Raw genomic sequence first — 72,089 nt, forward strand, 5'->3', positions numbered from 1 at the left:
TGCTTTTCCTTCCAAAATACTTCCACTTGTTCTTATCCCTGACACTTCCTTCCTCACATTGTTTTACACCATGAATACCATGGAAAAAAGGAATATAAGCAGGAAAATTTGCTGTGGACTTTCAATTAACCACAAATCTCTGCATCCTGACCCCCTACATTTTTTAAGGTCAGTCTTCCTCTTTTCAACATATATAATAGAAAATGTTAAAATGCACATTTCCAAAGAACAGTATACATATTTATCTGTTTTCCAAAATAAAATTTTAATTCAGCTTCTCATACACAACAACGTCAATCAGAATTCCATTCTTGCTCTTCTTGTTGAGGTTGAGGGGTTTTCTTGATTATTTTCTTTGCTGATGCTTCTTTGATAAAAACACCTTTCTATTTTATTTTTTGCTTTACTGCTTTTAAAATTATTATCTTCAATTGGTGCATAGTAATTTTATGTATTTATAGGACACAGTATGATATTTCAATACAATATATAATGTATACAGTGTGTAATAATCAAATCAGAGTAATTAGCATATCCATCACCTCAAACGTATTGTTTCTTTGTGCGGGGAACATTGAAAATCCTGTCTTCTAGCAATAAGGAAACATATAAAGTAAACGATTGTTAACTATAGCCACCCTACAGTGCTATAGAACACTAGAACTTATTCCTCTTATCTAGTTATAATTTCATATCTGTTAAACAGCTTTTCTCTATCTTCCCCAAACTCTACCCTTCTCAGCCTCTCGTAACCACTATTCTACTTACTACTTCTAAGAAATCACTATTTTAGCTTTCCTATATGAATGAGAACATATATTTATCTTTCTGAGCCTGGTTATTTTACTTAATGTCCTGCAGTTCCATCCATGTTGCTACTGATGACAAGATTTCATCCTTTTGTGGCTGAATAGTATTCCAATGTGTCTATAGCACATTTTCTTTATCCAAGCATCCTCTGATGGACACAGGTTTATAACATGTCTTGGCTACTATGAATAGTGCTGCAGTAAGCACAGAAATGCAGATATCTGTTCAACATATGCATATGTATGTCCTTTCCTTTGGATATGTAGTAGTTCTATTTTTAGGTTTCTGAAGAACATCCACACTGTTTTTTATAATGGCTTACTAATTTATACTTCCACCAACAGTGTATAAAAGTGTCCCTTTCTCTGCATGCTTGGCAGCAATTGTATAATAAATTATGTCTTTTTGATAATTGCCATACTAAATGGGATGAGAAGATATCTCAGTTGGTTTTGGTTTGCATTTCCAATGACATTCTTTACAGAAATCTTAAAAACAATTCTAAAATTTGTATAGAACCACACACACATAAAAAAAACATAGAGCCAAAAAACAATCCTGGGGAAAAAGAGGAAAGCTGGAGGCATCACACTATCAACTTCAAAATACACTACAAACCTATAGCAACCAAGATAGCATGGTACTGGCATAAAAACAGACACATACACCAATGGAACAGGATACAGAACCCAGAAAGAAATCCATGTATTTACAGCCAATTGATTGTCAACAAAATCTCCAGGAACATACATTGGAGAAAGGGCACCCTCTTCAATAAATGCTGCGGGGAAAACTGGATATCCACGTGCAGACGAATGAACCTAGACCCCTATCTCTCACCATATACAAAAAAAAAAAAAACTAAAAATAGATTAAAGACATAAATGTAAAATCAGAAAGTATGAAACTATTAGAAGAAAACAGGGGAAAGATTTCAGACGTTGTTTTGCAGGAGGATTTTATGATGAAGACCTCGAAAGTACAAGCAACACAAGCAAAAACAGAAAAATGGGATTATTTAAACCTAAAAATCTTCTATATAGAGAAAAAAATCAACAGAGTGAAGAGACAACCTGAAGAATTAAATAAAATATTTGCAAATTATTTATTCAACAAGATATTAATATCTAGAATATACAGGGAACTCGACTCGACGGCCAAAAAATAATCTGATTTAAAAATGGGTAAAGGATCAAAATAGCCATTTCTCAAAAGAAGTCATACAAATTGTCAAGTATATGAAAAAAATGGTTAACATCACTCTTAATTTCTGACAAACATAAAGTAAATGCCAAATTTCTTATCTTAGGATTGTTGTTAGTATAAAATGTGATAATGTAAATATCAGACGTGGACTCTATTTCTAAATCACTAGATTTTTGGAACAAACTCTTCACCATTAAACTGATTATGAGGAGTCATAACATATAGTAGGTAAGAGCATTTTTTATAAGGTTAAGTAGGCTTAATTTCTGCCTCTGATCCTTTAAATGATGTGTTAACTTAGATAAGTCACTTAACCTGTCTATATCTGTTTCTTTAGATGAAAAATAAACAAATAATATATAAAAAGAAATATTTTGATAACTAAACGAGTAAATAAGTGAAAAAATTGTAACTGCATTAGCTCATGTTCACTATTTAATAAAATTTAGTGTGCATGAGTGTTTGTACATGCATATGTAAGTTCAATAGCATATTATAAACATTTAATTGAGCCAGAAAATATCAGCGTATGCTATAGGATATTTATATTTGTATCGTATTTGTTGTATAAAGATTTCATTTCAGATTTCATATATATAAATATAAATCCAACATTTTGGCCCCAAACTGACTCAATACATATTTTCCATTTAAATTATTCCAATTACAAATTCAGTACAGCTAAATCAATACTCAGCTCTCAGGAATTTGTAGGCCACACATTCAAATAGAAAGAAGACATTGTACCTTATGTTTATTTCAGAAAAACAAACAGCTCTAGTTACTTCAAGAGAAATTAAGTTATTATAGTTGGGACTTAACATTAAGTTGGGACTTAAATAAAGTCCCATAGTTGGGACTTAACTCCAAAAGCAGACTGGAGAAGGAGTGGTTGAAGAACTATCTATTGGCTTTCAGGAAAGCTGGAAAAAAACTGCTCTAATAACCCTTGACTACCAGCTACGTGCAGGCAAACTGGATGATTCTCAGGAGAATACGCAGAAGCTTCTGGAAAATGCCCATGACTCTCTGCTGATGCTTGCTCGGCATTTGGGCAAGTCAACTTTATACCCAGAGCTCATGCGCTTCAGAACCAGTGTCTCTAAATTTTTTATCACTAAATATTAAGGGACCTGGACAAGATTTTTTTTTAAACCTACCCTATAACCCTAAGATTTTATAACTTTGTAAAATTTTGTACTTTATTGCCATTAAAGATCAAAATGTATGGAAATAGCATGAGTTACAAAGATGCCTCAGCATGCCTGTTACATTGCTGCAGTGTCATTTTCCAAAAATATTCCATTTAAACTCAAGAAAATCGCCACTGTTTCTTTCTAACACCTGTCAGCAACTGCTCATAGCTCACTGATGTAACTGTTTTTGCATTCTGACACCGTGAGGTCTACTCACATTTTGTAAGACATGTCACTGTCAGAAGATAAAAATAAAAAGGCAAATGTGACAGCCCTGGTGTCACCATGCCTAAGAGCCACAAGTAATTGTGATCAAGAGGGGTATTTTTAAATGTTGCAAAAATATCAAACTTCTACTGCTTCCTTTTAATTTTTTTGTGATTTTTATTGAATTTCATCTTTTACTATTAGCCAAAAATTGTTCTATTATTGTAACCAGTGAAAACTACACAAGATTATTTTTCTCAAGAAAAAAGACTGATATAGTTTTGAAATCTTTTGTTGAGAAAGCTACACTAAATTGAAATCACTTGGCTTAGCTACTTCTGAGGAAAGGCCAGACAGCAACTGTAATAGAGGCTATAAAAATGCATAGGAAGCCAGGTAATTCACAAGTGATTAATGATAATGGTAATATAGAAAAGACCTTTGGTAATAAATACGCAACTGAGTTTAGAAAATACAACAAAGAGTAATTAGACTAAACTGAGTTGTAAACAATGAGCATGTAAAAAAGATACCAAAAATAACAGATTTTGATATTATGCTTGTGCTCATTTTACTGAAAGCATAAATTGTTGCATAAATGGAAGGACTGGTATGATTTAAGTACTTTTGAAGCAGAAAACTCATTTAGTTATTTTATGAGATAAAGACACTCATTGTAAATCATTCCTACATTTGTATGAGGGCAAAATAAATTGCCTTGATAAAATCAAACTGATTTAAAGTACAATTCTTTAATAGCACTGGATGAATTTAAAGTGTCTTATATCTTCGATCAAGGCTAAACCAAATTTCTCTCACACACGGAAGTGCACACTGACACTCTCACACACACACACACACATAGACACACACTCTGATACAAGTATACTCATAAACGTAAACCGGATGATCTCTCCTCAAAGACAAATTCACACCCTACTTTCATAAATAATTATTTTGCTTTAGGCAGTTATAACTTGAATCCAATTTTTATTTTCACATTAATGCGAAATGTCTTATAATAACAACCAGAAAAAATAGGTCTGTTAGAATTGTAATAAAGATCTAAAAGAAGTCTAAATTTTACACCTATAATTTGCTGAGAATTAAAATAATAAAAAATATGTTTCATATGGAAAGAGATATTATAGTTTCTAAAGTGAATTCCAGCTCATTTTTGAACTCTCAATACTTTTGTGAGATATACAGTGCAGTAACTGTTATTGTAGGGAAAATAAAGCTCAGAGGTGTAATTGATTTGCTAAAAGTCACAAAACTAGCAAATGACAAAAACTAGCCACTAAATCTGCTCTGAAGGCTCTAGTCGAGGACAAATAGTCTTTCCCCTACTTCAGGATCCTTCTTGAAAAATTCAAGCTAAAATGGAATTAAAGAAAATAAATTAATATACTGTATTATATAGAAAGAAGGATAATTGATATTTTATAATTTTTAACATAGCCCATTTTGTCCTATTAACCACATACTGCAACACGTATGTAGTAGCTAAAGAGTTGAAGCCATTTCACGTTGTTATAATGTGCATTTATTTTGTCATTCTTTTGCAGTCCTACTCATGGATCAAGGTTAAGACTTTGAGTTGCTGGTCAAATTTTCAAATATTTTTATTTTTTATGATATCTAGTAATGCACATGGAATGTTTCTCAGAATTCATCTTAGTAGATTTATCTGTAATTTCATTTAACATGGAAGTCTGTTTGCCTCCTTATTTATTCCTTGCCCTTCCTCATCTCTGCTAGGTGTCTCAGGGGCCTGAACGCTAGAGGTTTTCTGTATTGGTCTCCCATGTCACCTTACTTTTCTCTGGGTGATGCCTATGGCAAGCACTGGCTAGGGATTGGCAAACAGGTGATTCCAAGAAGTACGGTTACTTCTTCCCCTCCTGTTCTGTCCTAGGAGGCATATCTGGCAGACAGACAGAGTCTCTGACTCCAGCCTCTACCTGGTGATCCTGGGCTCCAGGCCCTAGTATGTCCTTGCAGTTTGTGGAAGTGGAGACTTCCAGCAGTTGCTAATTCCTGGGTTGCGTTACCTTCCTTTATTTGTCAGCTCAGCCATCTTTATAGTTTAACTAATACCTTGCTTTACATATCCTTCATGTTACAATCTTTATAGTTTAACCTTGCTTTACATATCCTTCATATTAGACACAGACATTCTGTTTGTGACTAATACTACCCAAAATAACATATTTGTCATTTATTAAATGAATATTAAATGAGCCAATTTTGGTCATCAAACATAGTGGAGACCTGGTTTGTATATATTGCATTAATCAAAATGATGTAAAAATAAGGATCATAATATTATGATACAATAAAATAATAGCATATATAGATATCTTTAACTGATACCACTCTGCAGCTGTTTTTCAATTGATGTAATTTCTACTGTAGACATAAAGGATAAGTTAAATTTTAAAATAGCATGATTTACAGAAATTTCTTTTTTGAAAAATGCACATTGTACTATGGTTTTCAAAATGCACCTTTTAATAATTTTTTTGTTGCAGTTACCTAAAGAAAATAAATTTCATTATATAAATTATTAGAAATCAAACAGCCTCCCATATTCAATAGTATTTCTATGTGATATTGAAATTAATAAAACTGCTCAACTTTTAAGTTGTTTAATATTGCTATACTCTGGAAGAGTCTTGTGAGCTAAAAAATGCACACATTTGTGTAGCATAGAAAAAAATTTAAGTGTGCTCTCAGGCTGAATATATATTACAGAACTTAGTTCACCAGGGATACATTGCATTGTGGTTCTGCTATATTTGGATGGATGCATCTCTTCATTTACAGCCAATAGGGAAATAAAAGCTCACTGCTGCTACACAATGAGGTAATAAACAGCATAAATAGTTCATATAACTTCTAGTTATGCATCATCTACCCAATAACAATCCACATAATACATGAAAAAGTAATATTACTCTTTTTGAAATAAATGTTTATACAGACAATTATTTTTTTCCTTTCATGTATTGTGTGAGGTTTTAATGTCTTTATATCTCAAATTTACTTGTTTTAATATTCAATAATAATACCCTACCTTGATTTCAGCTTACACAGATATTCTTTCTGAATCTCTATTACTCTTCTTTGTCAATCCCATGCCTTTGTTTAGTTGCTGTTTATTTTACTCTTTTGTTCTCTTCATGTTTAGACTAATTATATCATTTTAAGCCTTATTATTTTTGACATTCATTTTCTAACATTGGAAACTGTGCTCATCATGTTATGCCTTAAATAAGCTTGTGTTTGGATTTCTTCTTTGTAGGAAATTACACATTAATCCTACCAAAATACTGGTAAAATTTTTACATTTTTTTCCTTGATTCCTTCCACTTTTCTCCCAAAAGGGGGCAGTTAAAAAGTATTCTTCGCCATAAAGACTCCTACACCCATCTTTTCTTCCCCCGTCCCCTTTTTTAAAGTAAATATGAGGTGTCACTATGTTGTTCAGGCTGGTCTAGAACTCTTGAGTCTAAATGATCCTCCCATCTTGGCCTCCCGAAGTTGCTGGGATTACAGGCTTGAGCCATCGCATCTCCTTTTGCTTTGCCACCATCTGGGTCCCTTAAGTTCTCATTTTTCTTCTAGTGTAAAGTTGTAACTCGACACTGTACTGGTATCATGTGATTGTATTTTTTAAATAAAAATAATAAGAAAGTAATGCCATGGTTATCTCTTAATCATTTACACTGGTTTCCATCTGTCATCCTTTCTTTCGAAGTAATCTTTTTGAAATAACTTATGATTCCATTCCAACTTCCCTCCAACATTCACCCTCAGATACTTTCAATGATTTCTTGTTTCTTACAAGATAAAATTTAGTCTCATCAATTTGGCCTTCAAAATGTTTTCATTAACTGGCCTTGGCTATGTATTTAAAATTTTTGTTACTACTCATTATAACTTTACTAAAATCATTCAATTTAGCTCAACCATTTCCATTCATGCTTCCTTGAATATGATTAGTTTTTCATTATAATTGCTTTTCTCACATGTTTTTCTCTGGAAGGAGAGGGGAGTGAAGAGGAGGTACAGGGAAACGGAAAGGAGAAGGGAGGAAGGGAGGAAAGAGAGAAAGGCTGTTAGCATATATGAGCACTTTCTATTTATCAGGCACTCGGAAGTGAGTTAAAGAATGAGCATTTGAGTAATTTTTTCCCTATAAAAAGCTGGACGTTTTTATAGGGAAAAAATTATAGTCTAGATGTTTCTAAGATATCAGTGGATGCTAACATATTTAAGAAACTAATTCAGTGGAGAAAACTGTTTTCTCAGAACCTTTTTCAAAAGGTGTACAATGCACAGATAGATAATTTTATGAGCACTTGATAAGTATGAAAGCTAAAGTATGTCATCAGTAACCTTGCTTTTCCTCTCCTACGCAGCCTTCACCCTACTCTCTAATTAACTATCAACCAAATTTTTAAAGAGCAACAATTCTCAGAGACACCAAAATATTAGATAGCAAAGCAGGTCAATGGATTTTAATTGTTCCCTTGTTATTATATTAAATGCTTTAAAATACATTATTTTACGTAATACTTATGAAACCCTTACAGTCAGTATTCCAATGTTGCATATGGGCATAGCTAAGCTGGACTATAATTAGTGATACTGTACTGTATACTTACAAGTTGTTAAAGTGGTAGATATTAAATGGTCTCACCACACACATCACACACACACACACACACACACACAAATGGTAACTCCATGAGGTGATGGAAATGTTAACTAGCTTGATCACTGTATTAGCCAGGGGTCTCTAGAGGGACAGGACTAATAGGATAGGTTTATATATGAAAGGGAGTTTATTAAAGAGTATTGACTCACAATCACAAGCTGAAGTCCCACAATAGGTCATCTGCAAGCTGAGGAGCAAGGAAGTCAGTCCGAGTCCCAGAACCTGAAAAGTAGGAAAACTGAAAGTGCAGCCTCCAGTCTATGGCTGAAAGACCCAGAGCTTCTGGCAAATCACTGGTGTAACTGCAGGAGGGCAAAGCCTAAAGAACTTGAAAGTCTGATGTTCGAGGGCAGGAACCATTTGGCAAGGGAGAAAGATGAAGGCTGGAAGACTCATCCAGTCTAGTCCTTCCATGTTGTTCTGCCTGCTTTAATCTAGCCACGGTGGCAGCTGATTAGATGGTACCCACCCACGTTAGGGGTGGGTCTGCCTCTCCCAGCCCACTGACTCAAATGTTAATCTCCTTTGGCAACACCCTCACAGACACACCCAGGAACAATAGTTTGCATCCTTCAATCCAACCAAGTTGACACTCAATATTAACCATCACAATCGTGGTATCATTTTATAATATGTATGAATATCAAAACACATTGTATACCTCAAATATATATATATATAGATACATATATATATAGATATATATATATACATATATATAGATATATATATACATATATAGATATATATAGATAGATACATATATATATAGAGAGAGAGAGAGAGAGTCAGTTATACCTCAAAAAAGCTGGAGAAATAGAATAAAAATGATTTAAGGCATGTTTTCAGGATCACTAAGTTCAGAGTTGCAAGACAACTTGTCCCTTCTTATACTTGATGCTTTTGAAGAATTATTCAAGACTTACTGACTCTTATTTGTGAACTTAGTGCAACCTGTACATGTAATATATTCTTGCTTATCTTGTTACAAGCCTTATTTTTTTTCAATAAAGCTATTATTTCTGGATTTAGTCAGGATTTCTCCTTCATGACTCATCTACCTTCTTTCCTTCTGGACAATTTCATATAATAAAAAATCAGATATTTTTCATTGTCTGTGCAATAAGGTACATTTTGCTTTATACATACATGGAATATTATGTTTACACCTCATTAAATGGTAGACCATTGTCGTATTTTAATAAATGGAGATTGGTAAGAAAATTATCTAGAACTACAAAATTATAAGAGTTTATGCACCTGAGAAAACTCAGGTAAATGTCTAAAGTTAGCTTCTATAAAACAGCATTGGAGTTGTTTTAAACTTAGTAAATATCATTCAGAATTCTGAAGTGAAAGAAATAATTGGCAATTTCTGTCAAGTACACAAGTTTCTCCCTTGAACAAAATTATCTGTTTACAGAACCACTTCTAATCAGAGGCCATTCTGGGTTACAAGACAGACGCAGTAAAGAAATAAATGCCCCCTTGGTGAAATGAAGAAGTTATTGCATTTCTTCATTATTAGACCAGAACAACCAAGCCAAAGGCAGTAAGAGAATAAAATTGATTACAGACTGTATTCCCCATGTGGAATAAAGGATTGGATAGCTGTTTATTTTATTTTGCCACTATTACTGAAACTCTTCTAACTTATATTTTCACTTATATTTCAGTCCTAAGATTTTTTTTCCTTTCAATATTGTAGGCCTTTCTAGATACATCTGCAGAAAAAAAAATTTTTTTACCTTGAAACTAAATCATTGTCCTAGGATTTGGACATTGGTGGGAAAATGGTGGAGTCTTGGATGTGGAAGTGAAGGCTTCTGGGAATGTTATAAAGGTAGAGCTAGCGAAGTTTCTCTTAGTTCAATAATAATGCAGAAATCAAGAATCTGTGGATTTCTTCTAACACCTATTCTTTTTTTTTTTTTTTTTTTTTATACTGAGTCTCGCGCTGTCGCCCAGGGTGGAGTGCAGCGGCACAATCTCAGCTCACTGCAGCATCCACCTCCTGGGTTCAAGCGGTTCTCCTGCCTCAGTCTTCTGAGTAGCTGAGATTACAGGTGCACGCCACCACGCCCAGCTAATTTTTGTATTTTTAGTAGAGACGGGGTTCCACCATGTTGGCCAGGCTGGTCTTGAACTCCTGACCTAGTGATCCGCCCGCCTCGGCCTCCCAAAGTGCTAGGATTACAGGTGTAAGCCATGGCTCCCAGCCCTAATACCTATTCTTAAAGAGTTCTTTGAAGGAAACTGATTAAGAGCTTGCCAGTACAAGGTATCCCCTAGGGGTTGGTAGGGGACTTTGTATCACACAATGCGGAGAAAAGGTTTTGTCCTTTATGTCAACAGAGAATACAGCAAATATACTGGTACATTAGATTGCTAAAAACAACGCTGGGATATTTGCAGTCTCACTGCATCCTCATGGCTTCAGGGAACATCAGTGGGAGATGGGGCCAATGACTGTAGCCATGGACAGGACACTTGGAAACAGAGGAAAAACACAAGAATATGAGGATTCCAAAGAGATACTTAATGCCTTTCCCACTCAAGTTTTCCACAAATAACTTTGAGAATTCTGGCATAACCTCCTTTCATTAATAAAGATATAACTTTTAAAGGGATACTTGGAATAGATGGATTCAGAGCCCAATTTTATTATCTATATTGTTATTTCATATCTGTATCTATGGATCTCTATATATATATCTATACTCCAATGAGAAAATATGGAAATCATCTAAACTCATCTTTTCATTTAACACCATGACATTTTAAACACAACTTTAAATGCTGTGAAATAATCTCATTTATAAAATTAGAGAAAAAATTATAAATAAATTGACAAAAATAGGAATCAATAGTCTTTCAAAAGAGCAATACCTATCGAGACCATCCTGGCTAACACGGTGAAACCCTGTCTCTACCAAAAACACAAAAAATTAGCCAGGCGTGGTGGCGGGCGCCTGTAGTCCCAGTTACTCGGGAGGCTGAGGCAGGAGAATGGTGTGAGCCCAGGAGGTGGAGCTTGCAGTGAGCCGAGATCGTGCCGCTGCACTCCAGCCTGGGTGACAGAGCGAGACTCCATCTCAAAAAAAAAAAAAAAAAAAAAGAGAAATACCCAGAAATACTGGGATTGTTTATTCTAATAGTGCCAATATGGCTCAAAAGGAGAAAATAATATAATTGACAATATAATTCAATTACAGAAAAGTATTTAAAATATTGCCAATAGATAGCAAAGAAAGCTTATGTAATACAGCAGCCATTTCAAATAAAACATTAAATATCACAGAGATAAACAAAATCTACTTAAATATAATGAACATAATTTTCCAAAAGATGGAGCAAATATCTTAAATTGTAAAAAATATTTAAGCAATGAGAGATGGATAGTCAGCATTATTATGCAATATTGACATTTCTAATAAATAGAATAAGAAAAAATTGGAATAAGGGTATAGTTAGTATTGAAAGATAAAAAATAACTTTTGTTTCTAATAATACAATTATATATCTGGAAAATCTAAGAAACTGTAGAATTGTAGATGTATCAATAAGACATATGATAATAAAAACCAGTATAAAGCGACTTATTTATAATTATTATAACCACATTGTACAAAGATCTATAGCTTTACTATAACAATAAGATTTTTAAGTGATACAGCTAATCCCTTGACAATAAAAAGCAAAATCTGCAATTTGTAAGAATAAATGTTTACAAATCTACGATTTGTAAGAATAAATAAAATTCATATTTTTTTCAAGGAAGAGAACCATAAAATCTTATTTAAAGAACTAATAACTAAAGAAATAGACAGTCTTAACATGAAATTAAAATATTAACAGGGCTTTTTCTGGAAGTGAATAAAATTGATTTTAATGGTATTTTATAAAGCAATTACTGTATGCTGTTTAGTTTGGACTTGTGTGTCTCTGTCTATGAGTGAAGTCAGCCTGTACTTTTTCTTCCCTAAATCATCCTATAATGTCCTTTACAATTATGAATCAGTAAAAATTTAATTTTTTAGAGAAATAATCAATTTCATGGTTTTTACTCACATATATTTTAAACATTTACTTACTTTATAAATTATACTTTCTTCTAATTATGACCCTGTTTTTGTTTTGTTGTCTTTCAGGTATTTTTGTTGCTTTTATTTTGTTTCATTTGTTTTGTTTTTTGGAAGGAGGAAGGTAACAGGTAAACCAGTGTTTGACTTAGAACTTGTTTTAAATCTCCATTTTCTGTTTCAGTTATTTCTGGTCTTTGTTTTACTATTTGATTTTATCTATTTTTCTTCTGCTTATTTTGGTGTTCTAATTTTGAAGTTACGTTTAGTTTATTACTATTAGACTTCATTCAAATATTTATGAAAATGTCACATATGTTTTAAAATGTAGCATTACATATATTTACATTTAATTTATATTTAGCTCCTAGCACATATCCAGAAACATATTAGTAGTTAAATGGCTATCTGTGAATGTATGACCAAGACCTTGGGAATGTAATAAAAGTGGATTTAGGTTGTAAAAATTGTGTAGGTTTTATAGGTGAAACTGCAGGAATCCATTTCATGAATAAGGCAACTTTAGCATGCATTCTACTGCATTACTTTGAAACTGTTGACATTAAATCAATATTTAAAAGTTGGTAGTGTTTGACAGTTATTTAGAAAAAAAGTTTTAATTATTTTGCTATATAACCAAACATCCAGATGAAAATCCCAAAAAAGCTAAAAAAATTGCACAGTTGTCAAAAAGTAATCAAAACATATCAAATAAATTAATTCCTCAGTTTCAGAATGGAAATTAACATGAAAACTACCTTGTAAATGTGATAAAATCTGTTTTCTGACAACATATTCAAGCACATGTTCAATGTGTTACTTATTAGTCAGGGCTAAAAATAACAGAAGCTGGTGAAAATAGATCCAAAAACATGTCTATCAAATAGAAGCTTTCATATCAAGATTGGATCATCAGGAACTCATTTCTTTAAGAAGTTAGTTGCAATAACCCATTATTCAGACCTGAGTCATTTATTAAATAACTCTATAACTAAAACACCTTGGCATCCACAATTTATTATTTTACTATTTTAAACAATATTTTATTTTTTATAAACAATATATTTTGGTGTATACTTTTCTTAAATTAGATAGGTATTTATTTTTTCAATTCTATGCATGGTATCTGGAAAATTGTTAATTCTCATTTTTTAAATTTTTACATTTAACACCATTTACAAAGACTTCATGTAAGAAGATTTAACTTAAGCCATAGGGTTTTTGTTTTATTTTAAAATAATTGACCTTCATGTACACTACTGTTGATTATATTCTAGTTAATATCAGGAAACACTGACAAGTTAAAGATACCTACATGATGTTTACCTGATGCATGGTTTGAAATACAAAACAAAGTCCGGGCGCGGTGGCTCACGCCTGTAATCCCAGCACTTTGGGAGGCCGAGGCGGGTGGAGCACGAGGTCAGGAGATCGAGACCACGGTGAAACCCCGTCTCTACTAAAAATACAAAAAAAAAAATTAGCCGGGCGTAGTGGCGGGCGCCTGTAGTCCCAGCTACTTGGAGAGGCTGAGGCAGGAGAATGGCGTGAACCCAGGAGGCGGAGCTTGCAGTGAGCCAAGATTGCGCCATTGCACTCCAGCCTGGGCGACAGAGCGAGACTCCATCTCAAAAAATTAAATAAATTAAAAAAAAAAAAAAAAAAAGAAATACAAAACAAATGTTCCCTAGAATGCTGAAAAGGAGACTAGAATATTCTGCAGATTACGACTTTAAGAATTAACAGGCTGGGCGCAGTGGCTCACACCTGTAATCCCAGCACTTTGGGAGGCCGAGGCGGGCAGATAACGAGGTCAGGAGATCGAGACCATCCTGGCCAACACGGTGAAACTCCATCTCTACTAAAAATACAAAAAATTAGCCGGGCGTGGTGGCGGGCGCCTGCAGTCCCAGCTACTCGGGAGGCTGAGGCAGGAGAATGGCGTGAACCCGGGAGGCAGAGCGTGCAGTGAGCCGAGATAGCGCCACTGCAGTCCGGCCTGGACGAAAGAGCCAGACTTCCTATCAAAAAAAAAAAAAAAAAAAAAAAGAATTAATAATGAAAAATTGAAGATGGTAGAGCAACAGAGCTAGAGAGTTAAACGAGAAATGAATTTAAGCCAATTAGATGTTGTGATGCACACAATTGTTATAATGCCAGAAGAAATAGCCTCCAAAATAAGCTTTCAGAATTCCCAAAACACAAAACTCACAGACCCAGTCTGCCATGAAATCTTCTGCATCTGCCATGGCCAGGAAGCTGCAATCACAACTGTGGCCTCACAGACCACCTTAGTATTCACATCAGCAAAACAGATGGCAGAAACCCTAGCACTTAACACCTTTGAAGATAAAATCTAGCCTTGAAGGTAAAATTTAATGAGACCTAAGTTAAAGCTCACGCTGACAAACACAAATGTCACCAGCACCATTGATTTCAAGAGCAAAAGCAGAAGCAGCCTGCATCAACTATGCTCATTTTCCCCTTTCAATTCTAAGGCATAAATATATGCTTAGCAGAAGTTATGTCACAGGAAAGTTTTGAGAGACTGGAAAATATATTCAGCCTTCTAAATGAAATTGCATTAGAGCATACTGCAGGAGCTTTGGAGACACTGGGGTAACATAATCTTTATTCCCACAGTACTTGGCAACCATTGGCCAACTGGAGTCCCCCCTCCCCACACATACAATTTTTTTTCTAAACTTTCAACTATAAATAAACAGTAGCTGTATTCTCCAACCTAAGATAATATGACCATACTTAATATGGTAAGACTGCTTACCTCCTTCTCTAAATAAAGGAATCATTGAAACCAGTTTGACAAGTGTTTATTTCTCCTCTATCTCAGTCTAACTATCTTGTAATCAAAGAATGGAATATTAAGTTACATATTGTACTACCAACATGCTTCATATAAAATTGCAGAGGAAAAAATTTACACACACGCACACACACACACAGACAATGTATTATTAAAAGAGTATGTGTTAATTCTATAGCTTTCATTTATTGACCTTGTCATGAAACTAACTGTATTTGGTATTTGTAATTTTTTAATTGTTCATTTTATGTTTTCTTGTCCTTCATCAATCCCTTAGCTTGTCACGGTGCTTTACTGATGATGTAACCTGAAAAATTTTCAAAGAATTAGAATCCTTTCAGGTCCTCCCTGCATGAGGTTCATATAATCAGTTACTGTATTTTATCCCTGGACATACTTACACTGTACTAGGAAGCTCCTAATGAATTCCCTGTGTTTCAGATATATTTCTATACCAATGTTGTATAATACCAACTATATTTTTCATTGGAAATCAAGGGATCCTACAAATGTGTCTTTACCAGTAAATTGCCTTTGCCATTACCCAAAGATGGCTACAGGTCTTTAAAAACTATTGACTCATAACTGTAGCCATAGCAGCTGTGGAACAATCCATATCCATAAAATATATGCTTGATGTTATGCTTTTCAGTACCCACAAAACTTGGGACTAGACATTAAATCTCTTTCACAGCTGTCACAGGTAAATAAAACCACATAAAGAAGTAGTGGAAGTGGGGAAGGGAGAAAGAAGAGACTTTGGTCAAAGGATACCCAATTTCAGTTAGATGAAAGGATAGAAGTTCAAGAGTTCTCTTATACAACATAGTATGTGTAGTTAATAGCAAACACCATACTCTTACAAATTGCTAAGAAAATAGATTTTAAGTGCTCTCACCACAAAAAAATTAACAAGTATGTCAGGTTATGTATGTTACTTAGCTCAATTTAGCCATTTTGCAGTGTGTGTGTGTGTATATACATATATAAAACAACATGTTTTCAATTTATTTGTTGAACTTATAGAAAACAACAGCAGCCCAATGGAAGACCAGTCTGACTGTTAAAAGAAAAACAAACAAATAGAAAACAGCAACAAAAACAAAAAGAACCCCACAAAAACCCCATTCAGAGGTCAGCAACCTCAAAGAATGAAGGCAGATAAGCCCAAGAAGATGAGAAAGGATCAATGCAACAATGCAGAAAACTCATAAGGCAACGATGCAGAAAACTCAAAAAGCAACAATGCAGAAAACTCAAAGAGCTCCCCCAAATGACTGCAACACCTCTCCAGCAAGGGCATAAAACTGAGCTGAGGCTGAAATGGCTGAACTGACAAAAGTAGGCTTCATAATATGAGTAATAATGAACTTTGCTGAGCTAAAGGAACATGTTGTAACCCATTGCAAAGAAGCTAAAAATCATGATAAACAATAGGGGAACTGATAGCCAAAATATCCAGTTTAGAGAGAAACCCAGTTGAGCTGATAGAGCGGAAAAAACACAACACAAGAACTTCACAATGCAATCACAAGTATCAATAGCAGAATAAACCAAGTGGAAAAAAGAAACTGAGTTTGAAGACTTTCTGAAATAAGACTGGCAGACAGAAATAGAGAAAAAAGAATGAAAAGGAATGAACAAAACTTCCAAGAAATATGGGACTATGTAAAGAGACCAAACCTATGACTGATTGGGGTACCTGAAAGAGATGGGGAGAATGGAACCAATTGGAAAATATACTTCAGGATAATCCATCCAGGAGAACTTCCCCAACCTAGCAAGACTGGCCAACATTCAAATTCAGAAGCTACAGAGAACCCCCAGTAAGATACTCCACAAAAACATCAACCCCAAGACAAATAATTATTAGATTCTCCAAAGTCAAACTGACAGAAAAAAAAAACAAACGTTAAGGGCAGCCAGAGAATGACCAGGTTACCTACAAAGGGAAGCCCATCAGACTAACAGCAGACCTCTCAGCACAAGCCCTGCAAGCCAGAAAAGATTGGGGGCCAATACTCAACATTCTTAAAGAAAAGAATTTCCAATCCAGAATTTCATATCCAGCCAAACTGAGCTTCATAAGCAAAGGAGAAATAATATCCTTTTCAGACAAGCAAATCCTGAGGGAATTCATCACCACAGGGCCTGCCTTGCAAGAGCTCTGAAGGAAGGACTAAATACGGAAAGGATAAATCATTACCAGCTACTAAAAAAGCACACTGAAGTACACAGAGCAGTGAAAATATGAAGCATCCATATAACCAGCTAGCATTATGATGACAGGATCAAATCACACAAATCAACACTACCCTTAAATGTAAGTGGATAAATGCCCCAATTAAAAGACACAAATGGCAAGCTGGATAAAGAGTCAAGATCCATCGGTATGCTGTCTTTAAGAGACCCATCTCACATGCAAAGACACACATAGGCTCAAAATGGAGGGATAGTGAAAATTTACCAAGCAAATAGAAAACAGAAAAAAAGCAGGGTTTGCAATCGTAGTTTCTGACAATCAGACTTTAAAGACAAAACCCATATGATTGTCTCAATAGATGCAGAAAAAGCCTTTGAGAAAATTCAACATCCCTGCATGTTAAAAACTCTCAATAAACTAGGTATTAAAGAAACATAACTTAAAATAATAAGAGCCATATATGACAAACCCACAGGCAATATCATACTGAATGGGCAAAAGCTGGAAGCATTTCTCTTGAAAAGTAGCACAAGACAAGGATGACTTCTCCCACCACTCTTATTCAACATAGAATTGGAAATTCTGGGTGGGGTAATCAGGCAAAAGAAAGAAATAAAGCATATTCAGATAGAGAGGAAGTCAAATTACCTTTGTTTGCAGACAACATGATCCTATATCTAGAAAATTTCATAGTCTCAGCCCAAAAGCTTCTTAAACTGATAAGCAGCTTTAGCAAAGTCTCAGGATACAAAATCAATGTGCAAAAACCAAATCATGAATGAATTCCCATTCACAATTGTTACAAAAAGAATAAATACCTACAAATACAGCTAACAACAAAAGTGAAGGACCTCTTCAAGGAGAACTACAAACCACTGCTTAAAGAAATCAGAGAGAATAGAAACAAATGAGAAACATTACATGCTCATGGATAGGAAGAATAAATATTGTGAAAATGGCCATACCATCCAAAGCAATTTATAGATAGAATGCTATTCCCATTAAATTGCCATTGACATTCTTCACAGAACTAGAAAAAATATTTTAAAATGCATGTGGAATCCAAAAAGAGCCCACATAGCAAAGAAAATCCTAAGCAAAAATAACAAAGCTAGAGGCATCATGCTGCCCAACTTCAAACAGTACTACAAGGCTGCAGTAACCAAAACAGCATGATACTGGTACAAAAACAGACATATAGACCAAGGGAACACCATAGAGAATTCAGAAATAAGGTTGCACACCTACAACCATCTGATCTTTGACAGACCTGGCCAAAACAGACTACAGGGAATGGATTCCCTATTTAATAAATGGTGTTGGGAGAACTGGTTAGTCATATGCAGAAAATTGAAATTGGACCCTTTCATAGCATAGACAAAAATTAACTCAAGATGGATTAAAGACTTAAATGTAATACCTGAAACTGTGAAAACCCTAGAAGAAAATCTAGGCAATACCATTCAGGAAGTAGGCATGGGCAAAAATTTCATTATGAAAACGTAAAAGCAATTGCAGCAAAAGCAAAAATAGATAAATGAGATCTAATGAAACTAAAGAACTTCTGCACAGCATAAGAAACTATCATCAGAGTGAATGACATCCTGCAGAGTGGGAGAAAATTTTTTGCAATCTATCCATCTGACAAAGATCTAATATCCAGAGTCTACAAGGAACTTAAGCAAATTTAAAGAAAAAAAGCTCATTAAAAAGTGGGCAAAGGACATGAACAGACACTTCTCAAAAGAAGACATACATGTGGCTAATGAACATATATAAAAAGCTTAACATCACTGATCATTAGAGAAATGCAAATCAAAACCACAGTGAGGTACCATCTCACACCAGTCCGAATGGTGAGTATTAAAAAGTCAAGAAACAACAGATGCAGGTGAGGCTGTGGAGAAATAGGAACACTTTTACACTGTTGGTGGGAACATAAATTAGTGCAACCATTGTTAGACAGTGTGGCAATTCCTCCTAGACCTAGAACAGAAATATCATTTGATGCAATAATGCCATAACTGGGTGTATACCCAAAGGAACATAAATTGTTATATTATATTTATATTATAAAGATGCATGCACATGTATACTTATTGCAGCACTATTCACAATACAAAAGATACAGAATCAACATAAATGCCCAAAGTGTGGTATAAATACACCATGGATAATAATGCAGCCATTAAAAGGAATAAGATCATGTCCTTTGCAGGAACATGGATGGAGTTGTAGGCCATTATCTTCAGCAAACTAATGCAGGAACAGAAAACCAAACACCGCATGTTCTCACTTACAAATGGGAGCTGAATGATGAGAATGCTTGGACACAGAGAGGGGAACAACACACAGTGGGTCTTGTTGAAGGGGAGGCATGGAGGAAGGAAGAGCATCAGGGAGAATAGCTAATGGACTCTGGGCTTAATACCTAGGCGATGGGATGATTTGTGCAGCAAACCAACATGGCACACATTTACCTATATAACAAACCCACACATCCTGCACATGTACCCCTGAACTTAAAAGTTGAAGAAAAAAGAGAAGCAGTGGAAGTAGAAGAATCATAGTCTCCAACTAAGCTTGTTTAGTTAATGTCACTTTTCAAGCCCCATGCATATATGAATGTATGGTATAATATTAAAGAAACCAAGCAGTAATGAAGACTAAGAAATGTCATTCCTAGCACTTCCTCCAGAAAATATGGAGTAGACACACCACAGAGGGTTGGAAAAAAGTTAAACAAGGAATGAGAATTAGGAGGACAAACAAAATCTTCTATGGTGAATGAGTAAAGAAAACAAAATTTCAAAAGTCATTCAAATCGTAAAGTTCTAGGAAGAAAAGATGAAAACATGAGTGTAACAGAGACTGCTAGTTTTAGCCCAATATCCATTCATTTTTACAAGTGAAACTCTGTGAATTTTAGATGGACTTGTGACCACCTTTTGGGATGCTGTAATTTTTGAATTGCCTGAAAGGACAGTGTGACCATGTGACTGTATTTTGGTCAACAGTAGAGGGATAGAATATGTTACTGCAAGGAGGCTTTTCTTCACCTTCTCACAGGCTGGAACATGAACACAGAGAGGTGATCCAGATTTGATCACCTGAATGAAGACAACAGCAAGGAAATGGTAGGATAATAAATAAGGAGAAATCTAGCTTTATGGACAACTTCATAAAGCTGACCCTGGAACGTTGACTACCTCTGAACTTACATGAGGGAGAGAAATGTTTATCTTTTATAAACCTATTTTTTTTATTTCTACATTAAAGAAACTTAGTCTATCCTAAATAAAGCAAGAAATATTCTGTAAATCACTTTGGAGAAGAATTTCCAGAAGGAAAGGTAATCTACAATGTCAAATTCTACAAAATGTATATTAAGATAACAATCACAATACATCCATTGCACATGGCAATCAACAAATAATAACTAATAATGTTATAAAATGAAGCCAAAATTGAGTAATGTAGGAAAAATTCACATGGGCAGCGATGGACGAGTGCACAGGAAGTGTGAATTCCAGATTCTCTGGGCTGATCTGTCCATTCTTGCAGGTCATTTCTAGGCATAGGAGAACTGGGTTGTGACAGGAGTCTGTTTTTTAAAAAATGGCTCAAATTACTTTTAGTTATAATTTTATTGTCTGTTATATTAATAGCAAGATATATACTATACATATGCAACCTGTTTCTTTATTTACATAAGCTTCTTTTTAAAAATAGAAGAATAAGAGGTTATCTTCACTTCCATCACCTTGACTAGAACCATCCAAGCAAGTAATCATACTTTCATATAAAACAGTTTTGGACTGTGCACAGTGGCTCACATTTGTAATCTCAGCACTGTGTGGGGCTGAGAGGCAGGTGGATCACTTGAGCCCAAGAGTTTTAAACCAGCCTGGGCAACATAGTCTCTACAAACATACAAAAATTAGCTGGGTGTAGTGGCCCATGCCTATAGTCCCAGCTACTTGGAAGTCCAAAGTAGGAGGATGCTTGAGCCCAGGAGCTCAAGGCTGCTGTGAGCTGTGACCACACCACTGCACTCCAGCCTGGGTGACAGAGGGAGACCCTGTCTAAAAAATAATGATAATAATAATAACAACTTTGAACTCTAATAACAGCTTTGAACTCCAATAGATGTGGCATTTAATCCTCTGTCACTTAATAGTGCTATGAAACTGGTGAAAATACTTCTGTGTCTACATGTTTAAAGTGCCAATAGCAATAGTGAAATCATATCATTGTAATAAATTCAATAATTAATAATAAATTATTAAGTTATTCACATATGAATAATAATACATATAACTGGCAATATGTAAGCAATTAGCAAAGTACTTGGTCTTTCATAAGTTTTTAAGTTTTATGTTTATAATTACAATCATGGTTACAAACAACACAATCATCATGAGAATGACTGATATGCATGTTTCAAAATGTTCTAAATAAGAATTTTAGGTGAGACTACGAATATGTTATTAAGCTGCTGTTTACTCAGTATTTTACCTTTTGTGCAATAAGAGATCCTAGAAATTAGAGGATCAATCTTATATTTCAATACTATTGAAGATTTCTCCCATTAATATTCAAAATTAGATAACATTATGTAGGACAGATGTAAACATATTCATGATGGAGTTTTGTCTAAATCTATTTTTATAGTTTATTCAACATCAAAATAGTTTTAGGAGCTATTTCACTGCACCAAAGTGATTTTATTGTTCTATAATCAAAGCAATAATTGTAGACTCACAGAATTCTAAATGGTTCACAATGTATTTCACATGAATGAATCATGAAGGTCTGTTTCTCAAGGCATGGGGACGTGATTTTGGGGACTGTGTTTGTTTACTGTAGTGGCCATGTGTTAACTGTCATTTGGCAGGCACAGACCTAAGCTCCATTTATTATTTTATTTTATTTTCATGACAAACCTATGAAAACACTTTTTTTTACATTAGAAAACTTAGCATGTTGAGGTTGTTCTAAGATTTCAATGAGTTCAGTGTTGGCATCTAGGGCATGTACTCTCGCCACTTATGTTTTATTACCTCTCTGAATACTTGTGCCTTAATCTTTTTAAATTAAAAATGAAAGAAATGAAAAAGTCATGCACTCTGTTACCATTTACATTAATCCCATGACTCAGTGGTGAGCAGAATGAGAAAAGACTAGAAAAATCAACTCATCATTCCTTTTAAGAAATTTGTTAACCGTTTTACTTATTTTTGTTAAGCCCCTGTGGTTGGACAATACAACTAGTTACTTAATATTTTATTTCCTCCTCTACAAAATTAATCTTTTTAATAACTACCCTCTTTTGACTAGTTATTTCTATTCCCAAAACAAAATGTATTAACTAAGTTCCTATGTTCTTGTCAAAATGTTAGACGTTTCTGAAGAAGTGATTGGGGAATGAGGGCGGGAGGAAAAACGTATTCCTGGCAGTATAAGAAATATGTTTGCATTCCAGTAAATTATTTTTAGCTATATTTTGATATCACTTTGTTCTGTAATCTACTTTTATCTTTTTCTAGCCAAGAACATACTGATGCCAAAATATTATTATCAGTTGAACCACATTCTAATTTAACTTTTTTGAAAAAAAAAATGATAATATATGCAAAAATGAGACTTAGAGACATCTTAACATCACTGATTTTTGGAATTCTAATAGTCATGAATAAGAGACATTCATGTCATTTGATAAAATAATTAAAGTATAAATTTAAGGTATAAAAATTAAAGTATGAATTTAAGCCAGTATCATATTCCATAATCCTGAAAATATATTGGTTACCTCATAATGGCATAGTTTATTTCCAGTAGTGGCTAGCAAAAGGCTATTAATTGACCAAAACTAAATGCTTAAACAGAAAACATACATTTGCTAAAGACTTTTTAGTACTAATTGTTGTAATAAGTCGCATTATATACTTCCTCCTAATATGTTAACCATTATTCATAGAAGGAATTTATAATAATGAATAATAGTTAAAGGGGCAAATAAATGGCACTGTTTTATAGAAGAAACATATACATTTAAATCCACATATTTATACTGTATAGTGTAAATTTTCCCAGTGAAAATTATGTATCTATGGGTGTTTGTTATGTATGTTTTCTTCAATGTAACATTAAAATTATTGCCCCCCAAAATCCTTCAAACTGGTTAGAGTTTCAATGGTATGGGAAAAGTAATGAAAACATTATTTTCATTATTGTTACATTACTGTCATTGTTACTACTGAAAACAGCATCTATAAAATAAAAATATCTGGTGTTCCTGTAAGCTTGCCATGTTCCAAGCTTTCTCGCTTTTTCTGTACTCAGATAGGGCCCCAAATTCTCTGGAGCCATATTATACATTACTGTTTTGCAGAGGTTTGCAATTTCTTAGGAGCTTCAGAGAAAGCCATTTGGGGAAAAAGAGGCATTTCAAATAAGTGGGGCTCCAGCTTTCCTGTTCTTATAGTTATGTACTGAACCGGACTGGAATTGAAGTCTGCTCCAAATGCTTATTAAAGGGATCTTACTGCCAAAGAAAAAGTAGTTCAGAAAGCTAAGAAAGCTAAAGTTCAGGTTTTAACATCATAAAAATTAAATGGTATATGTTACTAAGTGGTACGGCTGTATTTCTAAACTCATTGTCTAATTATTTTGTATCTAAGGATGCCAGATGATAAATATATCTATAGTATTCTATTTTATGAATATAAAATGATTTTATAAAATTAGAAAAATCCAAAATTTGACCTGAGAGTTAAATTGTTTCTTAACTATAATGTATAACTTTCAATACAAATAATTTTTAATTGAAAACTTCCTACTTATTTTCAGTAGAAATGAGCAAAATACCAGAGCCATGTGTGGCTAAATAACTTTCTTTTTATTCTTTTGGTAGTTTCTTTTTTCTGTGTATCCTAATGTCAGTAGATTTTTAGGTTAGATAGTACTATGTGTCAAACACATTTCTTCTTTATTTTCAACATGTATTTACACTATATTTTCTAGCCTTCTGTGCAGTTAAATGTGGCTGACTTTATGTTTGAGTGCTAGTTCAGCGAATAAAGAGAATACTTTCCCTAGGCCTGTATCTTTGAAATATTTCTCATTTGATTGCTTATATCTTTTTTATTTTACCATGTTAATGCATTAACAAACAATGAATTTGAAAGATGAATGGTAAAGATGAAGACCCAAAATGGCCCTAAATCATCACTTGCAGAAGACTTGTATAAATCAGCATAAAACCACTGAGTGGCAGCTAATGTATGTTAATCCTTAACTAAGTTAGAAATATGTTCCTTGAAGTAAAACCCTGCCATTAAAAGTGTGCAGGTGCATACCTAAATGATAAGAACATAAATAACCCATCCAACTACTGAATGAGTGCAAACTGATATTAGATGCTAAAAATGTGAAAAACCGGCTGGGCGTGGTGGCTCGCACCTGTAATCCCAGCACTTTGGAAGGCCAAGGCGGGTGGATCACAAGGTCAAGAGATCGAGACCATCCTGGCCAACATGGTGAAACCCCCGTCTGTACTAAAAATACAAAAATTAGCTGGGTGTGGTGGCACGTGCCTGTAATCTCAGCTACTCAGGAGGCTGAGGCAGGAGAATCTCTTGAACCTGGGAGGCAGAGGTTGCAGTGAGCTGGGATTCCAGCCTGGCAACAGACTGAGACTCCGTCTCAAAAAAAAAAAAAAAAAGGGGGGGGGAACCTTATTACACAGCAGCAAAATGCCACATAACTAATGAGCCTGTAGCTCTGGGGCAAGTGGATGAAAGGGGTTGATGTGCAATGTGTGTGTTGGTGTTTTTTTTTTTTTTTATTAGAAAGCTATAACAAGAAAAAGAGAATACCAGATCTACGGAGATTTACCTGATCCTCTGGCTTCAGAAAAACACAGAAAATCTTCTCTTCAGAAAAAGGGATGTGGGAAAACAAAAGTAATAAAATGGAGGAGGATTTCCATTTTCACCAATGGCAAAATGCAGATTCACTCATTTTATTATTTCTGGAATTAGAATGCACCTATTAATTTCTACTGGCCATATGGCAACAGTGAAATGGCTATTGCTACCCATTTATACACATATAAACTTGCAGATTCGGTTCTGTGGCCTGAATCTGCAGAAGACATGATTTGAACATTCTTGAAACATGCTATGTCACCAACACTTTTGATGACACAGATCCCAGTATTGCATGAAAGAACATGGAGATGAAAAACTCTGAGTTGAAATTCAGAAGAGTCAGTTTCTAATTTTGAATGAGTCTCAGGAATAATTTAACCAATTTACTTTACTCATATATTCTTTTTAATATGTGCAAGTATTATGTTTTATGTAAATTTGTATCTAGATAAGTCAAACATAATTCTTTCGAGAAACATATAAAATAAGTTATAAGAAAGAATAAGTCAGGCATTTTTTCCTTAGTAGTACATAAAATAATAGTGTCTTAAAGCAGATGATATTTTTTATTCTAAGGATGCAATAAATACTAGGAAGAACTTTAGGTATAGTTATCAGCACATTAAATGAAATAAAATAATACAGATCAGAAGAAGGGTAAATTTATAGGGAATAACATTCCCATCAAAACAATGTACCCGAGATAATAAACATTTCACTCTTTAAGGCTTAAAATATCTCTTTTTCCTTCTAAAGTTGCCACAAAAAATAAAAGAGGATGTGAATGTTATACTATCCAAATGGCGGGCATCTCTGCAACTCTAAACACATGTATAAATATGAAATTACTAGCCAAAGAGGAAACTGTCCAGGGGTGTCTGAAAACAAGGGACCATATAGTATTTCCCAGAGAGTAATAATAGGGTTAATTACAGGACTTTGTCCACTTGCAGGGCTGAGAAAACTTTCCATGTTGACTTGCCAGGATATTATGAGTTCTCCGAATCACTGATTACTATATGCCTTCTTCTCTTCCCATTCTTTGGGGATAGGTATCCTGTCCTCAAATTAGTTTTGTATATTTATTGAGAGAAGATAAAATTTGACAGACTTCGAAGGACAATGGGTCATGAATATTACATCTTAATGGAGAGAACTGAGGATTACCTAGGATAACAGGCTCCTCTTGATAAGATGTCAGGTCCTCTGTGTTAGTGATAATTGCTGAATGGCTCTATGTATGAGAAGAAGGTTGGCATAAATAATTGGAAAACAGGGAATGTGGCGGAGGTTTCTTTGAGTTCACAGAACATTTTTTTCTTGGACACAGATCTGGACTACATCTTTAAGTTCTTTTGTAGTTGGCAGTGTGACAGTTTTTGCCAGTGGGGTATGTGCAGAGGGTGTATGTCATCTTCAGGCCTAGACCATTACCATTTCTGTAAATTGTTCTCTATGTTTTCTCCTTTCTATACAATTAATGCAGGAAAACATGTCAAGTTTGGAGGGTATCTATAGAAATTTGCAAAATCCTAAGTTCAAAGGTGCATAGGTCCTTACATCGTAGCTTACAGGAAAGTTACACATCGAACAGAAACACTCATTTTAAATAAGAGAACAGATCCTACTATGTGAAGCCAATGAGATTGAATTTTTTTCTCTTATAACAATGTTTTATCTTAAGAAATTCAGTCTTCATTATAATAATCCAGAATATCTATTCCTTAAAGCAGACACAAAATCTCTGATGGCAAACAAACTTATGTCCCCTTTGTCTATTATCAGAAAATAATCCAATTAGAAATCAGACAAAGGATTTAAACAAACACTTCATCAAAGTGATAGTTCTATGATAGTTCTATCAAAGGGATAGTTCTATGATTCAAATAATGGTGTTCCCCCCAAAATTCCTGTTGAAGTTTTAACTCTGATATAACATTATGAAAAATGTGGCCTTTGGGAAGTGATTAAGGCATAAGGATTCTGCCCTCATGAATGAAATTAGTACCCATATAAAAGGTAGCAATTGTTGAGGATATGGAAAAACTGCATGCTTCATACATGGCTGGCCAGATTGTAAAATGGTTCAACCACTCTGGAAATTAATGTTAAACTTTCTTAAACTGTTACACTTACTCAGCAATTGAAACTGCCTTTGCAAATTCATTGCAGTACAAAATCTGACATAGTTGTGAACCCCGAACATCTGAGACAATTCTCAGTTAGTTTAGAAAGTTTATTTTGCCAAGGTTGAGGACGCACAACTGAGACACAGCCTCAGGAGCTCCTGACGACGTGTGACCAAGGTGGTCAGAGGATGGTTTGGTTTTACACATTTTAGGGAGACAGGAGACATCAATCAACATATGTTAGATGAACACTGGTTAGGTCCGGAAAGGTGAGACAACTTGAAGCAAAGGCGGGACAACTCAAATTAGGGAGGGGACTCCCAAGTCATTGGTATATAAGAGACAAATGATTGTGTTCTTTTGAGTTTTGGATTAGCCTCTCCCAAGAGACAATCAGATACGCATTCATCTCAGTGAGCAGAGGGGTGACTTTAAATAGAATGGGAGGCAAGTTTGCCTTAAACACTTCTCAGCTTGACTTTTCCCTTTAGCTTAGTGATTTTAGGGCCCCAAGATTTATTTTCCTTTCACATAGTTAACTCCATCTTGCTTCCAACCTCCAAGCTCTTTTTGGCCACTCTTGAGCATAGGCAAATTTATCTTTGAGAAGAATTTAGTTTATAGTTTAATTTGAAAGCAAGGATGATAATAATCCATCTCTATAGCTGATCCTCTCCTTGTCTTGGGACTGAAACTGCCTTTGTAAGATTAATGAAAGGCCACAAGAATAGGATTATGGGAGTGGTTTGAACTCTACCAAGACATAGTTTCTGCACACTTTTTCTGCTCAGGAGTTACGTGGCCAGAGGTCAATGATGGGCATAGATTTTGTAATTTCTTATTTTTCATGGGGTATGCGGCCAGAGGTCAAAGATGTGTGCCTTTCCCATTTGCTCCTATAGATAACATCACTATTGTGGAACCTAAGATGAGTTTATTTGAGATGATTTTCAGGCTAACCTTGGCATGACTTGTGACTCATGACTCAACTGATCCTGTGGTCCCACCCAGAAGTGGACCCAGGACACAAGGACCATTTTCCACACCCCTATGACTTCATCCCCGATCAATCAGCAGTACGCATTCCCTAGCCCCATGCCCACCAAACTGTCCATAAAACCCTAACTTCCAAGCAGTCTGAGAAAATAATTTGAGTGATAACTCTAGTTATTGGACATAGACCAGGACTTGAGTGAATTAAACTCTTTCTCTACTGCAATGCCATGGTGACGTAATATGGGTAAGAAAGAAAAAAAGTACAATCGTTATATCATCATACTCTTCCTTTGGCAGGAATTGCATAGTTACACCAGCATTCTTCTCTCCTCTTCCCTACTCCCTCTTCCCCTTATCAACTCATGTTGAGTCTGAACACGCATTTGTGAAGGTGTGTAAACTGGCCCTTTATGCTTTTACAGCCCCTTGTTTTAGAAAACCAATGTCCTAATTGCTCATTTTACTTCTCTAAGAAAAATATCACTTTGTCTATTACTGGACATTATTGGCTGAACTGTATGTTGCTTGGTCTGAAGAAATGATCATTGGCCTCTGGCTATCCAAATTCATGTAACATTTAGTGTTCTCTCTCTCTTTTTTTTAAATGGCACTCTGAGCATTTTCATCAACCAGTAGGTAAGCAAAGTCCAGTGCAGAATCAATGTCTATTCCTGTCAAGACCCATATGTAACCTCCCAGGGACACCAGCATTAGTCTTACTTGCCAGCTATGTTCAGGGCATCTCTGCTAGGAAATCTATTCCACAGTTATGTGCAGTCTCTGACTCTCTTGCTGATGAACAGAACAGTTCTTACTGGCATTTGGTGGCTTAGAGGGTACAAGAAGAACACATCTAGATTCAGCCCATCTCTGCATTGCTGCAGTACCACTATATGCACTTATTTCATGGATCTAGGTAGTCACCTCAAAGAAGCACATGAGGATATCTGCTTATCAACTTGAATTACCTTCCAAACCTGGAAGGAGGCTGCTCTGATGGCATGGAAATGTCCTACTCTAATCTGCCACTCCAAGCTCCATAAAGCCATGCCCCATAAGTTTAACAGGCCGGGTTTCCACTGTCCTCCTCTCTGACTGTATTGATAAGCCATTGACCATCACTCATGAGTCAGTAAAAACCCAAACACAGGGGCATTTGTCACTGTTCAATTCTTCAGCATGCTATTCAGCCCACCAAGCTGATTTGTTTTTACCTTTTTTTTTTTTCATCAATGTGTCATCCTTTGAAACAGAATGTTGTTTATTTACTTTGGAACTGTCTTGCACACACTAAGCAGTTCTTTGCCAGTCAGGTGAGAGGTGTTTATGGGACACTGCGCAAGTGATAATAGAATTCAGCAACTCCTCATGAAGCTCCAAAATGTGCTCTGGAAGAAAAAGAAGCTTTCTGTTACTTAACATCTCTCCTTTGCATTCCCCAGGTAGCAAGCTCCTGTGTGAATCATTTTTTATTTTACTGTAAAACTCCTTGGGCATTTCTATCCTCATTAGAGCATTTCTCTGACATTACCCAAGACATCATAAAAATTTCCAGTTTCATTATTTAATATGTTTCAGTCCTAGGGGTAGCTTCAGCAATGTTAAGAAAAGAGATCTGCAAGAAAAAGAGAGAGCTTTACTTGCTTTAAAAAATTATCTTTAGATTGGGGAAATGCAGCCTCTGGTATAAAAGAAAAATATGCTCCTAAGAACAAATAGAGAGTTTGGCTTAAAATGAAGAAGTTTCTGTTTAGGTTCTCAATCAGTTTTATTAATGGAAATGAAATATTCAACTTGGTCTGTTCTAAGTTGTTGAAATAGTCCAACTCTGACTGGGTGCTTTCCAAGTCCAAAACCAGAAGCCTTTGTCAGATGTTTTCTTTTAAATGGTTGTTGGGGAGCTTCGTAGCAATTTATTTTGGCTCTGGTTGCAGGAACTCTTTCCGCTCAGGGGTGTAAAACAGGATGTTTGTCTGAGAACCTACAGCGCCTAGCCACTCTTTCTGACTGTGCTATGGCATCTGGTTCTACTTCTAAATTTAGAGCATCTCTATCAGCCACAGGGAGTCCATCTCATCTGGAAGTTTGGGGTCTTAATCTAGAGTTTTGTTTTATAATAGCAAGGTAGTAAATTTCCCTCAAGTGGAAATTCTCTAGTTCAAAATCCCAGTGGTGATCACTAGGAGGAAGTCACAGGCTTTTGCCATGAGATGCAGTTTATATTTCACATAGGGCTATCAAACAGAAAATTTGTTTATACCAGCACTCCAGTTTCTATTTTACGCTCTCTGAACTTGCAATCTTACTGGTTCCCATTTAGCACATTCAATTAATATAGCTTGAAGGGTGGATTTACATGCCTTTTATTTTATAGTACTAGCTAGGTAGGGAAAATATTCCCCAGTCAGACATAATATTCATTCCCATAAAGCATTTAGGTAAATGAGATACAACTTCTCTACTTAAAGCCTGTTTAACATTCTAACTTTCATAATCCTATTGATAGGGACGGGGGCAGGGAAATTCTAGGCAAAAAACGGCAGGTACCCAGCAAAAACCCACCCTGAAGCCGACAAGTCTGAAACTGGCCCAAAGTGGGAATTTATATCCCTGTTCTCCTGCTGGAATGTTGCCTTTTCCCAAAACACCCATGGTCCCGCCCTACACCATCCTGTACCTATACAAACCCCAGACTCAGCCAGTAGACAGGACTGTGGTTGGACATTGGAGAGAAGCAGCTTGGTGGCTTAACACTGAAGAAGAATCCAGCCAGAGACAGCCAGACTTCCGGGGAGGATTACCTGCCGACCTGTCTCCTTCTCAGCTCCCCTTCCTGCCGAGAGCCACTTTCATTAACAATAAAATCCCCCACATCCACCATCCTTCAATTTATTCGTGCAACCTCATTTTTCCTAGATGCTGGACAAGAGCGCAGGAGCCACAAGTGGAGATACAAAAAGCTGTCATATTGGCCGTTTGCCCTTGCTGGCGGAGGGCAGCCGCCTCACACAAAGAGGCAGAGGGCCCACTGGGCTGTTAACACTTAAGCCATCTGCAGATGGCAGAGCTAAAACAGCACTGGAACACGCCCTCTGGGGCTTCTGGAGTTGCAGGCACCCACACCTGGATGCTACAGTGGAGCCTGCATGTCCTTTGCTCCTGCCAGTGCCCCAAAGCAACAGCTCCAATTCCTGCACCCACTCACCTGCGCTCTCCCTCAGTGGAGGGGTGGAATGCAGCAGGTCCAAGTGAATGGAGTTTGATGTCGCTGGTGCTGAGGCAGCTGGCTGCTTCCACTGCTGGTTGACTCCGGTTCCCGCACTTGTTTGCTAGCAAGCTTCCTCCGGGGAGCTGTTGAGGGCAGAGGGTTGAGTAGAGGAGGCACCCCCGTTGAGAATCCTGCCTAGGAGTCAGGGAAAGATCCTGCTTCACTATCAACCCTTACTTTTTTTATATTCTAGTCCCAGGAACTTCTTCATCCTCAGGCCATTTTACCCATTCTTGCGAAAAAGGCTTTGGTTGAGATAAAGGACACTGGCGTGTCTATCAATCTTTATCTTGATTAATTTCCCTGACTATTGCCCCAGGCAATTTCAGATCGAATTTCTCATCATAATCTCTGCCTTCTGACTCTTTAAATTTCTCCAAACTGGGGTAAACAGAGCAAAACTTTTTGGAACCCCTTAATGTTGGGGAACCAGCAGGGACTCCCTTTGGTCCACCAAACCTTTAATAGTATTGTGTTAAGACTTTTGTTTTAACACCATAAACACAATTTTATTTCACTTATCTCATTTTAAAATAAGAATCTAAAGATTTCCAGTCCCGTCCGGGCGCGGTGGCTCACGCCTGTAATCCTAGCACTTTGGGAGGCCGAGGCAGGCAGATCACGAGGTCAGGAGATTGAGACCATCCTGGCTAACAAGGTGAAACCTCGTCTTTATTTAAAAAATACAAAAAAGTTAGCCAGGCGTGGTGGTGGGTGCCTGTAGTCCCAGCTACTCTGAAGGCTGAGGCAGGAGAATGGCGTGAACCCGGGAGGCGCAGCTTGCAGTGAGCCGAGATCGCACCACTGAACTCCAGCCTGGGCGACAGAGCGAGACTCCGTCTCAAAAAAAAAAAAAAAGATTTCCAGTCCCATGACTTCCCCTTTTTTTTCAGTTAGTCTTTTTTGTTGTTGTTGTTGTTCAGATCTCCACCTTTATTCAGATTCGTATGTGGCATTTAAACGTGTTATGCATTTTTTGTATAAATGCATGCTAGCATCCATAGAACAAATTTCTTTTTTTTGATATCTGATCAACATTTTATTTATTTATTTTAATTATACTTTAAGATCTGGGATACATGTGCATAACGTGCAGGTTTATTACATAGGTATACACGTGCCCCGGTGGTTTGCTGCACCCATCAACCCATCATCTACATTAGGTATTTCTCCTAATGCTCTCCCTCCCATTGCCCCCCACACCCTGACAGGCCCCGGTGTGTGATGTTCCCCTCCCTGTGTCCATGCGTTCTCACTGTTCAACTCAAACTTGTGAGTGAGAACATGCAGTGTTTGGTTTTCTGTTCCTGTGATAGTTTGCTGAGAATGATGGTTTCCAGCTTCATCCATGTCCCTGCAAAGGACATGAACTCATGTTTTTTTTACTTTTATTAATTTCTTCTTTATACACCTTATGTCTTAATAATTGTTTAATAATTTCCACCTTCTAGAATAAATCCCTTGACTTTCCCTTTGGCATTTCTCCACTCTCTTGTTAATCACTCTAGTATTTGCAGCCGTATCTCTAAGATCCATGAGGGAAATCTGAAACAACAAATCTGCAAGGCTTCCTAAACAGTCCTTCTGTTTTGCAACAGCAAGATTATATGAGGCATCCATGTTAAAGGGGCACCCTTAATCACAGCATTTGCCATAAAAGGCATATTCAGCAGGTGAATATTTTGGTCACCATAAATTCAGTCCCACATGGCTTCCATATGAAACGTATCAGCTGCTTCATCTAAGGCATTCCACTTGGCATTTACAGAGGGAGTCAAAAAATCTCCCTTCTCCTGGTAAACAGATGTTCTAGTGGCTTTTGTTTTTCAGTCCACTAGGCTGGTAACTCCCTCAAGAATAACCTCTATGTGTCTGGATTGTGTGTAACTATATTTGATTGTTCCATGGTGAGCGGTGGGTCTTGCAACAACCCAAACATGCTCTTTCAACTCTGCAGCATGTAAAACCAAAAGCACTGCTCCTAAATTTGATTGTCTCACAATCCATTTTAGTAAATGTTCCTGAGGAAGCTGATGAAATATATCTACAAAATAAAACAACTTCTTCACACTATACCCTCTGGTTTCAATATATTACTCCCCTAAAAAAGCAAGTTTCCTTCATTTAGTGAGTAACAGATGACTCTCCATGAGAAGACAGGTTTTGATCAATAGGAATTTTATTACTTGGAACAGGTAAGGAGGACACTGAAAGTATTATTCAATTCAAAGCACTGTGTCTCTGAGAGAAAGTGACAGAAGGGTTTTATGGGGTGATGGAGAGGAGAGAGGGTGAATCATTGCATGTAGAGAAGAGGTCCCAGTGTCGAAGATGTGGTGAGTCGTTATGCCAGCACATAGGTCAGATGTTATAATAATGAAGCCACGGTCCCTCCCAGGGTGGAGATTTTAGCATGGTAATGAGGAAAGTTTATGTGGGTTAATCCATAAATTGCTGGAATCTGTCAGGAGCCGGTTTGAACCAAGCTAGGTGACCACATTCCACACAGAGTTTTGAAAAAACTAGACTGCAAAGCAGGAGGCTGTAGAACAGGCTGATTGCTCAAGGTGATTAAATTCCTATACCCTGGAGACCCGCCCTGTCTGCTTAAAAAAATGTTTCTTGGTTTTGTCCTTTCCTCAGATTGACTATTTTCTTGATAACCACAGGTTCTAGAAGTATTTGCTTTTGTCCCTGCATAAATTTGCCCTTGGGGAATTTTGCCAAAGTTCAGACTGGCTGAAATATGAGCTCGGTATAGTGTCAAGTTTTGACCCAGCACTCTCTTTTCACTTCATTTTAGCTATTGCAGAAAACAATAACCAAGAGGCTGAATATTTCACTGTTTTCTTATTAGTTTGCATTTCCCTGTGTGCCCAGTGAACCAGCTCTGTGGGAGTTTGATCCATCACTAAATTCCACTGGTAACATTTACCTTCAGTAACTTCTTGTAGCACAACTGTGGCTCCATACCATGGCTGGCCAGATAGTCCACGAAGTACCAAAGGTTTTCTCCTGCCCTACCCACTCATCCTTTCTCTTGCCGAGCCACAGTTTTCTGTGAGCCAGGGCCATTTTAACAACTTCTGATTCACTGATACCAATTTTGAATTTGTGAACACCCAAAGTGTTGTATCAATCTTAGAATTTGTTCAGTAACTAAATGAGAAAAAACAAATGTTTTGTTAAAATAAGGAGAGCATGATTAGCATAAAGTTTCATGTGTCTATCTAGGAGCAAACAACATAGAGTAGTAATGATCATAAAAGAATAAGGTGAATGAAAATCTGATTTTCTTTTCATTGGCAAATAAATAAATTTAGAAAGATACATGTGGAAGTCAGAAAAATGTTCATTAGTATTGACAAGAAGGGCAATTAATTTGAAAGAGGGAAATATAACTAGTTTATTTGTGTTTTTAAATCTGTTATGTCTTTAAAAATAAAAGACCATGCAAAAATAAAGCATTTGTTTTGGAAAGGCAGTCAATATAACAACAAAGATTAAATGGGGTTGTATAATAATCAACTGAATTAAAAAATTCTTGTGTCTACAATACCAAGCCTCGTCATAGAAAAATAATACATAACTACTCTGATTTCAAAAGAAAGTGATATGATGATGAGATGCATTTGTTAAGACCATTTGGATTGAAAATTCTTCTTCAAAGTGTCAAGTCAGTCACATTATCTATTTCCTAGAAGCCCATGTGGAAATCATAGAAAACAGACATTTGGATTTGGGATTCTACGTATCCCCCAGCTATTGACCTCCTGGTTCCAAGCTACTACTTTTATTATGGCACCCATATCGACTACAAAAGTGTACTAGACAGACAGGCTTTCTATATTTGGTTTTTACATTGTCTGGGTTCCATCTCTGTGAATCTCTGGTCTCGTTATACCTCATGGGCTTTTTTTCTTCTATTGACTAAAGATTTTTCTGTTGTTGTTTATTTTTCAGGGGTGCTATGTCCCTCCATCGCCTCTCAGCTATTACTACTTTTCTTTTAGGATCTTCCTTGGCCTACTTTTCTTTTAGGATCTAACCTATAGTTAGAGTTAGTCACACTGTAGAAAATTTTAAAAATGAAAAGAAAGAAATACAAAAATAAAAATAAAAATTTCTCCTACTTGGAAAATGTATCTTGAGCACATTTAAATTAAATTCAATTAGACTTTTAAATACAATTTTATTAAATTTAAATTAATTATATTAAATCAAATTAATAAAATGTGTTAAAATTACAAGTTTTAAAAATATTAATCTATATTTATTATATTTCATTTAAATATATTCTATTTATCTAAATAGATCCAACTGGGTCTACTCTATCTGTATGGGACTAGAATCCATCATCCTAACCGTTTTGCTATGGTTCCTCTCTAAACATGCTTATATAGGTTATCCTTTGTATATGCTCTGTATATTACATCATGCATGTATTCATTGTGCCCAAATATGGAAAAGAAATGGTTATACTGACAGAGACTAATTATTTTGAACTGCATCGATAAAAATATATTAACAAGAAGAAAAGCTGTAGATGAAAACAGAATACTGGTCAAATTCTTCCTGGTATCAAGTCTCAATCTTTGACCCTCACATAGTGAAAAGAAATCTATTGAAAGCTGGGTAATCAGGATTGAGAGGACTTTCTTTGTATTTACTAGTTTCTCTGCCTGGAATATTTTTCCACAGCTAACTCAAGGCCTGGCTCCCTCCATGCTTTTTTATTTTTTAATTATTTTTTATTATTTTATTTTATTTTGAGACTGAGTCTCACTCTTGTCTTCCAGGCTGGAGTACAATGGCATGATCTCTGCTCACTGCAACCTCCGCCTCCCAGGTTCAGGTGATTCCCCTGCCTCAGCCTCCCGAGTAGCTGGGATTACAGGGGCCACCACCACACCTGGCCAAATTTTTTTGTATTTTTAGTAGAGACAGGGTTTCACCATGTTGGCCAGGCTGGTCTTAAAGTCCTGACCTCAGATGATCTGCCCGCCTCGGCCTCCCAAAGCGCTGGGATTACAAGCGTGAGCCACCACCCCCAGCCATCTTTCACATTTTAGATATGCTCTCCTGATCTAAAGCACTTGTGATCCAAAGCATCCCGTGTCCTGCTCTGGCTTCATTGTTCTCTATTCAGAGTCTTGGTTATGTGCTTCAGACAACTTACTAGCATTTTCAGCAACAGTATTTGTTTCTTTGTGATCTATCACTATCAGAAGAATGTACATTCATTAGGTGAGGAATCACATCTATCTTCTTTACGGTTGTATCCCAGTACATAACATGAATTTTTTTTTTTTTAAAAAGCGTTATTAATTGTTTTTTTTGAATAAAGGCACAAGAAAGTCAAAGTTGAATAAAATATAGAAAAGAACCTCTAAATTTAAAATGTTTTATTTCGGGAAGCAAGAATTGCAATTCAGGCCATACATGTAGACCAGGTAGTTTTTTGTATGTCTGAAGAACAAAGAGAAAGTCAGAGGTTTTATATAAAAAGATAAATGTTATGTATTATTCTTCAAGAAAGTTCATTGGCACTAGTAAAGTTTTGGGGAGCTAGTAAGCTCTAACTGTTAAGTGACTGTGGTGGGCAAAACTATACGTGGAATTGCAGTAGGTTGTTTCAGTAGCTGTTAGATAATGAAGATTTAATAAAAATGAAATAAATATCAATGCCTTAGTAATATTAATACAGAGCTAATTTGCAATTATTAATTAATATTATATTATTAATATAGTATTTTGATGTCGAATTAATTATGATGAGTAACTACAAGGAGAAATTTTGACCTTCACTGGACAATAATTGTGTATTGAAGTACCTTGAAAGGCAACTTCCTTAACTGAAGAGAAAAATGCCTTTAACCACAGAGGCTCTGAGGCTGAGGAGATACAAAAACATAGGCAAGGTAGTACTTAATTTCTGAACCCCAAAATAGCACTACAATTGGCAGGGTGTGGAACCTTGGACAAGTTATTTAACCTTGGAATTTCAATTTTATGTCTGTAAAATGGTAATAAAACCATTCACATCTCACAAGTTGATGAGTGCTGTAGGCATATCATTTTGAAATGCATTAAGATATCAATGTTATAATATTATAATCACAACATTTAAATGGTTTTCAATCATTTAAAAGGGTGTTTATATGAAAGCTACACAATTATAATATTATAATCACAACATTTAAATGGTTTCCAATCATTTAAAAAGGTGTTTATACCAAAGCTACACAATCAACTAGTGGGATAATAAAAAAATAATTGGGCCAGGCATGATGGCTGTAATCCCAGCATTTTGGGAGGTCAAGTTGGGAAGATTACTTGAGACCAGGAGTTTGAGACCAGCCTGGGCAACATAGGGAGATTTCCTGTCCACAAAAAATAAAAATAAAAACTTGCCAGATATGGTGGTGTGCACCTGTGATCCTAGCTAATTGGGATGCAGAAGTGGGAGGATTGCTTAAGTCTGGGAAGTCCAGGCTGTAGTGACCCGTGATCACACCCCTGAACTCCAGCCTGAGTGACAGAGCAAGACCCTGTGAAAGAGAAGAAGAAAGAATGAAAGAAAGAACAAAAGAAAGGAAGAAAGGAAGGAAGGAAAGAAGGAAGAAAGGAATGAAGGAAGGAGAAAAAGGGGAAGAGGGAGGAAGAGGGAGGAGAAAGAATCGCACAGCTGGTCAAGATTTTGTTCAGCTCTGGAATTATTTTGTTTTGTTTCGTTTTGATTTTGTTTTTGTTTTGAGATAGAATTTCGCTCTTGTTGCCCAGGCTGGAGTGCAGAGGCATGATCTCAGCTCCTTGCAACCTACGCCTCCCAGGATCAAGCGATTCTCCTGCCTCGGCCTCCCTGGTATCTGGGATTACTGTGTCCGCCACCATGCCTGGTTAATTTTTTGTATTTTTAGTAGACACGGGGTTTCACCATGTTAGCCAAGCTGGTATTGAACTCCTGAACTTAATTCATGCAAAAAGAATAGACAAATATGCTGTGTCTGTTGGGTGGATATACAGTATTATATCAGATAGTATAAGAAATTAAAAGTGACCACTGCAGCTTATTATTGTCTCTTTTAAATGCAAGTTGCCTTGGTGGCAGATTATATCTAGGCTTGTGCCAAGAAGGGGGAAAAAAACCACCAATTCACGTTTCTAACGCAGAAATTTTCTGTGATGGTGTTACTGAAACACCAGGGGTTCAGTCTAGATCCTGCCACTTGCTGCATAGAAAGCCCATCACGAAGACAAAAATCACTGCTAAGGAAGAAGGCTTTAACTGGGTGCTGCAGCCAAGGAGATGGGAGTTCAGTCTCAAATCTGTCTCCTCGAAGGACTAAAATTAGCGGTTCTCACAGCAGGGAAAAAATGTAATAATTTGTCAGAAAACAGGAGCTAGGGTGTGATAAGGAAACAAAACGTGGGATCCCAGCATCTCATTGTCTGGATGCAGTGATCTCATGAGTTTCAGACCTTGATACTTTTGAGAGATCTAGGGGGTCCTTTCTTGAGGATGAAACTCAGATAAAATAAATGTAAGTTTCAAGCTTTAAGACTGGAGCAGTCAATTTCTATGTTTATCCAAGAGAGCTGTGTATGGGACTGTTGGATCAGTTTCCAGGCTTGAGCTAAAAAAAACTATTGAAACTCTTCTGAATCTTCTTAAATGTTTCTTCTGCGGATGATCATTGAAATTAATATATATTTTTCTAAACAAAAGGGAAAGCACAGTTCTTAATTTTCAAAATATCTTTGGATAAATGTATATAATTGAAATGCTGTCTCACATTCGCTACTTCAAATTAAGAAATAACACTGCATTAAGCTCTAATAATTAAACAAAACAAAACAAAATATAGTGACTATATTATCTAGTTACTTTTCCTGAAAATAATTTTTAAACATAACCTATTTTTACATCAAGAAATTTTATCTAATGTCACTTTGATTATAATTTTACATTTGCCTGTAAAGATCACAATGTGTCATTTATTTTTCCAGAAGCTATCTGATTTTGAAGTAACAAAATGACTTTCTGAGAATCCAAATACAAAAGCTTAGGCATGGGTAAAATGTTTGCATATATACTTGAACATACTTGTTATGTATGTTGGCGTACTAAGACAAGGGCAAATGTAGTTTATTTGTATTCAAACTCCTAAACATACACAAATTACCAAGATACCCAGAATAAAATACCTCTTTGACTTTTCTGATGGTTTGGTTTATAATAAATTTTCAATGAAACATTTTGTAAAAAATTAAAATAGATATGAAAGTAGCTTGATATAAATATTGTAAAAAGTGCTTTTGCAATTTTCTGCTAGTTTATATATTTTAAAAATTTCATATTCTTAATTATCATATTTTAAAGCAGATCATATTTCTCCATACATGAAAATAGAAACCAAGTAAGTGTGTATATGTATTCATTTAGCTTTTGTGTGCATATGTACATATACACACATATACAGTTATATATGTGTGTATATGCATGTGTGTGTGTAACCAGATAATAGATTAAATGAAGCAGAATATGGCATACCATTGGTTAATAAGTATATTTATATTGTGTGTTTAATAGGGAGTCTTACATATAAATTCTATCTTCATAAAGATGTCAGAATAACCATTATAAGCCAGAAACTGTCACATTTTTTTACAAAGTTGGTAACATGAAATTGGATGCTTTTGCACAAATATCTCAGCCCTGAAGAACACTATGTTCTCAATGATTTTTTAAAATTTTTTAGTCATCTTTCCTATAGAGCTGAAGAATAAGTCCCAGCATCATTCTGAAAGCCTGTTTGATGGTATTTATTTAATTGGTATGCTAAGGAATTCAGCTTTTGAACAGTAAAATTTTCACTCGTCGTGTTTATTTATTGAGTGCCAAATGTATCAGAAATTATTCCAAGACAAACTGATTTTCCTATAAAATTAATATTTAAACTATCGAAACCTTTGATAATTAAGTCCTTATATCTTACGTATATACACTTTATTAACTAAAATTTTATCTCTCAACTCCCAAATTTTAACTTGTTTTCTTCCACCCATTCTTCTGAAAGAAAGCACTTGGTTTAACACAGCTCCTTAAATAATTTCTTTCCAATAGTAATCTGTTCAACATTTTTAAGTTGACAACCAAAATATTGATGTTATAGCTGCCTTCACTAATATGACTTATGATTCTGCAAAAGCCTTGCTTGATTTATAGAAGATACTTCAACTTCCATTAAATCTTACTTTAATGATCTTGAGTTCTATCTTTTTTGTAAGAGCATCAGAATTTCTAAACAAAGCTGGGTAGAAATGTCTGGGGAGGCCAACCATTATTTCATCAGAGTTATGGGAAGAGAGTTTTTTTTTTTTTTTTTTTTCCCAATGTGCTGCCTTTTGGAGCAACAATTAATTTGATATTTGAAGTTCTTTGGCCAGAATGTTAATGTTTTATGCATTATAAAGCCTTGCATATTTATTTCTCTTTAATAGATACCAAAAGAAAGTAAATACATTTAAATAATTAAAATTTCTTGTAAGATTTTTTACTGTGGTTTAAATATGTCCCCCAAAGTTCATGTATTGGAAACTTAATCCTTAATGTAACAGTCTTAGGAGCTAGGACTTAATAAGAGGTGATTAATGTATGAGGGCTCTACCCTTACAAATAGATTAATGTTATCATGAGAGTGAATTACTTATCACATAAGTGGGTTTGTTATAAAAGTTTGATCTTTCACTCTTGCTCTTTTATCTTTCACCATAGAATGATGCAGCACGAAAGCCACCACCAGATGCTGGGGCCATGCTCTTGGACTTCTCAGCCTCGAGAACCATGAGCCAAATAAAATTCTATTGTTCATAAACTACCCAGTCTCAGGTGGTGTTATAGTAATACAAAACAGATAAAGACATTGCTAAATTGTTTTTGTTTTTTATTATTTCCTTTATTTTTTCTCCCATTACCTGGTATTATTATTAGGCTCCATAATTCAGAGTAGTATTAATAAATTATATGGGGACAAAAGCATTCTGACTACAGCATATACATTTTGGAACAATCAGAGCAGAGTAAAGAGTATCAAGAGCACTAGCACCTGGGAAGTTATTATTTACACTTTGTTTTAAAAATGTAATTAAAATAACAAATATTTTCTACAGAAATATCAGTTTTGGGGGACAAATATTTTTATTGAGTTGTCATTTAATTTATTCCAGTTTTATTCATAATATTATATACTGAGAAATCCAAGAAAATAGGACAGAGAGCAAGAGGGTGAACAGAATGAAATAGTGTCTCAAAACCCCTTTCCAACACAGGCAAACACTGATTAAATTAAATATAGCAATTCTTTATTTAACACCATTGATAGCTTCTTGGAAACTGAAACTTTAAAAGAAACAATATGCAGCATGTCTTCAAAGGACATCTTTTTCTTCAACTTCATTTTCTATAACACTCATGAAAAACAAGTAGTTATGTTATACATTGTTTCACTTAAAGTCACAATGTCTAAGAACCTACTGACAATATTAAGTGAGGATTTATTTTCTATTATGTAGTTAGTTTGTAAATCACTAAAATGGAGAGGTGTAAAATAAGTTCATTATTTAGGTATGCATGTTTGAGTTTAGAGAACTAATTTTAAACAAAAGAATTTTTTGGTGAAAAGTATTTTCCATGAGAATTATTATAATAAATACTCAAACACCATTGTTTCTAAACAGTCTACATATTTACATAAAATACTTCAATGTTAAAACCTCAGGTTTAGTTTTAATAATAAATACTCAAACACCATTGTTTCTTTCCAGTTGCCCTTTTTTTGAATTGTATATTGCCTCATTTCTTATATTCTCCTCTCTTGTCTCATGAAAAATATTATTTTGAAGACCCTGTGTTTAAAATAGCAGTTAATTGAAAATGAAAATAAGAAATACACATTAAAGAAAAAAGACTTTGTTATAGAACACTCTTGTTAATGCATAAGGGTGTTATCCATTTTTTTTTCTCCTGTTTGGTTCCTCCTCAATTAGGAATAACTAGGTGATTAGGAAGCAATCTTAGGTAATGAAAACAATTAATTACCTTTTTGTAGTGTTTTTATATGTTAACAAGCAAGGACTAGTAATTATCTTGCAAAGGGAAAAATTGATTATTCCTTTATTTATGGAAGTCTCTCATCCCTCATAAAATGATCAGTAAAACTGTACCTTGGCTTTACTAACAATTTCTTCTTTATCCATCTTTATTGTAAGCAAGCATCTGTTGAAATCCATGCCCTGTTATGCTTACGCTTTTAGGAAAAAATTCTTCCTCAAAACAGTTCAAATAATATTATTCACTAATTACATTTAAGACTTATTTGCTTTTCTAATTCATTACTGAGTGAGGTTTGTTTGTTTGCTTGTTTATTTGTAATGGTAGAGAATTCTGAAAAAAAATTATAGTGTGAAAATGAAAAGAAAAAGTAACAATCTTTGAACTGTAATAAATATATTATGACATATTATTATAGAAATGCAGTTTAAAATCTGTTTAGTGGCACTAGTACACATAACTAATTATAGTGTATAAAGAAAAGTCACTTGTATTTGGCTTTAGATAGCAATATGATTTCAACCCATTTCTACCTTTCTAATAGTTTCCCTATAGTTAAATGGACGATGAGGTTTACTTTCCTGAACATATTCAATCTGATAGGTAGGTGGAGGAAGCCAACAGAATGTTGCCGCCCAATGTGGCTGGCAGAATGAAGTCAACCTTGGGTTTCATAAAAATCAGAATGATTGATAGATGTAACCAAGAGGTAAATAGAGAGAAATACACTAAAACCAAATATGAAAATTAAGATTTACTAAAAAGTTCAATTGGGAAGTAATATTTTCTTTTGTATTATATGTAATCTTTAGAGGTATGCTTTAGAAGTCAATATTACATGTAATTTTATCATTGTAGTTATATAACGTTAATGTATTCTCTTTCATTAAATCAAAATGAAACTATACTTTTTAAAAATATATAAATATGCATAGTTTGCATTAATAAATTAAACTCCCCAAATGGGCTTTTCTCTACTAATGGAATTAAGAATATTTTATTTTTCTTAAATAAAAGCCAACCTGTGTAAGTGCAATGATACGATAAGACCAAAAATGTCCGCAATGCAATAATGTTGGAAGATTAAAGTAATGCTTATTTAATTTATACTGTTAAAGTATAAAATCATTATAATGAAATAAGAAAACAAAAAATGTATGTCATTTGCAGATAAGAGCTGTGAGCTTTTTCCTTTTGGTTTTCAGGCCAATTTTAAAATTTTTAATTTAATCTTTTTAGAGATCAATTCTCCCTGTGTTTCCCGTGCTGGTCCCAAACTTCTTGGCTCAAGTGATCCTCCTGCCTCAATCTCCTAAGAGGCTGGGACTACAGGCATACTGTGCACTTTTTGATGTAATTATTTTCAGTGAGTGTGTGTGTGTGTGTTCACAATATGATTTTTAGTGTAATATTTATTATAATCATTCTCCATTTTATTTGCTCTCAACCAGTCTTGTAGACATAATTCTATGATTGCCTCGAAGATTCCACTTCCTGGTGCATGGTCCCTATGTAATTACCGGAATTTGACAATACAATGGGCTGGTCACACCAATCATTAGGTTATGTTATATGGTATAAGGACTTTAAGACAGGGAGGTTATTTTGGGTATACCTGAACTCTCAGGTAGCCTTCAAAAGGCTCTTCCTAGAGAAGAACCTCAAAGCATAAGAGAGATTACATGAAGAAGATTCTCCATTGCTGGCTTTGAAGATGGAGGGGCCACATGACAAGGAGTGGGACCAGTCTGTAGAATTCAATAATGATCCTCAGCTGCTAGCCTGCAAGTAACTGGAAACCTCAATTCTACAACTGCAAGGAACTGAATTTGGCCAATGCTCTGAATGAGCTGGAGAAAAAATAATTCCTTTGAATCTTCAAAAATAAATAATATCTCATGGACAACTTGATTTTAGCCTTGTAAGACTGTCATCAAAGAACTCAGCTGTACTTTTCTTTAGACATCTGGTTCGCAGAACTCGTCCTAATAAATGGATGTTGTTTTAAGCCATGTAAGCCTCCACATTTGTGAAATTTGTTAGAAAGCAATGGAAAACTAATACAACTAGTATTTTTACCCTGGAACTTCTTAACCTGAAATTAATTTCAAATTTCATTATATACTTATTGGGCATGCTAAGAAGATGATCATGTCATTAAATATTCTAGTGAATAGATGTCACTTTTTCCTGTTTTCTCAAATCACATTTTTTAATTATCATAATCACATTAATGAGAATTTTGCATAAAAAATTTAGACACACTCCCTCATGTAGCTGGATTAGGCAGAAGTGAACAACCATTATTTTGCTTTTGTGCCTAAATATTAGTGCCTTACATAAAAAATTGACATCTTGTATTTTAAAGCTCCACAGAGAACATATGTCACCATTTTTAGGTGACTTAAATATGGTTGTGACATTTTATAAGAAAGGATTCATAAAGTAAGGACTGTGAAAACTGCTACATATGTATTTATAAGCTACACTAAAGACATCTTGGAAATGGATATGTGGTTATTAGTCTAAAATGGAATCACAGACATTTTCAGAAAGTTACTTCATAAAAATACATTTACTTATGTTTTAATCAACTATTATTTAAATCTATTACAGCAGTATATATTTAGCTAAATAAATAACTGTGTCAACCATATATGAGCATCAACCATTTTATTCTGGAGCAGGTTTTTCTTTTAATTTTTATATTTTTAGCATTTATTTTATTTGTATATATTTTTGTTATTTTAACTTTTATTTTCGGTTCAGGGGTACATGTTCCAAGTTTATTATATAGGTGAACTTGTGTCATGTGGGTTGGTTGTGCAGCTGATGTCATTACCCAGGTACTAAGTCTAGTGCCATTAGTTTGTTTTCTGGAGTCTCTCCCTCTTCCCATCCTCCACCTTCTGATAGATCCCAGTGTGTTTTCCCCTTCTATGCGTCCATGTGTTCTCATCATTTAGCCTGGAGCAGATTCAGATGACACTCTAAATGCCCTTGTAAAAATAAAAAGATTAGTCATTTTAAACTCTCGTTATATTTTAGTATTGATCTGTCAGGAACTTCTTAAGTGAGCTCTAATCAATGTTTTCTTCTTATATTCTTTTAATTTTCTGTTGTAATTTAAACAGTTATGTGGTACAAGTTTCTCTGAGATTCTTTATAGAAAAATATAGAAAAATCATTTTAAACAGAGGCTTTTCAGAAATACCAACTTTATAAAGTTTTAATCTAGATAAAAATAATTTATTGGCTGACATGCCTTTACAAGAAAAATGTTCTTTTTTTTGTAAGTTTGTGAAAAACAAAGGCAACACAAAATTTAGTTAAAAGCAACTATGATTTTCTCAGCATAGATAACTGCCTATACATTTGTTACTTGTGAATACCCGTAAATGGACTTCGGACCCTAAAATCATGGATATAATTGGAGAAAAAAAAGAATAAGCAAATAAGCATTAGGTCAAATTCTAATTATACTCTTTTATATAATTAAAATATTTAGCTTACTTCAATCTGCATTTTAATTGTTAAATATCATTTAAAATAATTTTTATATTCATTCATACTTACTGAAATATGTCCTGTCCTATTTTCTGGTTGTTACTAAAATTCTGTGATACTATTAAATTCAACTCTGGAAAGCATTGAGTAATTATATAACCTTTTTAAAATAAAATGGCATATATAGATTCCATGCTGAACAATGCACCTAATCTTATAATATTTTATGTTACTAAAAAATGCTTTAATAACATATATTTTCTTCACAGTATGAGTATAAATTAACTAATGTTTGTAAAGTATAGTAATTTAAATTATTTAGGATGTCAGTAAACAAAGCTTAACTTCATCACCAGAAAAAAATGGTTTTTCATGAAATAGTGAAGAAAAATGTATTTCCTGCCTATGAGTAGATAAAGTGACAGACATTATAATGACTTTAATTGATGTTTCATACAGATTATATTATGGGAAAGAAGGAAGGAGAAGTTTGTATTATAAAACATATAAATGAACACACACACACACACACACACACACACAAAATTGTAACCTTAACTTCTGGTTTCCAGTCTGGCATGTAAAGAGCTTGGAAGTTGCCAATCTGTCCTAACAAGTAAAAAGCTGAACATTCTGAAAAACTTGACAACTCTTCTTGCATCTGTCAGAGAAGTGAGGTAACATAGCAAACCACTGCCATCAAAATTGCAGAGACAAACAAGTGAATTCAGAGAATCACGACCTACTGGAGCAGAATCACAACTTACTGGAGCAGAAACCTCCATGGGAAACAGTACCAGGGCGGAAAATCCTAAACTGTAATAGACAAATTGCTGGAGGCTCAGTATGAACAAGTTTGAGACTTAAACACTCCAGGGGGACCCATTCATACAGGGGCCTGCAAACTTGTGTGAGTTTTACCTCCAGGTGCTCATGTTGTCACAGTAAGTATCAGAGAAAACACCCTTCCTGCAGGAGGAGGGGTAATAAAAACACTAAAATACGCCAGAGCACTATTTTCTTCCTAACAAGATCCACCCTCAAGACACTCTTTTACCCCAGCCTAAATTATTAGATTTTTTAAAGAGCCTAACTGATCGGAAGGGAAATACCCAACTCCAGCTCTCTGCAGTCATCCTGCCTCACTAACAGGGAGTGGAGGACGATGCTGAGAATCATATGTAAAGTTCATAGTCCAAAGGCACAGGCTTATTAAAAAATTGAAACCAAATTATAGTACTATAGAATGCTTCCCCATTCCCCCCTTAACATTACCACAACATTACTAAAGGCCTATTTACTACAGTACATTTTACCCAGTGCATCATATCTTGCTATCAATAAAAATATTACAAAGTATATTAAAAGGTGAAAACCACAGTTTAAAGAGATAGATAAACATCAGAACTAGATTCAGATATGGCAGAAATGCTGGAATTATCAGTCTAGGAATTTAAAGCTGTTATTTTCAATATGCTAAGGACTTTACTGGACAAAATAGACAACATGCAAGAAAAGATGTGCAATGTCAGCTGAGATATGGGAATTCTAAAAAAGAATCCAAATTAAATGCTAGAGATGAAAACATTGTAACAAAAATGAAGAATGCCTTTGATAGGCTATGAGTAGATGGAAATCTCTGAGCTTGAGACATCAATGGAAACTTCAAAGATGGAAAAGCAAGGAGAAAAAAGACTGGATAAATAATAAAGTATATCTAAGAACTGTGGGCCAAGTATAAGTGGTATAACATATATGTAAAGTGAATACCAGAAGGAAAAGAAAGAGAGAAACAGAAGCAATATTTGAAGTAATAATGACGAAGAATTTCCCTACATTAATGTCAGACATCAAACCACAGATCCAAGAAACTCAGAGAATGCCAAGTAGTTTAATGCAAAAAAGAAAAAGAAAAATACACCTAAGTGTATTTTATTCAAATTGCATAAAATAAAAGAATAAAAATAATTTAAAGAAGGCTGGGGAGGGGATTAGGGAGTACACCCTAACTATAGAGTAGCAAAATTATAAATTACATCTGACTTTTCCTCAGAATCTATGCAAACAAAAGGAGAATTGATGGAAATATTTAAAGTATTGAGAGTAGAAAACCACCAATCTCAAGATCTGTACCCTGCAAAATTGTTGTTTGAAAATAAAAACTTTCTTAGACAAACAAAAATTGAGGGAATTTGTGACCAGTAGACATGCCTTACAAGAAATCTTAAAAGTTCTTCAAACAGAAGGATGTAATATAAATCAGTAAAGTGGATCTACTTAAAGAAAAGAAGATCGTCAGAGAAGGAAGAAGTGAAGGTAAAATAATTACCTTTATTTTCTTATTCTTAATTGATCTAACAGATGACAGTTTGTTCAAAATAATAATAGCAACAATGTGACAATTATGTATGCTTATGTGTAAGTAAAATGAATGACGGTGAGAAATGAGTGATCCAAAGAATAGTAAGAATTGCTAAGTTCTGACACAAGGAATGGTGGAATTAGGAATATTTTTTACTAAAAACTACTCGTATTATTTATGAAGAGGTATAGTGTTATGTCAAAATAGACTTAGATTAATTGTAAATGTATACTTAGGTATAAATCTAATAAAATTTATGTAATTACAAAACTGATGGAAAAAAATCAAGGCACTAAATCAATGTAAAGATACTCTCTTTATGAATAGGAGGCTTCAATATTGTCAAGATGTCAGTTCTTCCAAACTTATCTATAGATTCTGTGTAATCTCAATCAAAATCCTAGTAAGTGGTTTTGTGACTATCAACAAACTATTTTAAAGTTTATATGGAGAGGCAAGAAACTCCAAATAGCCAGCACAATATGAAGGAGAATAAACACTACCCAACTTTAAGACTGACTATAAAGCTACAGTGATCAAGACAATATGGTAATGGTGAAAGAATAGACAAATAGTTCAATGAAAAAGAATAGAAAGCCTTCAATTAAACCCATGTAAATATAGTCGATTTATGTTTGACAAAAGACCAATGACAGCACAGTGCAGTAAAGATAGTCTTTTCAACAAATAGCGCTGAAATAACTAGACATCCATATGCCAAAAAATAAAAATAAATGAAATCTAGAAACAGGTTTCACACCCTCCACAAAAATTAAGTCAAATGGATCACAGATCTAAAAGTCAAATGCAAAACTACAAAACTCCTGGAAGATAATATATGAGGAAGCCGAGATATACTTGAGTATACTGACGACTTTTTAATACAACACCAAAGATACAAATCATGAAGGAAAAAAATTGAGAAGCTGGATTTCATTAAAATTAAAAACTTGCTCTGCTAAAGACGTTGTCAAGAAAATAAGAAGATAAGCCACAAACTACGGGAAAATATTTGCAAAAATGTATTTGGTAAAGTGTTGTTATCCAAAATATACAAGGAACTCATAAATTCAATAAGAAAATGAACAACACGACTAAAAAAGTGGACAAAAGATTTGAACAGGCACCTAGCCAAAGAAGATATACAAAATGCAAATAAGCACATGAAAAGATACTCCATGTCATATGTCATTAGGGAGTTGCAAATTGAAACAACAATAAGATACCCCTATATAGCTGTTAAAATGTTGAAAATACAAAACATTAACCATACCAAATGTTGGTAAAAATGTGGAGCAACAGAAACTCTTCACTGCTGGTACAAATGCAAAATGGTACAGACACTTTGAAAGGCAGATTAGTAATTTATTATAAAATTAAACATACTCTTACCATATGTTCCAGCGATTACACCACTTGTTATTTACCCAAATGAGTTGAAAGCATGTCCATACAAAAATCTCACAAATGTTTATAGCAGCTTCATTCATAATTGTAAAACTTGGAAGCATCTAAGATGTCCTTCATCAATGAGCAGATAAATTGGAGTTCAGCCATTCAAGGGAGCTTTATTAAGTGCTAAAGAGAAATGAGCTGTCAAATTATGAGAAGACATGGAGGAAACTCAAATGCATATTACTAAGTAAAAGATGTCAATGTGAAAAAGCAACACACTGTATGATTCCAACTATATGACATTCTAGAAAAGACAAGTTATGGAGACAGTGAAAGGATCAGTAGTTTCCAAGGGTTTAGGGGAAAGAAGAGATGAATAGGAGGAACACAAATATATTGTCAGGGAAGTGACACTACTCTGTTTTATACCATGTTGATGGATACTGTCATTATACATTTGTTAAAATTCATAGAATTATACAACTCCAAGTGTGAACCTTAATTTAAACTGTGGACTTTGCTCACATGATAATGTCAATGTAGGCTCATCAACCTTAACAATATGTGAGATACCTCTCCAGTGATAGCAAGCAAAGATGTGCAAATGTGAGTGCAGGGAAAATCTCGGTAACTTCAGCTCAATTTTGTTGTGAATCTAAAACTTCTCTAAAAAATGAAGTCTATTAAAAAGTTTTCAATAAAATAAAAAATCTTACTTTGCTCATTTTCTAGACCAGAAATTATTAGCCTGGGGTAATTTTGTTCCCCACTGTCAGGGACATTTAGCAGAGACTGGAGATATTTTTGATTGTCACACTTTCATGAGACTTTGGGAGTGTTGCTGCTGGCAGTCAGTGGGCAGCAACAAGAGATATTTCTAAACATCCTATGATGTGTAGCTAACAAGTGTTAACCAACCTCAAATGTCAACAGTGCCAGGATGGGAAACGCTGCCCTAGAGCATGCGAAGTAGATTTCTCTTGACCAGTGCATATCCCAAAGTAAGCAAACATTTGTTTGATAACCTTTAAAACCCTGGAATCTCTCATTATAATTCTGCTAATTCTCCATGGAAACATGTGCCAATACTTTCATTTGAGATGTCATGTGAACATGTCATCATAAATGACAAATTGCATGTAGTGCATTAGAATTTGAATCTATATAAAATTTATGAAAAAATGATATTGCCAGGTTCATCATGCATATGCAGCAGTTAAACCTCAAAGTGATCCAACTACCAACCAAGTCTTTAGGCTTATCAGTCTTAGTTCATATGCCCACATATACCACCACAGAATGTCCTATGCCCAGCTGGCTGCTTGCCTGTGCATCTCTGTTCTTGTTGGGCCTGGCAGCCCTCTTTCAAATGTTAACACTGAGGCACGTGAGCCTTCAGGATAACAAACTTACATGCTAGAGATAATCATAGAGAGTGCAGTGCCAGCAGTTGGTGAGCAGATTTTGAGTCATGTTTAGACTTGCCACTGAAATTCTGCAAGAAAAAACATCAGAAGTGAGGAAAAGACAAATAAAAATATCTTCAGGATTTGGCATTATAAACTATATACAGCCTCAAATTTTTAAATTTTGCCATGGACTTCCTGTTACCATTCCATTGAAAATACACTAATGTGAAAAGTTCCTGAAGATTCCATGTTTCTGTCTAACTATTTGATCATCACAAAGATGGCATCTTTTTCTTCCTCCCATTCCTCATATTCCTCTTCCTCTCAATTCCACAGAAGGGAAAAGTAGCAAAAGGTGTTTGAGCCATAAGTTAGTGGAGTCCCAGGTGTCACAAATAAATGTGCATTATTTTCTCACACATCACTTGAGTGAAAACTTTGTGTATCGAATTTAGGAAACTATTGATTGCTTTTCCTCCTGGAGAATAATTATAGACAAAATTATAGACAAAAATTATAGACAAAGTTTTATTTATAAAAAATCCCATAATTACTGAGGGAAATGTAGGGAACGAGGAATAGACCAGTCCACTTAAAACAAAACAAAACAAAACAAACAAACAGAAAACACTAGAGCGATAACGGGATGACATCTGTTGAAAAGAAATTCAGTACCAGGCCAGAAGTGAGCGGGCTGGCTGGTCAAACATTACACATTGTGTAATATATTGGATCCATTTTGACACTATGCATTTTCAGTTAAATTTATAAAATTTATGATATCAATTGCTCATATGACTTTTCTTGTAAAAAACCATGTGAGATAGAACCAAATAGGTAAATTGTTTTGAAGGCCTGAAGCACAAACACAAAAGTTTGGGAATATCCAGAGGATGTTTGGAGAGTCTTTTATCATCCCAGTTCACACTGGGATAACTTATTGATTTATAGACAGAAAGCCCATGATATACAGGAGACATGTGGATTTAACTATTTCAAAATAAAATTAATATCCTACTTGATTTATTTCTCAATCTTATGATTTTTCAGATGTGAACAAAAATTACTTTGGTAAAATGAATTATTTCTAACATTATAAATCCAAGAATAAGAGGATTAAAAATGAAAAGAACATATAAGCATGTTGAAGGAAACCTGACCTTAGGAATTCCACTGTAAATAATCTTTCAGTTTACTGCTATATACAGTTTTAAAAATTTTGCAAATAAGTCTGGGTATAGTGGCTCCTGCCTGTAATCGCTTTGGGAGGCTGAGGCGGGAAGATCACCTGAGGTCAGGAGTTCAAGACCAGCCTGGCCAACACGGTGAAACTCCATCTCTACTAAAAATATAAAATTAGCCAGGTGTGGTGGCACGTGCCTGTAATCCAAGCTAATTCAGAGGCTGAGGCATGAGAATCGCTTGAACCTGGGAGGCAGAGGTTGCAGTGAGTCAAGATTGCACCCCTGCACTTCAGCCTGGGCGACAAGAGCAAAACTCTACCTCAAAAAAAGAAAAAAAAAAAGGAAATAGAAGTACAGGATACTCAGTTAAATTTGAATTATGGTGAAAAAATATTGTTATCATGTGTATCTTATGCAAAATTTGGGACATAATTATACCAACATATGTTTTGTTGTTTATCTGAAATTCAAGCTTAACTGGTCATCCTGTGTTTTATCTGGCAATTCTATCTTTTCTGTCATCTTTGTATCCATTTTGCGAATACATTTTATCTATTCTCCCTCATATTCATCTACTGAAAAAAAAGACCACATTTTTGCTTTTCAATAAATATTCAAGATCTGGAAAGAATATAGAGCTTGGAGAAAAATAGCAGACAAGAACAGTATTTAATAGGACTTTTAAATGAAGCCACGGGCAAAGAGTGGAAAGAAATATTTCACTCTCTGTGCTAAAGTATTTACTTGAAAATGTTCAGATTGTTCTTACTTTTCAAGATTCAAGTAATAATGCATTAGGGTAATTTTATCTTTTTTTAGTGGAAATGAATGACTAAAGGAACAATTAAAATACTTTTGCAATATTGAACTGAAAAAAAAAACCTGTTGGGGGTAAAGAAGACTAACTTGAATGTTATTTCGGTTTTTTTTTTGTTTTGTTTTCTTTTTTTTTGAGACAGAGTCTTGCTCTGTCACCCAGGCTGGAGTGCGCTGGCACGATCTCGGCTCACTGCAAGCTCCGCCTCCCGCATTCACGCCATTCTCCTGCCTCAGCCTCCCGAGTAGCTGGACTACAGGCGCCCGCCACCACGCCCGGCTAATTTTTTGTATTTTTAGTAGAGACGGGGTTTCACTATGGTCTCGATCTCCTGACCTCGTGATCCGCCCGCCTCGGCCTCCCAAAGTGCTGGGATTACAAGCGTGAGCCACCGCGCCCGGCCATGTTATTTAGTTTTTAACATTCGTGTTATTTAATTCTTAACGTTTACTTTATCTTTTGGAGAAAAGAGTGAAAACCCTTCATTCATCATGTTAGTAAAATTGTTTCTAAAAAATATACTTGTCCACTAGCAAATATTGAATTGCTTGATTTAGTGATTTAATTTGACTTAGAACCATCACGACAATTAGAAAATCACATTAAGTTTACTTAAGTGCTAATTGGTTTCTATGAGTGTTGTAATGGTGCTAATTACTCTCCCTTTCCTTGGGTTCTAACCAGCTGAGAATGACTCCACTGAGATACAAGTATTAGGTTTGTAAATTACCTGTGTGCATTTATTTCCTACGAAGTGTTTCTGCTAAACTGAATCAGATGTTGGATAAGCATAAGGTCAAATGAGGTTTTCCATTTTTCTCTCTGTTGTACCGAAGACAGCTGCATCCATACAGCTAACTTAGCACCCCACGGCGGGCTGAGCAGGTAGCCTCCCTGTTCCCCTTGCCAGTGGCAGTTGTGAATAACTGTAGAAAGGCTGGCAGACTTGAAAATTCCCTGCAGAGGTGAGTGTGCTAGCAGAATTATATATCATATAAATAATCAGAGGCCAGGTTGACATATATAATACTTGATGCTTTTATGTTTTCAGAACTCAACAAACATTTCTCTGCAAGGTGTGAAACCCCTAAATATTGTGCTGCTTGATGCCTAGACCAATGGTTTGAGGACACATCTGTTGAAGTGAGGCTTTGCAAAGAAGATAGCAAAAACCTTTTTTACAATGTCCTTATAAATACAATACATACTGGAAGAATTCTAATTATGAGGCAAATGGAAACTTAATGGGCTAGAATGGTTTAGGACAAGGACTTCTTGATCAGTTCCTTGTTCTTTTCTTGTAATGGACCAGGCTGATGGGCTCCATTTGTTGACAAATAGTTATATTTTATATTTTCAATGTTTGGCTCACTGACTACTGTATTAAGCTTAGTTCAAAGGTTTATTTAAAGCATCAGCTGAGATATAATGTTAGGTAATCATTTGTAGGTATTACAAATTTTAAAAAGTACTTTTATTTGAGTTTCTTTCCAGCGTCCTTTTTTATACTAATGCGGCTTTCCTCTCTTCTAGTTGTGGGCGATAATAAGTTATTTGTTCTTGTTCTTCATATGTTTACATATTACCAAACTTCATTAGTTTTAAGCCACGTATATTTTCATATATTGACATGTTTGAAATTGGATTGGGTCTTACAATCAAAAGCATTGATTTTATTGATTTAAACAGCAAATATTTTTTCTTTCCTGATGATCATAAAAATCAAGAAATCAAATGTTAAACAATAGGACATTTTGCAATTAATAACATCTTAGACCTAAAGAAATATGGTATTTTATGTGAGGCAGCTCTCATTAGCCATAAATGTGTTTCTTTTGCCAATCTTACTGATAACCTGATTTTTACAAACTCCTTCCTAATTTAGTAATTCTTTCAATTCTAACCATGCTTTCTGGTGCCATTTCGTGTGTTTGTGCATATTTTTCTATTTGTATACGCACATCGATGGACATTTAAAGATAGAAATTTTGAGTAGTTTAATTGTCCCTTTAATTATACCCAGTTAACTTAAAGCAAGCTTTAGTTCATGTCTCTTCCAATTTGATAGCCAGCCTATCATGTGAAAAATGTCAGAGGCTCCTGTTGGTCTTACGTGTAGAAGAGAAGACAGACAACAACCCAGGAAATATATTTATGTAGAATGTTTTTTCAAAGAAAATTATGTTTTAAAATGCTGTACAAAGAGTAAAAATTTTTCTTGACATCTCTAATTATTTCTTACACTCCAACTGCCAATTAGTTGTTCTAAACTTTAAAAGGTTGTCTTAATTTTGACGTAAGTGATATAAAACTATTGATATACATGAAGATGTTTTGTCAGAATTTTATTCTCCCTTCGAAAATCTTCCCAGGAAATAGCAACTAAATAATAACAAACTCAAACGAAAATTATATTATTGATGTGTAAATAAAACTCATTTTTTTAAGAAAAACCATAAATGTTTAGCAACCACTATAGTTTTTTCTAAAATCCAAAGAAGGAAGATTCCAGAATCTTTTTAATGAGGGCCTGCTGTCAAGGAATTTGTAATATTCATTGTTACATTCCGGAGGTTTAGTTGAGGAAATTGTATTTTTCATTCATTAACTCTACTACCTTTGACTTTTCTTAATTGTGTATAATCAATGTTATAAATAAAAAGAAATAAAATTTAAAAATTAATTATAAAATGCTTAACCAAAAAGTATATTTTGTACTGTCACATTTGATATAAAGATAAGTATAGGATGAGATTAAATAAGAGACTTAATAAAAACTATGTTACTTTTATTTAATAATGATAAAAAGTTTGGAATTCAGCATATGTACAAAATGCAATTGTAAAAATAACATAGAGATTGGATAACATAAATAATGAATGAAATAAATTATTCTTTCAAATTTGTGAATTGAAAAATTAATATATCCTTGTATTTTCTAAAAGTGTGAATTTTGTTGTCTTGTACAAAATATATCTTGTCACTCTATAGCTTATATTAGAATGGATAGACAAAAATACATCTATATAATTATAGGTAAGATGATATTAATATACTAACACTGATTATGCCTTTGGAGATGACATATTATCTAAGTCTTTGCCACTGGATAACTAATACAAAATCTAGAAAAAGATATATTCATCAGTGTACATGAAATACGTTTGCGAATACTTTTAATGAGTATATATTTAGAAGTTTTTTCTCAACATGACTATTATCTTCAAAGGATAGAAGTTGTTTTAACAGAATTCGAATGATTCAAAATATGTCTAAAAAATAGTTTAGCCATGAAGTGGGGGATGGAGAATGCCCTGAATATAGGCTATTAGCATCTCAGTATGTTGCCTATTATACTAATATGTACACCCTTCAGAAACCTAAATAAAGAAAATCGCTTTCTGCAAATTGGACACTGTAAGCACACATAGAGTGTATAATTAATACAAAGATTGAAGGGTGTATTCATTAGCCATTTTTGTACTATAATAAAAAGGATTAGTCTTGCTTATAGAGATCTCAAAAGGAAATTAAGTTTAATGTAACTTTTTGTAGAAAAAATGAAACTCTAGCATTTAGAATGAATGAAATCACAGTTTTGAGTTTTTATGTAGTAACTGACTTTAAAGGAATTCTTTATCAAATTATTAACAAATTCTTTAGAATAATACAGTAATAATATAAAAGTCTCTTTCATGACTTTTGTATTACTGTATTTCAAATCTTCTCATTCTTCATCATAAAGATTTATGTATTTTTCCTAAAGATTATTTTGTGTCTGTTAAACCGGCATTTGCCCTCATCTACCTGCTAACCTGGTATGTCTCAATGGATGTCTTAAAAAATTTGCTCTGCTAAGAGAATAGAAAACTCATATATCATTGTGTACATCTATCTATAGAATGGTGATGATATGAATACACTTTCATCCCTCTTCCAGTCATCCAAACTAAATTCTACAATTGTCTGTGGAAGACATTGTTACTCTTTAGTTGTTACCCTTCAAGGCAAACAGAGAGTATACTTCTGCTCACATTTTATTAGTTAAAGCAAATTTCCGAGTCGGGACTCACTTTAAAGTACATGTTTTAAAAAGTCAATACTTGATTTTTTTTGTGCCTCCTAAACTTGGCTTAAATAATTGCCATAAAATATTAAAATGAATGCTGTTTTCCTTTTTCTCTAAATTCACTGTGGTTTGATTGAAATTGCACTGAATAAAAAAATCCATTTTAGGAGAAATGTCAACTTTACAATACTTAGCCTTTCAATCCATGTACATGGCATCATTTATCTACGTATCTTATAATGTATCTCAGTAATGATCTATCTATTTTCTGTATGGTCTTGTATATACTTTGGTAGGTTTATTACTAAGTAGTTAAATTTGTTGCTATTGAATGGTTGTTTTTTTTAAATAGCATTTTCTCAATTTCTGTTTCTCATATATAAATATAAAATTGTTATTGAGCTTGTATTTCAGAACCTTGATAAATTCACTTATTATGACAAACAGTGTAACTACAAATTTTAGATTTATTCCATGTTATAATCATAAGACCTTCAAATTTTTCTTGTAAATCTTTTTTACTTGTTTTCTCATTGCTTTGTCTTGACCTGAGAAGAATGAGAAATAATGCTGTCCATTTGAATTAGGAGTCCATCTTTAAAAAGGGATAGTACAAGTAGTGAGAAGAGCTTTGGTCTGGAAATTATGCTTCAGCCATAGCACAGATCATCTGTACTACATCACAGGGCAGCTGTATTATATTGGGGAAGTAGTTTCGGCTTTACACTTGTCATCTTTCCTTTCCATATAAAACAAAGTTTAAAAGATTCCTCAGTTTTTCTTAGTGATAATATTCTATTATTTTAATCTATAACTGGTTCTTACAGGATTTTAAATTTTACTTCTATAAAATATCTTAATGTTACCTTAGAAGAAATATATACTGAAAATCTAACTTCAAGGGTGCTATGTATCTCCTGAAGATGAGGAATAAAATAACCTGAAAAGGGCGTGTTCAACTAAATCATCCTGAAATATTTATTCGTATGCATGTTAAACCTACCCATATAGGTGAGGCAAAGTATTTTTATATTAAGAATGTTTCAGTGGATAATGTTTTTCCTATTCTTAGTGCTATTAACCTCTCTTATAAATTTTTTTACACATGTATGTATAATGATGTTTTGAATCCATGGATACAGGCTTTAGAGTCAAGTTCAGTTTCCTTGAAATAGTGAAACCTAAATGGACAGCACTTAATGAAAATGAGACTGGCTGCACCACCCCATTCCACACACCATATGTCCTGAATAGCCTCTACTCTCTGCCAAGATGTAATTCAAATCAGTGACCTAGAAATGAAAGACTACATACCCCATTACCAATCAATTCCCCGAGCCATTCAGTCTCTACTCAGTAATATTTTAATAAATCATTTTCGTTTATATTGATGAGCCGTTAATGCAAATTGTAAGTAAAAGGACAGTTGACTTTTATTAGCAAAGACATGAATATATAATATGCTACACCAAAAATTCCATGCTCTATGCTCTATGTGATACCATATAACTCATTCACCAGAGGAAAAGATGAAATACTAGTAATTTTACAGAACTTCATGAAATCATATTTTTACATTTCATTTAATAACTTAGATTGTTTCTAAATAATTATAGATAAAATGTTTGAAATTTGGGTTACATTCTATGCTATGTTTCTGTTTCATTCATGTTAATTAATAAGAGATAGTTCCAATGATGGAAAGAGCTTGACAGCTCCTAGGCACTCTTTTAAATGCCAATGGATTATACCTTGTTTGTGTAAGCCTAAAGCTGTACTTGTGTAATTCCTTATCTATGTGTTAATTCTGCCTGCCTCCTTCCCCCGAGTATAAGCTTTACTTATACTGGTAGTATCACTCACATTATTAAAACAATAGTGACACTAATTAACAATGAGTATTTTAGAGGTTTTGAAGTTATAAGTTGCTGCTACATTAATTATCTCATTAATTAGCCTTCAAACTCTGTAATTTGAGTGATTTAATCATTCACTCAACATTATTTTAGCTACTTTATGGAATTGTAATAAATGCCAGGAATATAAAAATAAAGATAAAAAGCCAAAACCCTAATGAGTATGTCAGCACGGGTTATTTTCCCTGGACAGTTGTGTTATTCTTACTTCCTCAGTGCTATCAAGAATCAAAAACTAATCATCTTCTTTAAATGTGCAGAAAAGAAAATAAAAACACACCTTTCTGCTTAGTTGTAGAAACCGGCTCTGCGTGAGTCAAGCTCTCTGATGAATGAGGAAGGTAAAAACACTATATTAATGTTTCTCAAATTGGGTTCCATGTAATTTAGAGTATGGTGCAGTATTAATAAGAGTTTTGGTCAAAACATTTTGTAGATGAAAAAAGTTTGATAACTTTTCATATTACATTTTCTTATAAGATTTTTGCAATATGCATTAAAACTTGTGAGAAATACTGCAGTAAATAATGTAGTTTGACTTTATTATTATTAAACTTTCTCAAACACAAAATCACTTTCTTTTTGGAAATCTTACAGTAATATAGTGCAGGTATTGTGCTTCTATAGACTAATAGAAGCATTCAGCTAGACAAATTAAAAATGGTTGCTAGTATTATTTTACCTGTGGCTTTTAGTGATGTTGTGTCTGTCTCAATGTTTATTAAAAATAGACCATTAACATTCATGGAAGCTATTTAATTCCATTGAATTTGTTGAAAATGCAAAATATTAGGTCTCAGCCCAGATTTATGATTTAAAATTTGCATATTAACAAGATCCCAGGTGATTTGTAATCATATTAGAGTTTGAAGCATTAATTTAGATCAGTTCTTCTCAAAATATGATCTGTAGACTAACAGCATTAACATGACCTAGAAATGTGCCGGAAATGCACATTAGGCCCTACCCCAGACATACTGAGTCAGAAATCCTAAAAATGGGACCTAGTGATCAGTATTTGTAAGGTTCTTCCAAATGCTAATGATGGAAGCTAAAGTTTGAGGATCACTGTTTAACAGTGGGTTTACATGAAGTCTTTTGGAGGATTTTGTTTTACTTCAATATTAATATCTAGGTCTTGTGCTCAAATGAAGTAAATGAGAATGTGGGTATGAGGATGGAAAGGTACCAGTCATAATGTGTTTTATAACCTTCTAAAATGATAGTCATTCACTGTCAACATTGAGAATCACTAATCTTCATAATAACTCCATCTGCTGTGAAGATTGAACTATTTTATAAAGATAAGGACTCATTTAATGACCAGGGCAATGGGGACAGGACAGATGTGTAAGTCATGTTAGCAGAGTAACTTGCAATGCATCTAATGAAGAGATGAAATTAGCCGTTACTATGGTTCAAGTATGGTTCCTTGGTCCCCACCAAGTCTCATTGAAATTTAATCCTCAGTGTGGTGGTGTTGGGAGGTGGAGCCTAATAGGAAGTGGGTGGGTTAGGGAAGCAGATCTCTCATGAATGGCTTGATGCTGTTCTCATGGTAGTGAGTGAGTTCTTGCCCTTGTGGGACTGGATTCTCAGGGGAATGGATTAGCTCCACCAAGAGTGGGTTATTATAAAGTGAGGTTCTTCCCCCTGTTTCATCCCTCTTCCCATATGCCTGCTTCCCTTTGACCTTCTCCATCAAATTTTGATGCAGAACAAACGTCCTTCCCGGAAGCCGAGTAGTTGCTGGCACCTTGCTTCAGCATCATCTCTGCAGAACCCTGAGCCAAAGAAATCTATTTTCTGTATAACCACCCAGCCTCAAGTATTCCTTAACAGCAACTCAAAATGGACTAAGACAGCTGTATTCATTTGCCAAAGCAAGAAGTTCTCTTGGAATTAGTTAAGTCCCACTATTGTTTCGGGAAGCTGGAAAGTGGGTGCTCATACCGATATGCTCAGATTACCCTTTAACCAGGAAGCCTGTTCGTCTCCGTCCAATCCCTGTGCCCCACTTTTCTTTTCTTTTTTTTTTTGACGGAGTCTCGCTCTGTCGCCCAGGCTGGAGTGCAGTGGCGCGATCTCAGCTCACTGCAGGCTCCGCCTCCCGGGTTCACGCCATTCTCCTGCCTCAGCCTCCCGAGTAGCTGGGACTACAGGTACGTGCCACCACGCCCGGCTAATTTTTTGGTATTTTTAGTAGAGACAGGGTTTCACCGTGTTAGCCAGGATGGTCTCGATCTCCTGACCTCGTGATCCGCCCCCCTCCGCCTCCCAAAGTGCTGGGATTACAGGCATGAGCCACCGCGCCGGCCCCCACTTTGCTTTTCTAAAGCCTCACAGCTGGTACTTACATACTTTTACCATTGTGAAACCCAAAGAGCTAGAGCTGTCTCTTAAGTGATCTAACATTCTTTATTCCTATGGCCTCTTCTGTCTCCTAGACCTCTGTTACAACAGTGGCAATACTGCTCTGTGTGTCATACATAAAACGCAAGACCGTTTTGGTTTCACAAAAGATAAGCCCACATAACATGGAAGAAGTGCCCTCATAAAACTTTCTGTAAAGTAAGAAAATTACCAGTTTTGTGTGGAGGGGACAGCTAAAAGTGAAATTGTATGGTATGGCAACACAAAAATCTTAGAAATATATTTGAGAAGTTTTTTTCTTTAATAATCTTCTTTAATAATATTCTCTGGTCACAAAGAGCATGTTGCTCGGAATCAACATGGTTTTGGCCACTCCTATTTCCAGACACACTCAAGAGTACTGGTCCTCCCTCGTTTCACTCCTTTATCTGCTCTTTACTCTGACTGTCTTGTGATATCCAACTTTGTATATCGGTGCTAAGAACAAAACACCTCTTCCTAAAAGTGAGCAGCCTAACCCACCGTGGTGATCAGGAGATAAAAGTGATTTCCCTCTAGCATGAACTTCTTTCCTTAGAAAGCCATTGTGTTTATATAAGGTGCCCAGATGTGTACATTGTTTAATGTGACAATTGCATGCACACTTGTTGTCCAGGGAGTCTGTCACTTGGTATTTGTTTGTGTGTGTGTGTGTGTGCGTGTGTGTGTTTTAGATTTCTAACAAATTACTTTTAGTGATGGCATAAGAACATATTTTGGGACTGATACCATTTACTTAGTGCTGTCAGCTTCTGCCTTGGGTTTGGTAACATTTACTTAGCGCTTCAAGCTTCTGGCATGATGTCATATAATTGCATGTGAGACTCGTGTGCAGTGAATAGAGTTCTTACTTTAACTTGGTTAAATCTGAAAGACAGTCACTCTCGACAACTTTATCATTACTGAGTAACTACACCTCATTTTCAAGTATGGCATAGAGGTGCCTACTGATAAAAAGAATTACACTCAGAATCCAACTCTCAGGGACTGCTGACTTCTTACTATCTCAGGTGAGGGTAGAAAAAATATTCCTACCATCACCTGCTGCTCCCTCTGCCAGTCATTTGATGTACCATCCACGGCTCCGCAGTCCATGCTATTGACAGCGTGATACAGAGAAGAAGGGAACGACCAGGCCAGCAGTCCAAGGATCAGAGGGAAAATAAAATAAAATAAAATAAAATAAAATAAAATAAAATAAAATAAAATAAAATAAAATCAGAAAATTATAGATGAAATATACAGAATGAAGACAAGAAAATACAAAAACTCTCCTAGAAAACAGTCTGAGCAGCCTACTGTTGAGTACAAAAGTTGTCGGAATGTGTTTCCTGTAGTAGGATTGTCACTCTGTGATGTAGATCTGTATTTCATCTATTTCACTGTTCTGTGGCAGTTTTTCACATTAAATACTGTTTCTTGACTTTCTGAACATGGTTTTATCATATAGACAAAATACAGAAGGAAATTTCAAGTATGGAAAAGAAAGTAAATATTTTCAAGTTTGGCTTTTTAAGGACACATTGTCAAGTGTCCGTGCTCTGGACAGAAGTTGGTTGTTTCTCATTCTTTGTTGGTTTTGAATAAATCTGCTATAAATATTTGTGTCGAGATTTTTTGTGTGTGTACACATAAGCATTCAAATCAGCTGTGCAATACTTAGGAGCATAGTTCCTAGATAGCATGCTAAGACTATGTTTATATTTGTAAGAAAAAAAAAAGACCACCAAATTGTCTTCCAAAATGTATCATTGTGACAAAAGATTCTTACTCTATTAAGAATGTATAAAGTATAATCTCATTAAAGATTAGGGAAAAGATACTGACTTACATAACCTGGAAATGAGTGGAGTCTGTAAAACTAAACGCAAAAGAACTGCACATAAGCACTAAACTCTAGTAGGAAATGTTGTTCCCTACATGCGTGCAGGCTAAGGATTATGAAACCGCTACACATATACACTGAAATTTAACAATTAGGTAAGTGTAGGCAATCTAGAGAATCATGTTTCTCACACTTGAAGTGTGAAGTTATAAGCAAGCAAGGGAGGATGCGTTCCCAGTAATGACTTCAACTCTAATCCACCACCACGTAGATCATTCGAGCATCCTCCCTTACTTGCTTATAACTTCACACTTCAAGTGTGAGAAACATAATTCTCAATATAGATACTAACAGTTACATTTATAAGAGTGTGTAAATGTAAGGGTTGGAATCAATACATCGTCTTGCTCTGTCAGTTGAGAGGACCTTGGAGCAATGCCACACCAGAACAGTATATCTAGTACCCGGATCTTGGTTTCTAATGTCGCTTTCCAATTAAAGGGCACAGAGCTTTTTGGAGAAATGACTGATTCTAAGGCAGGGTAAAGGATATACAAGATGTGACTGAAAAATATTTCAGTGCCAGAAAAAAATGGCCTTCTTGAAAAAATAAAGAAAAAAATAACAGAACAAAATGCACAATAATGAGGGAAAGACAAAAGGAAACAGGGTCAACTGAAAGAGTTCTCAATGGCCAAAGCTGGGATGATGTGACCAATGAAATAAATCAGTGTTAGACTGTAACACAAAGTATAAAATAAATACTTAAGAGTTCATGATAATATAAATTATTGAAAAAATAAATTAGGGAAAATACACAAATCTCTCTTGTAAAAACATGAAAAACAATTCATGGGAATACTCAGCCCTTAAATAAATGGAGCATAACTCCTCATTCCTTAAGTATGGGTTGCACATAGTGACCTCTTTCCAAGGATTACCATATGGAAAGGCAGGGGCAGGCCTGGGGGAAAGAGTAAGTTTATATTGAAGAAATCCGATAAGCACTATCTCTGCCAGGTGAGCAAGGATAATATCAACAGTGATAATTAATATTGATTGTATTTATACTTGCTATGATACAATGAGAACAGCACTTCACTTCTGTGGTCTTCTTCCCAAAAATTCATAATAAAAAATTAACCAGCCGGGCACCGTGACTCACGCCTGTAATCCCAGCACTCTGGGAGGCTGAGGCAGGCAGATCACCTGAAGTCGGGAGTTCAAGACCAGCCTGACCAACATGGAGAAACCCTGTCTCTACTAAAAATACAAAAAATTAGCTGGGCGTGGCAGCACATGCCTGTAATCCCAGCTAGTCAGGAGGCTGAGGCAGGAGAATTGCTTCAACCTGGGAGGTGGAGGTTGCGGTGAGCCGAGATGGCACCATTGCACTCCAGCCTGAGCAACAAGAACGAAACTCTGTCTAAAAAAAAAAAAAAAAATTAACTGCATTTACATTTTTAAAGAAAGTTGATAAGGAGTATATGACTTGCAAAAATGTTTATTGCCATTTATATTCCACCGTAAGGGCCATAATGAGACACAACAGTCATAAGATACAGATCTAGTGAGGAGGCGTCAGAAGCTATTTTAGAGTTTATAGTTATATTGAGCAAACTATAGGCAAACGTCATGGTGTAATTCACCTGCCACTGCTAGCTTTACGGTTACCCAGCACTGTGAAGCTGAAGTTTCTTATATAGAAAAACTGAATGTTTTAAAAATTAATTTGGCTTATTTTAAATTCCAAAGTTTCTTGTGTATACATTGAAGGTACATTACTAATATTTTTAAATACGTTGGCTCAAACAACAAAAGAAGTTTGCAAAGAATTAATACGCAGTTTTACATCAGTGCCTTTGAAGACTGCAAGTAGAATACAAGTTAAGTGAGTGCCAAAAGTCATTTGATTTTAAGTACAATTTACATCATCGAAAAAAATTTGTCAAAGTATTAATATATGCTTCTGAAAGAAAATACCTGATATTATTTTGAATGCTATTCTAAATATAGTTAAGAAATTAGTTGTTGGAAAATAATATTGTTTTTATTATGGTAATACTAATAAAAGTTTTGATGGAAAACAACCTGTGGTAAAAAGAATATCCTTGTTAATACATTCAAGAAGACAGTATGAAACACACATAATTCGTGGTTGCATCTAATGAAGCTGTGATAATCTACTAAGTGAAATAGAGACTATGGGCAACAAAAGTTTAAAAGATAATGTATGCTTTTCTATGTAGATAGTTTATATATTATGTATATAAAGTTTAAAAAATTATATATATGCTTTCATAAGTTTAAAAAGACATCTTTTAAAAATATGTAAATATTTGTATATATGTTTACATATATTTTTAAATAAAGTACGTATCTTGTAATTAAGCAGAGGATAAACATAAAAATAAATCCTTCATTATGGCACCTCTGATTTGGATGATAATATGGGAATTCATTTTAGAGAGGCAAATATTGTTACCAAATATTAATTTCATTATGTTTCATTTATTTATTTGTTTGTGGTTTTTTTAGTGCTGATTGCCAGATTAGAAGTTGGTTGGATTCAATGCTTTATCCCAGCAAGTTAAAATCCAAATATCTATACATCCCAGGTTTCAATCCTTTTGGTAATTTGTCTGTTCTAAACTCCTGCTATTTGAATTAAACTATCTTAACTGCTCTCCATAGTCTGATCTTTGACAGACTAACCAATGCCATGCTCTTAAATTATTCCTGGCACACAGCTCCCGTGACCTCCTTCATGCTCAACTCAATCTTCACTTCAGGTCACCCTTACAGAGTCTACCACAAAATCAGGATAAATGTCTACTTGAAAAAATTGAACACCACATAGATGTGGCAAGATGAATAAAGATGCCAGGTAACAAATGGCATGTGTTTAACACAGTCATGTGCAAATAACAGGTGTTCAGCAAATGCTCACAGAATAAATGAAAGGCTGAATGTGAAGCACTAACTGGAAATTGAGAAATTATTGTTCCAAATAATAGGGATGTCAGTGTGTTTAAAGACATATGTAATATCATTCAAAAGCAAATATATTCCACATAGACACATTCTTATTTTGATCTTCACAAGGTGCTCTACATCATTTTATGTGATTCTCTAATACATTTATTACCTTTCTGGTTATTTACGTGTCTCACTTTCTTGTTATTTTCCTGGTTAAAATACATTTAAAGTTTAAAATATAGCATTTCTGGTGATCATTGCATGATCGCTTCTGTTTTTTATACTGCATTTTCAAGCAGCTCTTCGCATACACTATAAAAATACTCGCATTTCAAGTATTTCTAATGGAGTTTAAGTATAGCAGCTCCCCTCTTGAGGATTATAACACTATGTGATTTAATTAAACTGATTAAATTAAAGTGAATGGTGGCATAAGCCCTAGAGTGACGTATATTTCAGTTATGAAAATGGCCACTGGAGTGCTTTGCTTACACTCTCCATTTGACATACTTTCAGATCTTACTTTCTAATAGAGTATTCAACTATACCAAATAAAAGGAATGCTTACAATTTGAACTATTTTTGTTAATTTAATATGTATTTCTTTATTGCTAAATGAATTTATTTATAATTATTGTTCTATTGCCCTAAGTTATGACATTTATACGTTGAATACCTAAATGCATACATGAGTTTAAAAAGTTGAGAAAAAATTTCCAAGTGCTGAAGATGATGTATTTTGTTTAGTTTCAAGTATATTGTGAAGGAACATATCTACTTAAGAGCTAAGAGTACATTGGATGCTTTGGGAGAGAATGTCTAGATCTTGCTGTAAAACATATTAAGTGATGATAAAATAATTGGTCACCTTCCAAATCGTAAACATATCGAAAGCATTAGAGCTCGGACTTTATTCTCTTCCCAATTTTTTGAGATCGAAATTGGTGCAGATGCTGTTATCTTGCCTGTGTTTAATATTTAATTTAGTTTTTTTCCTTAAAGTTTGAATATTTAATATTTGAGAAAACACATGATTCATACAACTGTGAAATAATTCTATCCTTTATAGTAAGCATTTAAACAAGCTGCATTATTAACTTGTCCATAAATGTAAACCATGTTTTTTGCACTGGATCTTCACATTACAGTCTTCTACCTATATTATGTGTACTGAGTATATAAATTATAAGCAGTATAAATATCATTTCTAATATCTATAACTTTCACGGAAATTGTACTAGGCTGCAGATAGGAAGACTGCTTTTATTTTCTGGCTTAGCTTCAAGAACTAAATGCCTGTATAACTAGAAAGAGTCATTATGCTTTCATTTCTCAAATTCTTCATATATTGAACTAGGAGAGTAAGGGCAGGGAGGATGCATTAAAAAAAATGCGAACAGGGAGAACAATGACCACCAAGCACCTTAAAGCATGACAGAGGAGGAAATAAAATAACAAAAAGTAAATATCTGAATTATGACATAGTATTACAGTGAATGTTGATACTGATGAAGCTATAGTTATGAATTTTGTAGATTATTTGCAAAACATTTGCATTCATTCTCTACTACTTTTTCATAGATGTCTATGACATAACCAAAGAAGAAATGTATTAACCTCATTTTAGAAAGGGGGATAATATCAGTTTGAAAAGTGAAACCACATATTAAGTTGTAAGCTAGAGATTGGATAACAGATTTTTATAGTACAAAGGTTGTTTGAATTGCTCATTCTCATTATCTGATTAATCCAGTGTAATTGAAGATCATCTGGTTTATTCACATAAGCAGAGGATAGTGTTTCTCTGTGTGCATGGCTGAAGAACTTCAACCTGCCTATTATGTAAATGCCAGGTGAGTCTTGTAGATGCTGGGGTGATGAATGTGTGAGGTACCCTACCTACAGCAGAGGTAAGAAAAAACTTCTGAGACAACAAAGTAACTGTCATTCCAGCACCTGAAAGACAGGAGCAATGTTTGAAGTGATGGGCCACATATTAGGTTAGATAGGAAATAAATTGGTTTCCAAAAGTAGTAAATAGACTAAAAGTGAAGGAAGAGATAGAAGACTTAGAAATTCCAATGAAATTATTAAGCAGTTATAGTGAAAATAGCAGAAAGAAAAAATTGGAAAGATATGATTACTAACAAATAATGGGATATTGATCTTTAAGGGTTAGGAATGATCACTATATGGGCACACCCATCCACAGAACAAAGTGATTGCTTCACCCCATGATGTGAGAAAAATTGGTGTGTGCTTTATTTTTCTTTCTTTCTTTTCCTTTTTTCTTTTTTATATTTTTGATTGCGTGTGTGTGCGTGCATGTCTTGATTGCAGCTGGTGTATTTTTAAGTTATTTGTAAAAGCTATGTGAAAGTAGCATTTATGTGAAATTGGTAAATATACATAATGTGAGATAGGTTGGTAAGAAACTGAAATTGTTAAATTGCAGCACCCTCTTCCATCCAGTTAGTTAGCCAAGGTAGAAATTTCTACTTCCTTGCATTCAATTGCTATGTCTTCCAGATTTTGATTTGTAAACATTTCCAGAATCTGTTCACTTTTCTCAATTCCGGAGCAAACCACCATGATCTCTCACTGAGATAAGCACCCTTCTACCTGGCTTAACTGCCTGTAATCTTGCCCTCTTCCATTTACATGTTCCATATGCAGGAAGGGTCTTCATCCAAAAATGAGAGAGTAAGTTTGATATATCACTATATTGTTCAAAAATTTTATTTACCCATTTTCTTTAATATAAAAGCATGCACTCTTCCACGTGGATTTACAAGGCCCTCCATATTAACCTGTATCATCACCCTCTTCTAACTATTGCCTTCCTTACATTCTTTACTAGACTGTGAACCTTCCAGTTTCTTGAATATGCCATACTCTCACTTACCTCGCAATTTGCTCATATACTATATCCTGTGCATGGAACTTCTTTTAATGATACGCTCCCTGTAAACCTTAAAATACCTAAGCTTCCTCACAGAACTCTTCCCTGGATGCTGGACTAACTTAATTACAGTAATTTATTTTCCCACAAGGTGTTGTATATTTCCTTTTATAAACCCCATCAAAAATTTTTGACTGAACATTTCTATCAAATATATTGTTAATTTTTTGCATATTTAAACTATGTTGTCTTTTTTTGTTATCATTGTCAAGTTGTCATATTAGAATTTCAGTGTCTTTATAAACTTGTTTTAAACTCCGGAAAAAGCACAAAACTATATCCACTGGATATATTTCCCTAATCTCTTGAGACACTAGGAAACCACGTGGCTGAGATTCATGCTAATGTTAATGTGTCATCATGAGCAATGTTCTTTCCATAACAGTGTGTTGTTTCCCAACCCAAAACATTTAAAGAAAGATAAAAAGAAAACAGATAAGCAGGAACACTTCTCAACATAGAAATTATAGGGGACAATGAAGACTTGGTCTTGTATAACTACATGCCTTGCTTCCAGAGTTCTTATGATGAATGTAGCTGTCCACTCAATGACAAAATATGCAACCTTACGTCTTGTCTTCTCTTTCAGGTTTTGCTTTTTTAGGCTCTTTTTTTTTTTCCATGTCAGATGTTTTAGGATGTTTAAATAAAAGAGAAAGATATCTGAAAAGTCTTGAAGGACAATATAATTAATGAAGTCCTTAATGAGTTAAGTTTTTACAACTGTGGATTCCTGCGACACCCTATTGAAATAACCAATTAAAAGATAATTAGGATAAATTTTGGTGAGAAAGGAGATAACCTTACATCTTCAAGTACAGACCTTCTTGCTTCACATAAAACTTTCAAGGTGACTCTTACAGCTTCTTCCAAAGAACAGACATTAAGTACAAGGATGAGATTCATTTTAATATTAATGAATTTAATTTAAAATACACCATTTTAAAACTGACGTGATTAGAAATATATTTTACAAGGTTATATGTTAATAAAATTTCTTGAAATGAAGTAGAAGTCATCTGTCACTTGTTTTCTCAGTATTCATGTGACCAATTCAAGTCATAGCTGATTCATTCACTCATTTATACATTGGGTGTCAGCTGTGAACCATGGCAAGACCAAGACCTCTGTGCACAATATAAATTTAAATTTGGTCTTTTTTAAAAATACATATGTATCAAAATTTTTCTCACATTTTCTAACCATTTGTAACAAGACCACACTGCGGGAATAAATTATCTAAATATAACTAGCCATGAGAGACATCAATTATTTGGAATTGTGTTAGTTATAATTTTTAAAATTCTTAATTACATCAACCGCTAAGTAAAACTCCAATATGAATTTTAGTAGCTGAAATTATTAATAGCACACTTCTAAATCATTAAAAACAAGGAAAGAAATGTGTCTTCATGTAATATATTCATGCCTACAAATTTATGATATGTCTTATATTTATTCATAATAAATAATCAGGCAAATCAAATAAAATAAGTTTAGGCCTGAGTATATTCATATGTGCTTATGTATATATGTGTGTTTATATGTATATGTGTATATATGTGTGCTTTTGTAAATGTATACATTTATATTCAGTATATAATAATAAATCCAGATGACTTACATTCAAATCCTGGCTCATTTACTATCTGAGTGACTTTACACAAGTTGCTGACATGCTTTGTTCTCATTTCTCTTTAAAATAAAAATAATACTAATTCTTACCTGGGAGAGTTGTTGTAACAATTAAATGAATAGATATATTAAAGTAATTAGAATAATGTCTGGTACACAGCAAGCATTCTAAATGTTGGCAATTATATTATGTGTATTTTACTATGGCTGGACATGTGTTCACACCCAATGGTGACAGGGAGATGGAGAAGGAATGCTTTTTTAGATCTGAAATTCTCAAGTCTTTATGATATTGAGAAAAAATATCCCAAGGTATCATCCAAAGTTTTGTCTTAAGTTATTTAATAAACTGGCTTGTTTTAAGTAGAATTTGTGTCCAAAATCAATCATAAGCAAAATTAGGAATTTTAGGAAATTTGATTGTTTTACAAAACAGATTTTATATATGTTTATATATAAGATGGTGTACCAGATCAACTGCTACTTGCTTTTTCTCCCCGCACTTTCATGTTCTTTTCTACTGACTGAGAGACTTTTTTTTGTAACTGAAATTTTAAAATCATCTTTAGATTATTATGATCCTAAATCAATTTGTCTCTGAAATTCTGTTTGAAAGTCTTATTTACTCTCTGGTAGTTGTACTCACCTTCTTCCACTGTTGTCACAGTTTTAGCTAGGCATATGGCCATCGATAATAAATATTTTTTTTCCCAACCTTCCTTGTATCCAGGCATATCCATATTACTAGCTCAGGCCAATAATATGTAAATGGTCATCTGGCATCTGGCCATCTAGCAACACTTGAGAGATGCTCTAATGAGTGAGTTGAGACATATTCTTCACAGTCCTTTTCATCTCCTCATCTTTCTTGCTTCCAGAAGAACATATATGACAGCTGTCAACACAGACTATTGAGGCTGACA

Source organism: Nomascus leucogenys, chromosome 25 (genome assembly GCF_006542625.1).
Source record: "Nomascus leucogenys isolate Asia chromosome 25, Asia_NLE_v1, whole genome shotgun sequence".
Lineage (NCBI taxonomy): Eukaryota > Metazoa > Chordata > Mammalia > Primates > Hylobatidae > Nomascus > Nomascus leucogenys.